This window comes from Mirounga leonina, unplaced genomic scaffold, assembly GCF_011800145.1.
Source record: "Mirounga leonina isolate KUSES-001 unplaced genomic scaffold, KU_Mleo_1.0 Mir_152, whole genome shotgun sequence".
Taxonomy (NCBI): Eukaryota; Metazoa; Chordata; class Mammalia; order Carnivora; family Phocidae; genus Mirounga; species Mirounga leonina.
In genome coordinates this window covers 14,931,930-14,997,611 of record NW_023270380.1, presented here as the reverse complement: position 1 = coordinate 14,997,611, position 65,682 = coordinate 14,931,930, and the positions used below count along the sequence as shown (strand labels likewise).

Sequence of the window (65,682 nt, the reverse complement as noted above, 5' to 3'; positions counted from 1 at the left end):
GCCCTAGGACCACCCAGCCCTAGGACCACCCAGCCCTAGGACCACCCAGCCCTAGGCGTGGGGGGTCGGGGGTGGGTGTCTTTTATGATAATCACCTGTGACCAACAAAGAATAACCAGACCCTAAAAAGGAAGTAAGCTACTGAAGGTGTTATCTCTAGTCCCTGCTCTACGGTGGTATCAGTAAAAATGTTAAAAGGATTTAAGTTCCCTGGTTAGCTTTCTAAAAAAGACCAACCCTAAAGGCCCTCGTTGGCAACCCGGCCAGGACCCCTCTCACTCCTGAGAGCTTTTTGTCTATCTTCACTCAATAAACTTCTATGGCTTTACTCACTCTCCGTTGCCCAAGGGATTCATTCTTGGACTCCTCGCTCTCCCTCATCATTTTGGTGCCGAAACACGGGATCACTTCCACCGAAGGGCGAGTAAAAGCGGACTTTTCTTTTCTTCCCTGGGAGACGTGTCTCCCTTAGATGACCTCTGCTTATAAACAGCAAAACCGGGCACCTGTAGGCCAGTTAAAGGCACATAGCGCAGGCGCAGGTCTTCAGTCTCAGGTGACAGGCTTCTGGAGAAAGGTGTGGTCAATCCCCCTTCCTCAAACGAAGGGAACGCTGGCCTAACCCTGCCCAGGTCTGCTTTCTGTTCATTGGCTTTTCTTAAAGGGCTTTCTCCCGCCTCAGGTCCTGCCAATCTCCGATGATCAGTAGGCCCAGGGATTCAGTTCATGGTCGCCTTTATCCTCTGCAATTCCTTCTCTAAGCATCTGGGAATTTTATGGGTTCAGTGGTCCCGCTGACTCTGTCATACAGGGGAAGAATGTTGCCTATGTAGATAATAAGGTTTCTTTCATTTAAAAATGTCTTTTCGTGAGAATTTTCAGGAGGAAGATCTTTTCCCCATTTTTTGTTGCTTGTTAAGATATGTTTTTCTGTTAGGTACAGTTTAGGTTTAATCATGGCCAGGGATCAAAACTCAGGGAGCCCAATGTTTCCTGGGCTTTACTAGAATACTTTGGGCAGTAAGGAGGGAATTACAGACCACCAGCCAATTCCTCGAATGGTTGCGTTAGCGACTGGAACTTTAATGGGTCATATAGTTGAGGCCTCGTTGGCAACCCTGTCGGGACCCCTCTAACTCTGGAGAGCTTTTTCTGTATCTTCACTTATAAACTTCTATGGCTTCACTCATTCTCCATTGTCCGCGAGTCATTCTTCCACTCCATGAGACCGGAACCTCGCTCTCCTGCATCAATAGCAGAAGGGAATAAAGATAGTTACACCAACAAAAAGTGGATTCGTTGTGGCAAGGTCACTTTCCTTTGGAGGACAGCTGGGACCCATGAGACAGATGACCTCCCTCGAGGTGACCAGGTGACTCCTGACTGATTGGTTGAAGATCCCATTTCTGGGAGAGACTGACACCGTAAATTAACTCTCGCTTTGGTGACCTGGGCCTTAGCACAGGTGACTCTGTTCTGTGCCTGCTGTCTTGATTTTCACCATGTTTTGAGATCTTGTCTTTGAGTTTTCAGCCATTTGACTCTGAAATAGCTAGGTGTGGTTTCATTTTTAAATCATTCTATTATTTGGGGTTTACTCTGCTACTTGAATACATAGCTAATACTCTTAACCACATTTGGAAAATTTGACAGTTGTTTCTTCAGAATCGCTTGATTTATTCTTTCCTCTTCTGCTGAGCACCAAGTTCACATGTTAGACCCCGCCATGCTATTCATTTCTTCATCTTTGTTCTTCGACCCTCAACTTGCGTGTTTTTGATTGCCTGGGCTCCAAGCTGACCAGTCTCTCCATGTAGATGTGCTCTGCAGATCATCACATGAATTTTGATATCAGATATTGTATATTTCAGTCCAGTTTTTCCATTTTCCTTTTTCAGTTTTTATTTTACTTTCTAATCTTCCTCATACATTCACTCATTATATCTGTATTTTCCTGTAGGCTCTTAAACATATATTATAGTTAATTCATGCTAAGTCCAAAAAGGTTTTCTGGGTTTTTTCTATTAAAGATGGTTCACTTTTTATGTTCATCTAAATGATTTAGAGCTATTTTAATTGTACACCGAGCACTGTGGATGATACTTTGTAGAGATTGTGCAATCTAGTCTCTTTCCTGAAACATGTTTTTTTTTTATTAGTATGTAGTGAAATGGCTGTTGGGTCACCACAGAACTGTAGAGCTTTGTGTCTAGCTTTTCTGGGCAGTGTTTAGACATATCCTTAAGTTCTTTGAGACTTGATGTGGCCCACGTCCTCTCTTAGGAGTCTGGGTAGGACTTTGATTAGCTTATATGAGAAAGGATATGACAGAATTGATTCTGGTTGACTTCTGAGGCCAAGTCAGAAAAAGTGATTGAGTGTCACACTTGTTTCCTGAGGAGACGTGGGCCTGGTGGGTCATAAAGGGAGGTCAGCTTCCATCCCATTCATTAGAATACTTGACATCCTCAGCTGTTACGCTGGCAATCCAACAACCCTGAGTTCCTCTCTGCTCTTAAGAAGCCCAGGACACATGGAAGGGCCACAGATAAGTGCTCCAGCCCCAAACCCCAGCCTAGGTCCAGCAAAGCTAGCAGCAACCACTGGATGCAAAGAGAGACATCCTCGGTCAATTCCAGCTCCTGGCTTGGAGTCATCTTCACTGCCAGTCTTAGCTGACTAAAGTCACGCCTCCTATCCCCTTCTTATTGTGTTCATGGTTTTTCTTGTTGTTTTTTGGTGGATTTTTTTTTCTTTGTTTACACCTACAACATAGTCCTTAATTCTGGAATATGATCCTTACTCCTGGGACGTGGATATTTTAAGGTTTCAAAGAAAACCCAAAGCATTTATCCAACCTCTCTAACTTGGCAGCATTTGAACTATTCTACTTTTTTTTTAAAGATTTTATTTATTTATTTGAGAGAGAGAGAAAGCATGAGGTGGGGAGGGTCAGAGGGAGAAGCACACTCCTCGCTGAGCGAGGAGCCCGATGCGGGACTCGATCCCAGGACTCCAGGATCATGACCTGAGCCGAAGGCAGTCGCTTAACCAACTGAGCCACCCAGGCGCCCTGAACTATTCTACTTTTTTAACATCTGGATGTTCTTGACACCATGCTCAGCTTTTTTTCTCTCAAGGCACTGCCTTGCTCTGGTATCCTTAGCTTCTGGCTTCCTGCATAGACATTCAGGACTAACCCCAAGATTCCAGGAACCTCCCTCTAGGGACATTTATTTTCTTGGTTTTTCTTATGCTGAAACATTGACTTTGAACTACATTAACATGAATACTTAATGTGTTTTATTTTACTTTAAAGACAGAAATACACATAGATGTAGACAAGGATATTAGAATAACAGTACCAATGAAATTGTAACAGTATCACTAATAACATTTGTAAGCCATTCCTCCCTCCCTCCCTCCCTTCCTTTCTTTTTCTTTCTCCTGTCATTTACTTATGTAAGCAGTTGAGCTGTATCTTATGATACATCCTACTGTATAAGTACAGTTAACTTGTGGCTTTTTAAAATCCCTTGAGGAAAATCCCTCTCAATGTGGTTAGCCAAAAATCCAATACATAGGTGAAGTAAGGTATTCTATTTTTATTCCAAAATGTCTGGATTTCATTTTTAAATTATATTTAACTCTGTTATTATGTAACCCATTCCCATGGCACAATTTCCTCAACATATTTGCAAAAGCATAGTTACCCTATTCCTTTTTAAACAGCAATAGCATTTTATATAAAGTTGTCTCTGCTTCCTTCTTTTTCCCCCGAACAGTATATCCTATATATACTCTCTTCACAATTTATAGAATAATATTCATTCCTTTTCATACCATTGTACTATACTTTTTTTTTCCAAGCAATCCCTACTAAATGCCATTTTTCCTCCTATCTTTCATATTAAAATAGTGGGGCAATGGATATCCTGACTTCCATGCTTTTTGTACGACCACTACTATATTTTTGTAAATGGATTCCTAGGAGTGGGGTTGCTTGGATAAAGGGAAAAGACATGGAGTAATTTTTCTCAATACTGTTCAAGTCCCTGCATGAGATTTGCTCCATTTCACATTCCCACCAGAGCCATGTGTCTCAGTCACAGCAGAAGTTGTCCAACTTCTGTGATTTTTTTTGTTGTAGAGAGTGTGAGAAACGGTTATCTCGCTGTAGTTCAAAGTCCATCATTTTTTGTGATGACTGACCCATTACATTTATTTTTCAATAAACTGCCTGATCATGTTTCTGGCCCAGTTTTGTTTTGGGTTTTGGGGTATGGGGCTTGTTTTGTTTTGTTTTTCCTAGTTAGAAGCCATTGTTCTGTAATATAAGTTGCAAATATTTTCCTCATTTCTGTTGTCTATTACTCTGCTATGATCTATATTTTTTGACATGAGAAATGTTTTTAAAATAATCATATACAGGGGCGCCTGGGTGGCTCAGTCATTAAGCGTCTGCCTTCAGCTCAGGTCATGATCCCGGGGTCCTGGGATCGAGTCCTGCATTGGGCTCCCTGTTCCGCGGGAGGCCTGCTTCTCCCTCTCCCACTCCCCCCGCTTGTGTTCCCTCTCTTGCTGTGTCTCTCTCTGTCAAATAAAAAATCTTTAAAATAAATAAATAAATAAATAAAATAATCATATACATATATCATTAACATTACCATTTCTGGAATTTCAGTTATAGCTAGACTATGTTTTTCTCCTATTATGTTACATAGGTGTTCATCAATGTTTAATATTAATATTTGCATGGAGTCATTCTCTTATATTTAAAATTATGATTTATTTGGAATTTAAGTAGAGGTGGGTAGTGTAAAATAGTGAAATAATTTTATTTCTTTCCAGATAACTATCCAGGTAGCTGATCTTTAAGTTTTTTCTTTTCCCTACTGTTAAGAATTTCTGTTGAGGGGCTCCTGGGTGGCTCAGGTGGTTAAACATCTGCCTTTGGCTCAGGTCATGATCCCAGGGTCCTGGGATCAAGCCCCGCATCGGGCTCCCTGCTCAGCAGGGAGTCTGCTTCTCCCTCTCCCTCTGCTGCTCACCCTGCTTGTGCTCTGTCTCTCTCTCTGTTAAATAAATAAATAAAATCTTTAAAAAATAACTCTATGAAATGGTCTTAAAACTAAATATTTTCTTTGCATTTCACATTATAAAGGATAACTGGAAAATGTTAGTCTGACGTTAGTCTTTATATTGGTGACTTTCAAAGAGATTGTTATGTGCACCACCTTGGCTATTAAAACTGTGTCCTCTTCCAACTTATGGAAATAACTTAGTTATATTATTTTTACATCTGCAACATCTCTATCTGGTTCAAGAAGGAGAGCAACTCAAGTGAATTGAATCTGAAATGAAAATGATACACAATGTTTTCTTCTGAAATACGTGTCAGACATCTAATGAATAACATATGCTAACAGAAACACTTCTCTATTGGGGAATCCCTAAAGACTTGGCTGCGGAATGCAAATCCTGGCTCTGATTCCTTATCTGCCACCTTCTTTCTACATGATTTTTGCCAATTCACACAGTAACTTTCAGAGCTTAGAGCATTTATTTTATTCATTGTTATTTTACCTTTACTCAATTGAATGTGTGTAAGGTAAGATCTACTTTAAGGGTGGTTGTAACAAGTATCTGAAATAGTATGTGATTTATGAGGGGCACAGTATTTGGCACACAAGAAGTGCTCGGTTAGAGTTAATTTTTTTTTTATTTTTTTTTTAAAGATTTTATTTATTTATTTGAGAGAGAGAAAATGAGAGAGAGAGAACACATGAGAGGGGATAGGGTCAGAGGACGAAGCAGACTCCCTGCCGAGCAGGGAGCCCGATGCGGGACTCGATCCCGGGACTCCAGGATCATGACCTGAGCCGAAGGCAGTCGCTTAACCAACTGAGCCACCCAGGCGCCCCTCGGTTAGAGTTAATTTTAAAATTATTATGGCTAACTAACTTTTTGATCTAAAACAGATTTGCTAAATTTGCTAAAACATTTGCTAATTTTGCTAAAACAAATTAGTTTTGCTAAAACAAATTAGGATTCTATTTGTGGTTCCATAAGCTCTCTGCACTAAAGGCACAGCTATACTTGATGTAGAAAGAATACTCTGCTAATCATAGATGGGTTTTAAGCTTTCCATTTTAACCAGCTTGTTGCTGGCTGCACAGCAGAGTCCCCATTTGACTGTATGACTTAAAAAAACAGTTATGACTGGCATTCACATTGACAATCAGCTGATGAAAAAAACAAATCAAGGAAGTAAAAATACTTCAAATGATACCCTTACAATATAATCTTTTGGACATTCTTCTGACTGAAGCTGTCAGGAGAGAAAGCATCAAGAATAGTAGGGGCCACTTTGGAATCAACGTGTTCCTGATATTTATGAAATCATACCTGAAGGAAACATCCCTAAAATATAAGAATCCTGAAATTTTTGTTTTTCAATAATGGTTTTTTACTTTTTAAAAACTTGTTTCAGATTTTAAACTTTTTACAATGTTTAACCGGTGATTTGTAATAAAGAAACAAAAAACCAAAACAGTACTTTATAAATAGCAGGATTATACCAGATGAGGCCATAGCTGCCATATTATACACACTCAATGAATCGTGTTGAAATAATAGCCTTTATTATATTTTGGTAAAGAGAGGCATGTCTAGAAATTGATTTATCTAGAAAAAATATTTGAGGACAGATAAACTAATAACTAATGAGACTTGGTCAATGCATCTTAGAGATGTAACCACGAGATCTATGTCATTTCGCTGACAGCTCTGCAAGATTGTAAACTAAGCAATCAGAGGCTAGTGTGCTTGAATTTCTATCATTCCATCCTGGTTAGAATTTATCATAAAAAATATTTTCTGCTCTAAAATGAAATATTTTCTGTTTGATCAATATTAGATTTAAAAGATGGTTTTAAGTTATCCTCTTGGGGTGAAAAATCTGCTAATATTTTTTTAATGCAGAAGATAGTTGGGCTTTTCTCCCTCTCTCTCCTTCTCCCTTCTTACCTCTCTCCCTACATCTCCCTCTTCCTCTACCCCCCCTTCTTTCTGTCCTCAATCTTAATGCCTTGTTACCCATGATTAAAGAATTTCTGGCTTCCTTCCTATTAATCCACATATTTGCCTGAAGCTCTCAACTTCTTGAAACCCCAGAAGATTATTCCATGGTAAAAAGTTGCACAGGTAGTTGGAACTGAGATTTATTGTACTTCTTTTCATGTAGAACTTGGTGTTAACTTAGGTAGTGATTGTGTAACTACACCTAGAAGTTAATTATAAATTATTTACAAATGCAAAGAAAATAGGCCACCTAATTAAATAACAGATGTCAATCCCTCATATGATAAATATAAAAACCTTCATGGAGGCTTGTAATATTTGCCAATGGACAAAAAACATAAAATTTTGTTTTTCAAAAGAAAATATACTTAAATTAGTGTTTCAAAGTCATTGCCCCCTAATAATAAGTAATCATTTATCAGAAAGAAAGTGTAAATAGAAAAGAGAATGATAGGGTAATAAAAATATGGGGAAATAAATAAATAATAAAAATTACATTGAAAAACTAATTTTCAAAACATACATTTTTTTTAAAGATTTTATTCATTTATTTGACAGAGAGAGACACAGCGAGAGAGGAACACAAGCAGGGGGAGTGGGAGAGGGAGAAGCAGGCTTCCTGCGGAGCAGGGAGCCCGATGTGGGGCTCGATCCCAGGACCCTGGGACCATGACCTGAGCCGAAGGCAGACGCTTAACAACTGAGCCACCCAGGTGCCCCATTCAAAACATACATTTAAGACAAAGTAAATTAGGATACTGTATTAGTTTTTTGCCTTCTTTGTTAATATTTTATATTATCTATAATAAGATATAATATTGTTCAGAATGCTTTAAATTGCATTAGCATTTTTGAGTTATATTTTTAAAAAAAATCTCCCTTGATAAATATTTCTTAACTAGATACCATAGAACTAGAAATTTTATTTTCTGATTTGACACATACACAGACTAAGTCCCAAGAGCTCTCTGACATTCAGCAGGCATATGAGAACACTGGGCTCATTGCATTGATATTTGTCCATTTCTACATGCAACACAACACTTTGACTGGGGTATTGTTTTTGGTTTTCATTTCCTTGGTGTGTTTGTAATAAATGGATCTGTCCTTAAATATTTAACTCAGATTGCACTAAAATTTCCATTAAAAAGATGTATTTAGTTCATGGAACGGTAATTGTTAGTGTTTTTATGGTAGATCTCATCATAAAACACTGTATAATGGTTCTATCTATGGTGTACTTAGGTCTGTTCCAAGTCTGTCAACTGAGTTAAACAGCTGTGTTTTACCACAAACATTAATTAAACCATGATTTTCCCAATACTAAGACAACTAAGTATATAAACATAAGCTTGTTTATTGCTAATTTTTAAAAAAGTCCTTGTTTTAAGGACTGATTAGAAACTGTTTAGGCCTGGTTGGAAATGTATTATAAGCAGGTTCTAACTAAGATCACATTTTTAATTTATTTATTTTTAGTGTATTCCATGGAGATTTGGCAATGTCCCTGAAAAGAAGTCTTGACTTCCATAGATTTTGCCATCTAATTAAATATATCATTGTGATAACAACAGTATTGGTTTTGAATGTCAAGAAAGTAATAGTACCAGTACTAAGAAGGAAAATATCACAAGTAAAGCTAGAAATCAGGAGAATGTGTACAAATCAAGAGTTTACGGCAAGACAGCAACATCAGGAAGGAGAAACTAAAGAATGTTTCTACTTCTATAAGCACAAAAATGCAGGGCACCAAGACTGTAGTTGGAAGTTGAACAAAAGGAACGTTATCACACAACTGAGACCAACGTGCTCTAAAGGGTGTAACCCTCCCATGATATTTTGGCAATGAGACTTCCATTTTTTTTTAAGATGTTTTAATGAGGGGGAGAAAGCCCCAAATTTGAAAAATAGAAACTACCTCAGGGGTCACATATGGTCTGACTGGATCCAGCCTACAGGCAGGTAGGGAAAAGTTAGGGAGATGTTTGTGCCTGAGCACAATCCAGACAAGTACAAGGAAGAACATAGGTTATAGAAAAGAGGGTCAAGTGAGCCAGAATGTTGCAAGAACATCTGAATTCTGCTGAACCCTGTTCCCTCCATTATTTTGTGTCAAATTGATATAGGTAATAAATCATAATGTTGCATATCCACATTGTCTTGCCTGTTATGCTTTGGGGCATCATTTTCTGAGAAGCATCACAGCCTGAGAAGAGGTGAAAAGTCTGTCTCCTAAGTCCTCATGAAGGTTGGCCCAAATTCACATCCACCAAGATTGGCCACCTGCTACTGAGATCCCCCTCCTGTTTGTTTCTATTAAGAGTAAAAACAACAAAAATAATAAAAGGTGCCTTATTACAGGTCCCAATCTCTTATCTAAAAATCTTTGACCAGATGTAATTGGGGATTTCATAATCTTGAGCTTTTAGGAAAGTATTGTACATAATACTGAGCTCTAACATATTACATATAACACAGCATGTAGTGAGTTTAATGCTAAATCTAGGACAGAACTCCATAACTAAATATACTAATATTTCTATAGAATGTGTAGGGATATTTACATAATAAACATATATATGTCCTTCTTAGAAATGCCTTACTTGACATATATCTATTACTGTCCTGTCATTTCATGTCTGATTTTGATGTCAAGTATGTCTTTCTAAACTTCTACTTTTCAAAATTTTCTAGATTTTTCAAGTTGAAATAAGGGGTTTTGGTCTTATCATATCATTGTGTTAGTGTTATAATTATCATTATATCTCAAAGTACTGAGTTATTATTTGTCCCTTTCGTAGATGTGGGAATAACGCTTTAAGAGTTTGAGAAACTTGCCTATAAGCTCTCGCTGATGAATAGCGTGTGGGAGAGAAACTGAAAATGAGCGGTAAAGTACACCATTGGGAGTCAGACTTACATAGGCATGGAATAGTCATTAGCCAGACCAATCATTCTGTGCACTTTTACAGAGACATTTCTGGAATTATCTGTTGTCCTGATTAAACACTTTCAGAGCCACGGAGGTTCCACACTTACTGGTTTTCAACACCTTCCTTTTGTGTAAAGATTCTATTAAATTTTCCAAAATGCACTGCTTACAAATGTTATCCTTGAATAATTGCAAAATTTTTCTGCTTAAAAAATATCTTCACAGTATATGTATTGCTCAAACCAGAGTAGGTCAATAGATATGATTACATTACACCAATGTCCATTATTTATCTTCATGTTATACTCTTAGGCTGCTTGGACACTTAAACAAAAGCAAACATTGAACTCTCTCTAATCCCACCCTCTCCAAATCCTGATGCTCATTTAGGATTCCATATTTCAGTAAACAATACTACCGTTCTTTCTATTGCTCAGTCCAAAAACAAGGCATTTGTTAGAAGGCCACCCTTGAGAGATTTTGTTTAAAAGAGGGTATGATAGTATCACCCCCTTTCTCAAAACTGATAGTCTGCTTTCGACCAGAGAGCATGCCACATTATTTCCTATGCCTTCCACATCTCGGCAGTTGGCTATTCTTCCTACTATAGGATATGGTGAAGGTGATGTTCTGAGACTCACAAGGCTGGGTCATATAAAGCCTTACCACTTCTGCTTGGGTCTCTCCTGATGCTTCTGTTGGAACCAAGCTTCCATACTGTGAGAAGACCAGGCCATATAAGTAGGTTACAGGGGGGCACAGCTCATGGCCAGCATCAACTGGCCACTGTGGGATTGAGCCATGACAGATGTGCAGCCCACTCAGTCCTTCAGACAACTTCAGCTCCTGTGGAATATGACAGCAGTTATGCCTGAGACCCCAGCAAAATCTACCAACTCATACTCAGTTAACCCACAGAATGAAGAGAGATAATACAATTTTGTTTTGTGCCAATATGCTGTCAAGTGTTTTGTTGTATAGCGATAGAGAAAAATACCCTTCACCAAAGATTCAGATCGCACAGTACTTTTCCTTATATTTATTAAATATTTTCACAGGATAATTATTTATATATTTTTCCTTATATGCAAATTTCTGTAAACTCCTTTAGTCACACTAAAAAAAAAAAAAAGGGTGGGGGTACAGTGTGCTAGTGTGCAGACATAACCTTTTTGGAAGTATCCAGGCTTGCCCCCAACACAAGTTTTTTGAGCCATGGGCCACCTGCCTAGAGAGATCCCATCAGTCAAAGTTACAGATGACAAGACACTGTGTGGCTTGAATCTGAAGATCCCCAAAGGCTCCATGTTAAACACAGGAGGTTTTTCAATGTAAAAATCCAGTTGTTATAAGCATATAACTTTATATTAAGGCCGAGAGATGTGGTCCTGGATACTGGACCCAGGCTGGCTCCATGTCCATAAAGCTAGGAAAAGCTGAAATACAAAACATTTTTCAGAGACCTGAAACAAGAATTTGTATGTGGAACATTAGTAGGAATGGTGGATTAAGAACTTTCTAATTTGTTGCTTCTCCATAAGAACAGTGAGAAAACTGGAACAAAAATAGTCAAAATGAACATTTTCAAAACTAAGAAAATAACCGAAGGCTTGTAATGATCAGCGAGATGTTTATCCAATAAAATAGTTGAATCTCGGTCAGAACATTACAACTGACCCTGTTTCCATCTCCTTGTCCAAGCTCTGTAGTAACCTTAAAAACCAAGGCCTGCTTAATCCTGGCAGCCTGGCAGCCACTGGAGCTAGAATAGGTTTGGAGCTCCTTAAAAGCATTATTTTCAGAGAACTGTCATTATTTAGCCTGTCTGGCAGGTCCCTGGAAATCTTCCTCATATGGCTTATCCTTTATTTGACCTAATTGAGAGATCAGTCAGTGCAAACAGCCTTTTCTCAGAGGGCGTTTGTCAGAAACAGTCAGCAGCAATTGCTTAATATTGCAGCTACCCATGGCACTGATAACACTTGGGGCAAACAGAAAGCTGCCAAAAAAAAAAAAAAAAAAAAAAAAAAAAAAAAGTAAAAGGAAAACTTTGGGATTGAGATGTCCATTCAGGGCTTTGAAAAGCTCCAGTATATTCTGGGGACTCTTCTCAGAGGGCATTTGTCAAAAACAATCAGCAGCAATTGCTTAATATTGCAGCTGCCCATGGCACTGATAACATTTGGGGCAAACAGAAAGCTGCCAAAAAAAAAAAGTAAAAGGAAAACTTTGGGATTGAGATGTCCATTAAGGGCTTTGAAAAGCTCCAGTATATTCTGGGGAATCTAGAAGGCCACAGACATGCAGAAGACTGTGCACATGTGCAAGGCTCTTTATATTCCCAGGGAAGGGGTGAGAATACCCAAAATCATCACTTCTAGTTGACCTTGAGGCCCTATGCAAGCAGGAAGAGAAGACTGAAGCAGAATTGCAAAGTATCCACTTGAACATCAATGCATGCACAGTCCCACAACAAAGAATGGGAAACTTACTGGTTTGAAGCATTTAAAGGAAAACATGATGAACTGGACTATATCATAATTAAAATGTTTGCTCCTAAGAGACTCTCAAGCCACAGACTGAGAGAAACTGAGTCAAATCACATATACAATAAAGGACTTGTATGCAGAATATGTAAAAAACATTCAAAACTCAATAAGAAAACAAACCATCCAATAAAATCTAACAAAATCCAATTTTTGTCCAGTGGACAGAAATTTTGAACACTTTACCAAAGAAGACATATGGAGTCAAGTAAGCAATTGAGGAATCAATGAAGTGTGGTCTGCCCACCTAGGGGCATACTACTGAGCAACACAAGGAATGAACTATTACTGTCATATGCAGCAACGTGAGTAAATCTCAAATGAGTTGTACTGTTATGAAGACAGGCAAAGTTAATAGATTGTAGAGTTCCATTTATAGAACATTCTTGCAAAGGCAAAACTATAACAACAGAAAACAGGTAAGTAGTTGCCCCCTGCCCAGGATGGAGGGAGGTCGACTACAAAGGGCCATGTAACCATTCTGTTTCTTGATATGCATTTGTCAAAACTCACTGACCCAGGCCACCTGGGTCGCTCAGTCAGTTAAGTGTCTGCCTTCGGCTCAGGTCATGATCTCGGGGTCTTGGGATCGAGCCCCACATCAGGCTCCCTGCTCTGCGGGGAGTCTGCTTCTCCCTCTGCCCCTCCTGCCACTCATGCTCTTTCTCTTTCTCTCACTCACTTTCTGTGTCTCAAATAAATAAAATCTTAAAAAAAAACCTCACTGACCCATAACATCAAAAAGACGAATATTAGGGGCACCTGGGTGGCTCAGTCAGTAAGTGTCTGCCTTTGGCTCAGGTCATGATCCCAGAGTCCTGGGATTGAGCCCAGCATCAGGCTCCCTGCTCAGCGGGGAGTCTGCCTCTCCTTCTCCCTCTGCTGCTTCCCCTGCTTGTGCTCGCTCTCTCTCTGTCAAAAATAAATAAAATATTTAAAAACAAAAAAGATGAATTTTAGTATCTTTACATGAGACCATAATTAAATAGAAGGGAAAAAAACCCACTATCAACTTTATTTAAAAAATGCCATACAACATCACTGGTGTGGTTAGAATCATTGAATTCAGTGTTTGTACCATAATATTGAAAGATATGATTTTAGTGTAGTCTATAAATTCAAAAATTCTAATTCGGTATTTAGTGATCAGTGGGCACATCCCACAGACATAGGAAACTTTAATAGGTGGTTTCATGCATCCCCTGAAGAGACATCTGTTTTTCTGCAAGGCAGTGCTTTCAAGAGTCAGCCAAATTAAATAGAATATTACACATTTGAATCATTATTACAACAGTGAATGAGAATACCTAACCGCATTTTCTCCAGCAAGGACAATGATTTTTTGCGAGATAATTTTTAAATTTATTCCTTCTGTGCTATTGGCACTCTTCACAACAATTTTTTTTAAAGTAGCTCTATTTTCCTAAGTGCTCAGAGCTTAGTGCTTAGTGGTACTTCAACCCACATAGATCATTCTTCAAGTTCAAGAGCCACAGACATGAATAGGTATAAGTTTTACAGCTAAACTATCCATTTCAATGTAAAAGCTGTTTATATCTTTTTTCCCTTGTTGTCATTGAAATGGAAACACTTTCATCTTTTTTCTTGACATTAGCACTAAGGAGGGCCCTGTCCTTCAAGAAGAAAAATGTGCACGAACTACTTGTCATTTACCTGGAAATAAGACAATGTTGCTTTATGAGGTCTTTACTTGTGCTTCGGTTTAACTATTTCCCGACTTCCAGCTTTATTACTTGATTTGTGGCTTAACAATAGCACCAGATTAAGAGATCATTTGATAGCGCCTGGGCTTGCCCCTCCTTGAGGGTGTGATAGCAGATCTACTGGTTCCTTTTGCCTTACCATGGGGACTCATAAAACAAAACATTTTAAAGCATGTGCCAGCAGTAAAGCACCTTATTTATAGGATTATTTTACTTAATCCTCCCAAAAGAGTATACCATTATTGTCCACAATTTAGCGATATGGAAAATAAGACAGAGAGATTAAGGATTTTGCCCAAGGCCAGGCAGCTGGTAAGCAGCTGTGAAAATAAACCTTCTATCTTCCTTCTCTTAAGAGAGATGTAAACAAAATGATATTACTTTCCCTTTGATCAAGGAAATTACAAAACAGAACCTTCAAGTGCATCTCACATTCAGTGTTCTTCCTGCACATAACACAGACAGGCAGACTCACACGAGAGGGGCGCAGGAAATTCTGGAGGCGGTGGCTTTGCCTATCACATTGATTGTGGTGATCATGCATCATCACAGACGCATGCATATCTCCAAACTCTTAAAACTGTACACAGTAAATACACCCAATTTTTTCTATATCAATTATTCCTCAACAGATCTATTTAAAAAATAAAAAATGGAGATTTCCCTTTAAGCATGCAATCAGCCTTAATTAAGGAGAAATTATCAGGTGGGCCTATAAAAGCTTTGTTTTTCAGGCTCTAGATTATAAAACACTTCTCTGCTGATAAGAGGAGCTGAGGATATAAAATGCTCAAGATTCAGGTTGTTTAACAATGAAGTCACCTGGTAGCTATTCAGGATAGACAAGAAAGTAAAATGTGTTTCTTTGTGCTCATGTATGGTAAATTTCCTTGATTGGATTTCTTTTTTTTACCATTGAGTTAAAACATATTACATATTTCTTATCAATATTTTACAAAGAGGGCTGCAGCTTCAATATAATTATTAATATTTAAAATTAAGATAATAATTTGAGTTATTGTGTTTGTCCGGGCCCCTCTAACAAAAATGCCCTAGACTGGGTGGCTTAAGAACAGAAACATGTTTCTCATAGTTCCAGAGCCTGGGAAGTTCAAGGTCAGGTGCGGACAGATTTAATCTCTGGTGAAACCCCTTTTCCTGGTTTGCTGATGGATGACTCCTCCCTGATCCTCACAAAAACAGTGAGAGATCATCCATCTTTCTCTTGTCTCCTGCAAGGGCGCTAATCCCATTCATGAGGGCTCCGAAAGTCCTGCCTCCAAATACCATCACAATGGGGTTTGGGCTTTAATGTATGGATTTGGGTTGGAACACAAACATCCACAGCAGTCATCAGAAGGGTTTCACAGAAACTGTGTAAGTTTATGTTATGTTTTTAACAATGTACAAATGATTTCTTCCATCCTTTTTTCTTCAAAAATATAGAAAGAATACTTACTTTTCTCAGTAAACTGCTCTTGCTTATTCTGTGACTCTTACAAAAGTTTAAAAAGATAGATGATTTATAAATCGTTAAAAAATAGTTCTCTGATAATTTCTAAATACCTATATAAATGCAAAACTTTATCTTTATGTCCACTGTCAATAGGTGGGAATTTGAGTATGAATCCTGACTCAGGCCCCACGATCTTAAGCAAGAAGCACCGACTGTGAGTCTACTTTGCTTCATTGTTTTTGCAGGAGATACACTTAACATCAAGCACCCTGTGCCCTGGGGTAGCGTGGTATTTCTGAAAGCTGGTCAAAGTTGGGGACTTCAACTTTTCTGAGAGAAGTAAACGATTTTTTATCTGATATTCCTGCTGTAAATACATAGTAAAACCACAGGCTTTTCAACACTCTTGAAAATGTTCATAAATAGCGTGTCATTTAGTGACAGCTAATCACAAAGTGTGACTTAGATTATCAAATTACAGCAACCTCTTTATAGAGCAAAACTCTTCTTTGCAAAACTCTAGTTACAAATCATCTGAAATTATCTTGTCATGGATAGAGAAATTCCTTATTTTCCCCCAGAATTAACTATTTGCTGAAAATGTCACTGCTTTATAGGTGCATTTGATTCAAGGTAAATTATCTCCTGGTTAGAATTTAAATCTCAACACTAGTAGAAAAGTCAGGAAGTTACCAATTTTGATTCTAGCATTGAGCATAAGACCCTTCTGTATCATCTATTTTAAGCTGCTTTTCCACACGATTCACAGCTTTGCCCCCGCAACTCTTCAGCTTTCAGCACCTACTGTATTCAGCTGTGTGTCCTACTGTATACATCAGTATGGTGAGCCCTTGATTGTAAGTTAAGCAGGCTTGTCGTTTAAGGGGGAAATACTACTTTTCTCCTTTTTGGCATTGGCTTTAAGATGTTGCTTGACACAATAAATGGATAAAAGACAGAACAATTTTTAAAAAATATATTCTCTTCATTGACTAAGTACAAAATATGAGAAGATAAGACAGACATTTTGCATACACATGGACCCCACACTGCTAAAAAGCAAACAAAAATAAAGGTTCTGAAGCAGGTAATTGAATTCATTTTTCTCAAAAAATTAGTAGGATTTTTATTATGGAGAATGCATGTATTTTCAGTTATTACTCTTTGTGAGTTAAATAAGTTAATATTTTTTTTCTAAAGATATAGCACTTTTCTCTAATTGAAGCATTTAGTCATTTTGAATGCTTTAAAAATATTTGTTAGTTCTTTAATAACTACTGAAGTAAATAATTATGGCGTGGGTTAACCACTGGAAAACTGGTTGTAGTATAGTGTTCAGAGAGGTCCTTGTAATATTTTATAGACTGCATAACACATTTAACAACAGACTTAATTCAGTGTAACTAAATTCTCATTAACTTTTTACTAATAGTCTAATGCTAGTACTATAGCACTAGTACAATAGAAAAACTCATGACAAATGTACTAATAAAACTCTCATTTTCAAGAGTGAGTAATTTCTTTTTCTGCTTATTTTTTTCTATGCCAGACTTAATTTTTTTATTACTCAACGGTGGAAAAAATCCAAGCATAATTGATGATATTGTAATGTTCATAATCTACATGGTACCTACAATCTCGATTTTAATCAGTTTTATCTAAGAATCGTGTTACTGTACATGTAAGTTATGAGAGGAAGCTCACCCCTCAACCCTCTGAGTCTTCCTGCCACAAAAATGTCTTAATAAATTAGGTGAGTTGGTGGTAAGTTCTTTTACAGGAAAAAATGAAAGTGTCCCCAAATATTCTGAACTCTGACAAGCCAGTTCACCGAGGTAATTCTATTGTGGCTGCAATATTTGGTTAAACAAACAAACAAACAAAACCACTTTGTACATTTAAAAAAGGTTATGCAGCAGTATTCATTATAATAAGCATATAGTTTATTTTCAGGTATGCTCATGTTTAAAGATTCTTTGTATTATGATTCGTCTGTCATTATTGACCTCATACAGGTCTGCTTTGGATGTTGCTTCTGTTGACTCCATTACCCACCCACTGCCGTCCTATGAGCCCCCAAGGACTTTTTGAATTCTAAGCTGCTTGAACACAGATGGAGAATCACTGCAAAAAGATGATATCCGGGGCACCTGGGCGGCTCAGTCAGTTAAACGTCTGCCTTCGGCTCAGGTCATGATCCCAGGGTCCTGGGATCGAGCCCCGCATAGGGCTCCCTGCTCAGCGGAGAGCCTGCTTCTCCCTCTCCCTCTGCCTGCCGCTCTGTCCACTTGTGCTATCTCTGTTAAATAAACAAATAAAAATCTTAAAAAAAAAAAAAAGGAGAGATGATATCCAGTTCCAGAACACCCTATTAAGCAAATGAATAAGCTGCTAGCATCTTTAATTTTTTTTAAAGATTTTATTCATTTATTTGACAGAGAGAGGGAGAGAGCACAAGCAGGGGGAGGGGCAGGCAGAGGGAGAGGGAGAAGCAGGCTTCCCGCTGAGCAGGGAGCCCAATGTGGGCCCCATCCCAGGACCGTGGGACCATGACCCAAGCCGAAGGCAGATGCCCAACCGACTGAGCCACCCAGGCGCCCCTAGCATCTTTAATTTTTGTATCTAAAGTAACTATGTGTTTTAAGCAAGCCTTTTAAAATAAGCACACTCTTTGCAGAGCTAATTAATAACCCATAAATGTAAATTATATTTGCCAGGTTAATTTCCATTGAGAACTATATTGCAGGAAAGGTTTACATGAGATGAATACTTTCTCATTTGAAGAGTCAAATATGGAACAAATAGATAACCATAATAATCTTAGGGATATAGCCTTTCCAAGGCTGGGACTCAATCCTAAGGATGGAATTTGACACTTACTCATGGAAATCAGTTGCACAAGATTTGCTTTCAGCCTGCTCAATTTATCTTGTCTTTAAAAAGAGTGGTTTTATTTATTTGCTCTCTATTCCATAAATACTATTATAAGATTTTAAGTAACTTTTAGAATTTAAGTTGTATACTTTGATAAATTTGACACATATGTAAAGCTGTCATAGTAATCAATATCTCTATTATCCCCAAATTGTGCCCCATTGTAACCCCTGCCTTCCATACCTCCATGACTCATCTCCAAGTAACCAGAAACTTGTTTGTATTTTCTAGAATTTATGTACTTTTTGATCTGGCTTCTTTTATTCAGTATTATTATTTGAGAATCACACAAGTTATACTGTGTATCAATATTTCATTCTTTTCTTATTGCTGAGTATTTCATTACATGGATGTAGCACAGTTTGTTCATCTGTTCACCTGATCATGAGCATCCAGGTCACTTCCTGCTCACCTGATCATAAACATCCAGGTCACTTCCTGTTTGCCTGATCATGAACATCCGGTTAACTTCCTGCTCGCCTGATCATCAGCATCCAGGTTACTTCCTGTTCACCTGATAATAAACATGCACATCACTTCCTGTTTGCCTGATCATCAGCATCCAGGTCACTTCCTGTTTGCCTGATGGTGAGCATCTGGGTCACTTCCTGCTCACCTGATCATGAACATCCAGGTCACTTCCTGTTCACCTGATAATGAACATGCAGGTCACTTCCTGTTTGCCTGATCATCAGCATCCAGGTCACTTCCTGTTTGCCTGATGGTTAGCATGCATGTCACTTCCTGCTCACCTGATCATGAGCATCCGGGTCACTTCCTACTCACCTGATCATGAACATACAGGTCACTTCCTGCTCACCTGATCATCAGCATCCAGGTCACTTCCTGACTGAGGCTGTTACAGATGCACCTGCTGTGAGCTTGGGTGTAAAGTCTTTTTATGGTCACACCTTCTGGCATCTGGGTAAACACTTAAGAGTGGAATGGCTGGAGTGTATGGTAGGTGTTAAATTTTCTATATTCCCATCAGAACTTGATGGTCGTTTCAGTTGCTCCACATCCTCACCAATACTTGTTGAGGTCAAGCTCCACCTTTCTGACGCATGTGCAGAGGTATACACATCTCGCTGTGCTCTTAATTTGCCTGTCCCTTAGCACTAATGGCATCAAGCATCTCTTTGTATGCTTATTTGCTGCCATTATATCTTCACTGCTAAAGTGTGGTGCTTCTGTGAATAGTATTTTTAAATTTCACTTTCTGACTGTTGCTAGTCTATAAATGACTTTTTGTGTATTGAATTGGTATCCTGCAACCTTACTAAACTCCTGTATTAGTTCAAGTAGCTTTTTTGTTAGATGTTTTTTATAGCTTCCATGAGACTTTTTGTAAAAATAAAAACAATGTCACTTTTTTGTTTCCAACATGGAAGTGTGCCAGATTTTCTGTTTCTTGCCATACTGTGCTGATTAGAGGTTTATAGGTTGCATAAGTTCCTTTGTATTCTTAATTTAATGATAGTTTTTATCAAGAATGCATGTTTGCTGACAGCTCATAAACATGCACAGAAAGCTGGCTCGAATCTGCAGGACCAGGGGTGATGGGCACATGAACTTGAGCATTTCAAGGCACCTCTCTACAGAAAACAAAATGGAGGTACTTAGCCCCCGGCCTGGCTTTGCAGGGATTGGGAGAGATTCTTAAGGATTACCCTGCACTCCACCTTCCACACACACAAAAGGACACAAGAAGTGTGGAGTGGAGAAATCCATAGAAGAAGTCTGAGAGAGCCTCAGAATCCCCAACTTGGCTGGCTGTTCAAAGTGTGTCTCACCCAAAACCAGTCAGTAAGGACTAGAGGAAGTGACTGGTTCCTCACACGTGAAGAAAGCAGCATGAATGAGACTTCAAGAAACATGAAAAATCAATGAAAACGACACCACCAAAGGAACACAGTAATTTTCCAGTAACCCACACCAAAGAAATGGAGATGTGCAAATTGCCTGACCAAAAATTCAAAATAAGTTGTGGCGCAGGGGATGAATTTCATAATCTTATGGTTATTTCTCTGTCTCTTAGTGGGGCTGAGCCACTGGGCTACGACCTCACAAACCAGTGTGTCAGATGCTACTAGAGCTGCGAGATGAGTATGATATTGTAGATGAGTACGATAAGCATGAATGTTGACCATGGGTTGGAGAATCTAGAACTCACTGGAAACCTTGACAAGAGCCATTTCAATGGAATGGTAGAGACAGAAGCCTGAGTAGAGTGAACTCAAAAGAAAAAATGCAAGGAAAGAATGTGGAGGCAGTGAAGACAGAAAATTTCTTTGGAGAATTTAGCTCTGAAATGTTACAGAAAAATGGGCATTTGCTGGCAGTGTGCTGTGGGGGTCAATGGAGAATGAAAGAAAAATTAAGTATGAGATATTACCACCTATTTCTATGATGGTGGAAAGGATAAATTAAAGTGGGATTATCATGACTTAGGAAATGAGGGCAAAATTTTGGAAGAAAAGCATCCTGAATCACTGAGAATGGATGGCTTCCTACACATAGGCTTTATAATCCAGGTATGGACAGCTCCTGATTACAATAGGAAGGAGGTAACATATATGGACACAGATATAGAAAACAAGATTAATTGTGAAAACAGGAGCCTGTAAGACTCTGATGAGTTTCTTCTCGTATATTAGTGTAATTGAAGCAAGGTCATACGCTTACACCATAGAGAGCAATGGAAGTCCTCTATTTGCTCTACTGGATTTGTTATGTTGGAGTAAGAAGAGTAAGTAGGTTTATTATCATAAGGACAATTTAATTCCTCTCGGACTTAACATTATCTATTACCCTAAGTAAAGATAATTACTTCTGCCAAATAGAACTGTAAACAGCAGGTTCATATTGAAGGGCTTTTGCATCTCTGGTCATCTGAGTTATATATGGCTTCTCCCAATAGCCTCTTCTCACACTTCTGCCCCTTCCCACACACATCTGCACCCTCACTTGAGGCTGTTAACTATTTTATGAAAATCAAGGCATGCAAGATTTATTCAAAGCTTTGTATTTCTAAATGCTACTTTCGGTGAAGGGCAAACCTGGCATTTCAACAAGTATTCATTGTGCTATTTCAACAAACATTTGCTATTTTGGGTGCATATTTTCACCTTTTACACATCAATTTATTAATGTGTTCTCCAAAAAGATGCCAACAAATAGGTTGCTTAGAAAAGCTACATCCCATCTATTTGCCACCTAAGCTCCCTCCCCATTGAGGTTTTTACTGTGGTGTCAGACAACCTGCACAATGATGGTTTTAGCACACAGTAAGGATGTGTTAATTTCTCCCTGAAATAGACAGGCAGAAATTGATACTTATTATTAGGCCCATAAAATTTCACAATGTAACTGCTTCAATCAGTAACCTCTGCGAAATATTTCCTCTCTGTAGCTGATTCCAATACAAAGTTTTATTCCAGCGTTTATTACTATTTGTAATCTTTTCTCCATTCTGACCAGCAATGAAAACCCAGCTGATTCTGCGCAGCTACTCACTCTTCTGTTCACTACTGTAGGGTAATGACCAGCAGCATACATGTTAGGCCACGTTCCTCTGGAAAGTACTATACCTCTTGTCTGTACTATTTGACACTTAGGGATAGACTCTCTTGAAATGATATATGTCTCAGAGAGACTTTCTTTTCTGATTAGATAAGTTCCTTACATACAGGGCTATTTTCATATCCCTCACAGAGCCTCTCACACTTGAAAGAACATGGTAGAAACTCAATATACGTTTGAATTTAGAAACAATGAAACAAATTGGGTGATGGTCATTAAGGGGGGCACGTGATGTGATGAGCAGTGGGCGTTTTACACAACTGATAAATTATTGAACATGACATCTGAGACTAATGATGTACTACTGTATGTTGGCTAATTGAATTTAAATTTTAAAAAAAGAAACAATGAAACACATCGGTGTGTGTGTGTGTTTAAGAGTAATTACCACACTCTGAAATTTAAATATAATTTCCTCAGAGAAATTTTTGTGCTACATTGGTTTAGGTCCTTCTTTTAGAGAGTTTTACCAGACTCTAAGATAGGTCCCCATTATCATTTGTTACAATTGCAATTGAGTAATTACTTGTCCTTTATCTGTCTTCATTCTTTACCTCTCCTTTAGCCTGTAAGCACCCGAGAATTTTAAGAACTGTACTCTTTTAGTTCCAGGTTCACAATATGCACTAAACAAATAAATTATTGAATTAAAAATATAAGCAGAGATTGAGAATTTGATAGTGCTGTCCTAGACTGATCCAAATCTATGGAGTAAACTTTTAATACGTGTGCTATATATGTTCAGTTTGAGTACATAGCATTTCATTTTTTGTTTATTGTCAGTTTGAAGATGATCTTATTTCATCGTTTGACTAGATGCACAAATTGCCACATTGAAAGGAGCCACCATAAAATACTTCAGTGATTTTGCTGAGAGCAAGAGGAAATGCTGATCAAGTAGGCAAAGCACAGCAGAAGGGTAACAAGAGACGGATAGCCAGCCAAATTGTCTGAAGTATAGAAACCAACACACCTCAAACTTTGGGGAATAGACAATGTGATTTTTATAAAATAAGATAGGCAAGAGGCAAAAAAAAGGGAGAATCAAAGGACATTCTGTCTGACTGAATTTTATGAATTATTTAAACTAAAAATATTAAAAGGTTTGCTTTTGAACAAGGCTCTGCATCTAACCTTTGAGAAGATGTAAGCATCCCCTAAGGAGACAGAATCAAAGCTGTAAGGTAATAGTCACATACCATTTATTGCAATCCAATTACTTTCCAAAGGAGGACTGAAACTGAGAATATTTTTTGTTTTGTTTTGTTTTTTTTAGAGAGAGAGTGTGAGTGGGGAGGGGCAGAGGCAGAGGGAGAATCTCAAGCAGACTCCATGCTGAACACAGAGCCCCAGGCGGGGCTTGATCCCAACGACCCTGAGATCATGACCTGAGCCCAAATCAAGAGTTGGATGCTTAACCGACAGCCACCGAGGTGCGAGACTGACAGCATTTCAATGGCTCGTCCGCACACACTTGGAGGGTGAAGGACAGAGGCCGGGCTTGCACAAACCACTCATGATCTGTGCACCAAGGCTTCCTCGTGGACATCTCCAAGTGTCATAACAACCAAAAATAGGTAGGTGAGCAGGTAGCTTTGCCTCTCGGAAGATACAGAAAATCTTTGTCTCAGATTCAGAGGAAGCAACCTCTTTCAAACTCCTCTCTAAGAGGAAGACTGGTTTACATTTATTGTTAAAAGTTATCCCACATATGTGTGCTATTTTAAGAATAAGATGCAAAACCATCTTTTAAAAAACCCTTGAACACAGGGCTGAGAGCTCCCATTCTAAATAACTATTCATTGAGGGACTCCTCATCCTCTCAAAAGAGTGGTTTTCAGATGTGGATGCCCCTGGGATTCATTGGGGTGCTCTAAAAAGGACCAATATTTTGTTCACATAGGCAGAGATTCTGATTTACATGGTCCAGGGTGCGGCCTGAGCATTCCAGTTAAAGCCTCTCTATGGGATTCTAACGCATAGCCAAAGTTGACAGCCACCGTCAGAAGGGGATAACCTGTAGAATCATAGAAAAATTTTACTTAGTAAGAGAAAGAATGAGGGACAGTTGCTGTTGCACAAAAACATTTGGCAAAGTCAATTTATCCCTGAAAAGTATAGTAACTTGCATGCTTTCTCAATTCCCCTGTGCCTCCCAACACTCTTCAAAAGAAGCCATCTGACCCACAAGCAAGAGAGGTGTCTGACCCGACCTTATATCAATTCAGGTGGGGCGCTTACAGCTTACTTTTAGTTATCACATGATTTCTTATGACTCACAAGGAGTAGCCCTTTTTTTTTTTTTTTGTACCACTTGATCCACAATGATTACTTTTTATAAAAGAAGAAATATGTATTTTCCCAATATTAATAACTGATGTGTTAGGGACAGACTCACTGTATCATGCAATCATCCAGAAACTGAGATTGCAATTTTATATCTGCTTTTCAGTAGACAAAACTCAAGATGATAAGATTTCCCCATCCAGGGGCACCTGGGTGGCTCAGTCAGTTAAGCATCCAACTCTTGGTTTTGGCTCAGATCATGATCTCGGGTTGTGAGATCGAGCCCTGCGTTGGCTCTTTGTTGGGTGAGGAGCCTGCTTAAGATTCTCTCTCTCCCTCTGCACCTTCCCCCCCATTCTTGCACTCTCTCTCTCTTAAAAAAAAAAAAAAAAGATTTCCCCATCGTTAAATTTCTTAGAAATATCACAGCAGAAGGAACATTCTCAAAGACCACTCTGTAGATTACATTTCTAGAATAAACTAAGTTTTAACTAGTTCATGATTAATCAGTGGTGTTTAATTGAAGACTTTGGATGCATGCAAGTATAGAGGAGTTGATTTCTTAACATTAACTTAAGGCATTTTCCCCAAGGAGTCAATTAAATATCAGCCAATTAAAAAATGTTAATATTTCACATATGTCTTTTTGTAATCATATCTTATATACTTAATATTTCAAGACCAGCCAAACTTTCTTTTGAAGGAAGCTAGATTTGCATTTTAAATGAAAGTCAAGCCAGTTTCCCCAACCCAATTGTCCTATTACTTGAGACCATTTTCTCCAAGGTTCAGCAGAAATTCCTTTGGTGAGAAGAAACTCCCTGAACTCCGGCTCTGCATTCGCCGGCATGTGTTTCTGTTGTTCCGCAGGTGAATGCCTGGGATTAAAAAACCTCAGCTTCTGGACTATGCTTTGATAATCTCATTAACTCTGACATGCACAGCAAGGGGTCGGCACAGAAGAAACATTTTTTTTTAATTGATTGTGTAGTTCTCTCCCAAATTAATGAATATACTTCTTTTATCACATTGCATTGGACCTCAAGGGCCTCAGTCTTCCCCGTCCTCCCTTCCTGAGTTCCGTCACAAAAAAGTATATATTCACAGCCCTGAAACTATGTAAGATATAAAGCCACTCAATACATCACAGTGCAGATTCTGTCTGGGGAGAAAACTGACAGGTGGAACACAGCTTCGGCCTGAAGCCAAACTAGGAATTTTTACTTCTTCTGACCTTAACAAGAGAACAACCTGCAGCAAAGACTGCCTTGATTTCTTGCTTTTAGGCAAAGAAGCTGGGGGTGCGGGTGGGGGAGTATGGAGGAGAGGGAGGGAGGGAGATAAGGAGAGGGGGGCAGTGCTGGATGTTTAGCTGACAGGAACCAAGGACACTCCGAGCTTTGGCAGGTGCGAGAGGAAGCGGGGTTCTCTGCCACTGAGGCCCAACATCCGTGAGCGCCAACAGGGCAAGTCTTAATGGGTGTCAGGATGTTACCAATCAGATTGGCTCTGCCTTTTCCATTATAGATAAGAGGAAGACCAAGTGATCAATCATCTGCCCTGGTCCAATGGACATGCCCAGGCCCATTAAATAAAATACATTAATCCCTTTAGAATTATGGAATTACGAGAGAAATATTTATGGATGCCGTCAAAGGATTAACTTTCAAATTTCTTAGGAAAAGAGATTGTATGAAGCAATTATTTTATTTTATTTTATTTTATTTTAAAGATTTTATTTATTTATTTGACAGAGAGACACAGTGAGAGAGGGAACACAAGCAGGGGGAGTGGGAGAGGGAGAAGCAGTCTTCCTGCTGAGCAGAGAGCCCGATGGGGCTTGATCCCGGCACCCCAGGATCATGACCTGAGCCGAAGGCAGACATTTAACGACTGAGCCACCCAGGTGACCCTGAGGAAATTATTTTATTTTATTTTTATTTTTTTTATTTTTTTAAAGATTTTATTTATTTATTTGAGAGAGAGAATGAGATAGAGAGAGAGAGCATGAGAGGGGGAGGGTCAGAGAGAGAAGCAGACTCCCTGCAGAGCAGGGAGCCCAATGTGGGACTCGATCTCAGGACTCCGGGATCATGACCTGAGCCAAAGGCAGTTGCTTAACCAACTGAGCCACCCAGGCGCCCGAGGCAATTATTTTAAATACAAATAACAAATACCTATTATCAAGCTCATCAGGGAGAGACTATACTCAAATATGATGTGGATTAAATTTTCCACAGTAAAATGACTACATTGTAGAAGAAGGTTATTATAAATAAAGAAACAGAAAAATGGAGAAGAGGCTGTTCATAAGCAATCTGATGTGGGGAAATTAATGTGATTTCTTAAAACCTCAGATCATGTTCTGGGGTGACAGTCTTTTTAAAGCATCATCCTTCTTGAAATAAAATGTTAGATGTTACCAAGAAGTAATTAAGCCAGGAAAAAGAAATCAAGGATTAGAGAAACATCAACTCACCAAGAATTCAGTATGCCAAATCTTAACTCTCCTACTGGGCTCTGATTTACATGTGAAATCTGACATTTCTGTTCTTAGACCCCTGAGAATTTTGTACAATTAAGTGCCCAAGTTAATTGCCTTATCTGTGAGTATATTAAAGGTTAATAAGACATTTGCTTAGGTTATCATGTCAGTGATTTTTAAGAAATAATAATTGCATCAGAACTTTTACCTCTCAGTCTAAAGACTAAGACTCCCCTGAAATAATCCTTGGACCACCCAATCCTGCTTAGTTTCTCTTCCCATCCTCCTGGAGTCTTATTTACTTGCCTGATTGTGATTCCACGGTACCGAGTTTCTTGAGGAAACTCTTTAGTGCCAGATTCACCACTGAATTCTCAATCTCAATCACAATAACGGCTACAAAATACTTCTGAATCACTGTGATATACACAGATTGTCTCATGATTTCAAGGATAATAGTTCTTGTCGGGCTATATATTGGGTTTCCTCTTCCTGTCACTAAGAGTAATTAAATCTTTTTTTTTAATGTTATGTTAATCACCATACATTACATCATTAGTTTTTGATGTAGTGTTCCATGATTCATTGTTTGTGTATAACACCCAGTGCTCCATGCAGAATGTGCCCTCTTTAATACCTATCACCAGGCTAACCCATCCTCCCACCCCCCCTCCCCTCTACAACCCTCAGTTTGTTTTTCAGAGTCCATAGTATCTCATGGTTCATCACCCCCTCCGATTTACCCCCCTTCATTCTTCCCTTCCTGCTATCTTCTTCTTCTTCTTTTTTTTTTAACATATAATGTATTATTTACTTCAGAGGTACAGATCTCTGATTCAACAGTCTTGCACAATTCACACTGCTCACCATAGCACATACCCTCCCCAATGTCTATCACCCAGCCACCCCATCCCTCTCACCCCCCAACACTCTAACAACCCTCAGTTTGTTTCCTGAGATTAAGAATTCCTCATATCAGGGGCACCCGGGTGGCTCAGTCATTAAGTGTCTGCCTTTGGCTCAGGTCGTGGTCCCAGGGTCCTGGGATGGAGCTTCTCCCTCTCCCTCTCCCCCTGCTTGTGTTCCCTCTCTCACTGTGTCTCTCTCTGTCAAATAAATAAATAAAATCTTAAAAAAAAAAAAAAAGAATTCCTTATATCAGTGAGGTCATATGATACATGTCTTTCTCTGTTTGACTTATTTCACTCAACATAATACCCTCCAGTTCCATCCACATCGTTGCAAATGGCAAGATCTCATTCCTTTTGATGGCTGCATAATATTCCATTGTATATATATGCCACCTCTTCTTTATCTAGTCATCTGTTGATGGACATCTTGGCTCTTTCCACAGTGTGGCTATTGTGGACATTGCTGCTATAAACATTGGGGTGCACGTACCCCTTTGGATCCCTACATTTTTATCTTTGGGGTAAATACCCAGTAGTGCAATTGCTGGATTGTATGGTGGCTCTATTTTCAACTTTTTGAAGAACCTCCATACTGTTTTCCAGAGTGGCTGCACCAGCTTGCATTCCCACCAACAGTGTCGGAGGGTTCCCCTTTCTCCACATCCCTGCCAACATCTGTCATTTCCAGACTTGTTAATTTTAGCCATTCTGACTGGTGTGAGGTGGTATCTCATTGAGGTTTTGATTTGGATTTCCCTGATGCCAAGCAATGTTGAGCACTTTTTCATGTGTCTGTTGGCCAATTGGATGTCTTCTTTGGAAAAACGTCTGTTCATGTCTTCTGCCCATTTCTTGATTGGATCATTTGTTCTTTGGGTGTTGAGTTTAAGAAGTTCTTTATAGATTTTGGATACTAACCCTTTATCTGATATGTCATCTGCAATTATCTTCTCCCATTCTGAAGGTTGTCTTTTGGTTTTGTTGACTATTTCTTTTGCTGTGCAAAAGCTTTTTATCTTGATGAGGTCCCAATAGTTCATTTTTGCCCTTGCTTCCCTTGCCTTTGGCGATGTTTCTAGGAAGAAGTTGCTGCGGCTGAGGTCAAAGAGGTTGCTGCCTGTGTTCTCCTATAGGATGTTGATGGACTCCTGTCTCACATTTAGGTCTTTCAACCATTTTGAGTCTATTTTTGTGTGTGGTCAAGTTTCATTCTTCTGCATGTGGCTGTCCAATTTTCCCAAAACCATTTGTTGAAGAGACTGTCTGTGTTCCATTGGACATTCTTTCCTGCTTTGTCGATTAGTTGATCATAGAGTTGAGGGTCTATTTCTGGGCTCTCTATTCTGTTCCATTGATCTATGTGTCTGTTTTTGTGCCAGTACCATACTGTCTTGATGATTACAGCTTTGTAATAAAGCTTGAAGTCCAGAATTGTGATGCCGCCAGCTTTGCTTTTCTTTTTCAACATTCCTCTGGCTATTCAGGGTCTTTTCTTGTTCCATGCAAATTTTAGGATTATTTGTTCCATTTCTTTGAAAAAAGTGGATGGTATTTTGATGGGGATTGCATTGAATGTGTAGATTGCTCTAGGTAGCATTGACATCTTCACAACATTTGTTCTTCCAATCCATGAGCATGGAATGTTTTTCCATTTCTTTGTGTCTTCCTCAATTTCTTTCATGAGTATTTTATAGTTTTCTGAGTACAGATCCTTTGCCTCTTTGGTTAGATTTATTCCTAGGTATCTTATGTTTTGGGGTGTAATTGTAAATGGGATCGACTCCTTAATTTCTCTTTCTTCTGTCTTGGTGGTGGTGTATAGGAATGTCACTGATTTCTGTGCATTGATTTTATATCCTGCCACTTTACTGAATTCCTGTATGAGTTCTAGCAGTTTTGGGGTGGAGTCTTTGGGTTTTCCACACGAAGTATCATATCATCTGCAAAGAGTGAGAGTTTGACTTCTTCTCTGCCAATTTGGATGCCTTTGATTTCTTTTTGTTGTCTGATTGCTGTGGCTAGGACTTCCAATACTATGTTGAATAGCAGTGGTGATAGTGGACATCCCTGCCACGTTCCTGACCTAAGGGGGAAAGCTTTCATTTTTTCCCCATTGAGAATGATTTTCGCTGAAGGTTTTTCATAGATGGCTTTTATGATATTGAGGTATGTACCCTCTATCTCTATACTCTGAAGAGTTGTGATCAAGAAAGGAAGCTCTACTTTGTCAAATGCTTTTTCTGCATCTATTGAAAGGATCATATGATTCTTGTTCTTTCTTTTGTTAATGTATTGTATCATGTTGATTGATTTGCGGATGTTGAACCAACCTTGCAGCCCAGGGATAAATCCCACTTGGTCGTGGTGAATAATCCTTTTAATGTACTGTTGGATCTTATCGGCTAGTATTTTGGTGAGAACTTTTGCATCCATGTTCGTCAAGGATATTGGTCTGTAATTCTCCTTTTTGATGGGGTCTTTGTCTGTTTTGGGGATCAAGGTAATGCTGGCCTCATAAAACGAGTTTGGAAGTTTTCCTTCCATTTCTATCTTTTGGAACAGTTTCAGAAGAATAGGTATTCGTTCTTCTTTAAATGTTTGGTAGAATTCCCCTGGGAAGCCATCTGGCCCTGGGCTCTTGTTTTTGGGAGATTTTTGATGACTGCTTCAATTTCCTTAGTGGTTATAGGTCTGTTCAGGTTTTCTATTTCTTCCTGGTTCAGTTTTGGTAGTTGATACATCTCTAGGAATGCATCATTTCTTCCAGGTTATCGAATTTGCTGTCATAGAGTTGCTCATAATATGTTCTTATAATTGTTTGTATTTCTTTGGTGTTGGTTGTGATCTCTCCTCTTTCATTCATGATTTTGTTGATTTGGGTCATTTCTCTTTTCTTTTTGGTAAGTCTGGCCAGGGGGTTATCATCTTGTTAATTCTTTCAAAGAACCAGCTCCTAGTTTCATTGATCTGTTCTACTGTTCTTTTGGTTTCTATTTCATTGATTTCTGCTCTGATCTTTATTATTTCTCTTCTCCAGCTTGGTTTAGGCTTTATTTGCTGTTCTTTCTCCAGCTCCTTTAGGTGTAGGGCTAGGTTGTGTACTTGAGACCTTTCTTGTTTCTTGAGAAAGGCTTGTATTGCTATATAAATTCCTCTTAGGACTGCCTTTGCTGTATCCCAAAGATTTTGAACAGTTGTGTTTTCATTTTCATTGGTTTCCATGAATTTTTTAAATTTAATTTAATTTTTTATTGCACCTATTAATAGCCTTTTTGATTTCGACTTGGTTAGATTTTAGTTCTTTTATTTCTCCAGAAAGGGTTTCTCTAATAACTTCCATGCTTTTTTCAAGCCCAGCTAGTATCTTTAAAATCATCATTCTGAACTCTAGTTCCAACATCATACTAATGTCCGTATTGAGTAGGTCCCTGGCAGTCAGTACTGCCTCTTGTTCTTTTTGTTGAGGTTTTTTTTGTTTTTTGTTTTTTTTTCCCGTCTTGTCATTAGTCCAGAGGAGAATAGATGAATGAGAGAACAAAAGGCTAACAGGGTAAAAACTTCCCCAGAAAATATACTCTAAACAAATCAGAAAAGACCTGAAACTGGGGGAAAAGAAAGGGAAAGAAAGAAAAGAGAAAAAGAAAAAGATAAAAACAACAAAAACAGAACAAAAAACAAAAAAAAAACAGAATATGATCAAATATGATCAGGCTGGTGCATAGATCAGTGCCACACACTAGATTTTGGGTGTATTTTGGTCTGTTAGAAGAAAGAGCCTCCAAAATTTTAAAGAAAGAAAACCTTGTATATGTACAAAAATAAGCATTAATACAATGAAGGGATGGAATATGACTGTAAAGATGAAAATTATAAGAGTTTATAAATGGAATTGATAAGATAAGTTGTTTGAAAAAAGAAAGAAGAGGATTTAAAAAAAAAAAAAAAGAAAAAAAGGGAGAGAATGTGATCAAGCAGGAGACTAGAACAAAGCCATACACTAGAGATTTAGGGTATATTTTGATCTGTTAGAAGAAACTATATCTCAAAATTTTAAAGAGAGAACAATTTATATATATAAGCTAAAAATAAGGGTAACTATTATGAAGGGATAGAATATGACTCTAAAAATGAAAAATAAAAATGTTTTGTTTTTTTTTTTAAAGATTTTATTTATTTATTCATGAGAGACAGAGAGAGAGAGACAGAGGCAGAGGGAGAAGCAGGCTCCCCGCGGAGCAGGGAGCCTGATGCGGGACTCGATCCCAGGACCCTGGGATCATGACCTGAGCCGAAGGCAGACGCTTAACCGACTGAGCCACCCAGGCGTCCCAAAAATGTTTTTTAAAAAAGGTATTGATAAGATGTTGATTGAAAAAGGGAAAAAGAAAAATTCAAAAAAAAAACAGTTAAAAAAATTAACTTTGAAAGACTAAAGAATCATGTGGAAAAAGCCATGGATTCTATGTGCAGTATTCCCCTAGCTCTGGAGTTCTGCCATTCTCATTGATCGGTAAACTTGGTCTTGGCTGGCTATTCTCGCTGATCTTCTGGGGGAGGGGCCTGTTGCCATGGTTTCCAAATGTCTTTGCCGGAGGCAGAATTGACCCACCCTTGCCCAGTCTGGGCTAAGTAATCTGCTCGGGTTTGCACTCAGGAGCTTTTGTTCCATGCAAGCTTCCCATACAGCTTTGGAGGCCGAGAGTGAAGATGGCAGCCTCCCAATCTCTGCCCCGGATGAGCCGAGAACTCGGGGCCCCACTCCTCAGTGCACCTCCAGAGAAAAGCAGTCAATCACTCCCCTCTCCCCGGTCTCCAGCCGGGGACTCCAGCACGGAGTCGTGCTCACCCGGACTGTGACCAAGCATTTCTATCTCTGGCACCCGACCTGGTGTCGAGTCTCCAAACCCAGCAGATCCCTATGGTGTGCTCCCGGGCCGCTCCTCCCAGAGCAGGAAGGAGAGTCTCCCCGGACCTGCCGCTTGTTGGGTCCCTGCTGGAGGAGCCAAGGCCCGACTGTGCTGCAGATCATGGTTTATGGCAACCCCGAGCTCAGAGCTCGCGCCTCGGCTCCATCTCTGCAGCCAGCTTCCCCGGTCCAATACCTGGGAGCTCTGCCACACTCAGGCACCCCCGGTCTTTCTGTGGCCCCGAGGGTCCTGAGACCACACTGTCCCATGAGGATTCCACCCCCTGCTTAGCCACTGGAGTGATGTCCCTCAGTGGAGCAGACTTCTAAAAGTTCTGATTTTGTGCTCCGCGGCTCTATCACTTGCCAGAAGCGGCTGAGGGAGGCCCCTCCCCTGCCATCTATCCTTCTGAATACCGCCTCGGATTCACTTCTCCGCATGTCCTACCTTCCAGAAAGTGGCCGCTTGTCTGTTCAGAGAGTTGTTGCTATTCTTTTCTTCGATCTCCTGTTGAATTTGTAGGTGTTCAGAATGGTTTGATCCCTATCCAGCTGAATTCCTGAGACCAGACGAAATCCAGGTCTCCTACTCTTCCGCCATCTTGCTCTCCCCCCCGCAAATAAATAACTCCTAAAGACAAATGTAAATAATCAAACAATATAAAACTGGATAAAGAAGAGAGTAAACATTTAATTAAAGGTCTATAAGTTTCATTAACTTGAGTTTTCTAGAAAACCTTCCATCTGAAGAACACAAGATATGATAGCCTCTTCATATTATTATCATTATTATTATTTTACTCAGGATCAAAATTAAGCTATGATAAAACTTCATCATTTATATCTGCATGAATTTCTGAACAAGCTATTTTTTAAATTAGATTTATTTTAATATAGAAGCAAATGGTTTTATATTTTTTTAAAGATTTATTTATTTATTTATGAGAAAGAAAGAGAGTGAGTGAAAAAGCATGAATCGGGGGAGGGGCAGAGGGACAAGAAAACTCCCTGCCAAGCGGGGAGCCAGATGTGGGGCTCCATCCCAGGACCCTGGGATCATGACCTGAGCTGAAGGCAGACATTTCAGACTGAGCCACCCAGGCGTCCCTATACTAGCAAATTTAAAGACACACATGTGCAAAACAAGAAAGCAAAATGGAACATAACATACTTTTCTTGAAGACCATGTCTAAACCAATTTGATAAGACTTGGAAGTGCTTTTATCCTAATGTAAAAGTCATAAGTAGTTCTAGTGCATTGATGAAAATGATGGTCCGTCCCCTAAACTTCAATACAAGTTTTTTTCCCTAATCTTTTTGAAAAGGATGTTGAAAGGTAATCACCTAAAGCCCATGTATCAGTTACATTGGTATTACACTCCAAATTGTAGTGCATTTAATGTTGTTCCTCAAAAAAAAAGATACATCCAAGTCCTAACCCCAAGCACTGTGAATGCAACCTTATTTGGAAAAAGAGTCTTTGTGGGTTTAATGAAGGATCTCAGGATGAGGTCATCCTGGATTAATCGGTTGGGTCCTGAATCCAACGACCAGTGTCCTTATAGGAAAAGGAGAGACGTGGACAGAAGAAGGAACTAGGAAGGCCCCGAAGTGGTGGGCAGACTGGCCTCTAGGGGCTATGAGCTTGGGCACAGAGGTTGAAGGCAGCACCAGCAGCTAGGAGGGAAGCATGAAGCAGATGCTTCTCAGAGCTCCAGAAGGACCTGTCCTGCTGACACACGATCTCAGATGCTGCTCTCAAAAACTTTGAAACAATAAATTTCTGTTGTTTTAAGCCACCATTTGTGTAATTTGTCACAGCAGCCCCAGGAATCCAATAGATTAATGGACAGAAAATGGGCCCTAAGTGTTCCAAAAATAATTCCAGTATGCTAGCAAATGCATTAACAAATTTCCCCTTTAAGATGCACTGAAGTAGATGTATCTTGAAAATAAATTTGAATGGGCTAGTACAGAAACTTACCTGGATTTTTAGTACAATTTGATGAATAGCCACATTGATACCTGAGATGGTAAAGAAGATACTCATTTGGAATGAAATTATTTTAGATTGCCCAGAACGATGACTATCACCCTATAAATAACGGACTCGGTTGCCTTCAGGGGAGCTGAACACCCACATGCCTACGTGGTTGTGTGGGTCATGTGATTGCTGAACTTGAGACCTACTTTGCAGAACTGTCCTATTGCCTTTGTGCCAAAGTTTGAAAACAGAGTGTCTCCCTACTTGCAGTACTGATTTTCAAGATACCAGCAGTAATATTTACTCACCATCCTCACTGATCATCCCTGTCTTCTGGAGAAGGAACCTGTAACAGAGATTCATTTGCACCAAAGGTCTAAGGATGGCAGGAGGTGGGTGTTAATGCGGCAAAGGCAGGCAACCAAACGCGAACAGTAAGAAACACTCTGCCCTTGGCAAAAGCCAGTTCATTTAAGTTTCAATTAACATTTCTCCATTTGTGGTTGCTAATCTCAGGTCCCCTGGGCTCATGTGCCCATTAAACGCACTGAAGAGTTGTACAAATCTCTTATCCTAGAATATATTTAATTCGTGAGGTTGAACATTCATATAGAGAAGTTACCCATGGTTCATGTACTTAAAACAATCAAACTACACTTTTTCGCAACGGGTTTGCCTCCAGAACACAGGTGTCATGAAAACCACTGCTCAACCTAAACCAAAATGGGAAAGGAAAAGACTCACATCAACATCGTCGTCATTGGACACGTAGATTCGAGCAAGTCTACCACTACTGGTCATCTGATCTACAAATGTGGTGGGATCGACAAAAGAACTATCGAAAAATTTGAGAAGGAGGCTGCTGAGATGGGAAAGGGCTCCTTCAAGTATGCCTGAGTCTTGGATAAACTGAAAGCTGAACGTGAACGTGGTATCACCATTGATATCTCCCTGTGGAAATTCGAGACCAGCAAGTATTATGTGACCATCATTGATGCCCCAGGACACAGAGACTTTATCAAAAACATGATTACAGGCACATCTCAGACTGACTGTGCTGTCCTGATTGCTGCTGCTGGTGTTGGTGAATTTGAAGCCGGTATCTCCAAGAATGGGCAGACCCGTGAGCATGCCCTTCTGGCTTACACCCTGGGTGTAAAACAACTAATTGTTGGTGTTAACAAGATGGATTCCACTGAGCCACCCTACAGCCAGAAGAGATACGAGGAAATCGTTAAGGAAGTCAGCACCTACATTAAGAAAATTGCTACAACCCCAACACAGTAGCATTTGTGCCAATTTCTGGTTGGAACGGTGACAATATGCTGGAGTCAAGTGCTAACATGCCTTGGTTCAAGGGATGGAAAGTCACCCATAAAGATGGGAATGCCAGTGGAACCACACTGCTTGAAGCTCTGGATTGCATTCTGCCACCAACTCATCCAAATGACAAGCCCTTGCGTCTGCCTCTCCAGGACGTCTACAAAATTGGTGGTATTGGTACTGTCCCTGTGGGCCGAGTCGAGACTGGTGTTCTTAAACCTGGCATGGTGGTCACCTTTGCTCCAGTCAATGTTACAACTGAAGTAAAGTCTGTTGAAATGCACCAGGAAGCTTTGAATGAGGCTCTTCCTGGGGACAATGTGGGCTTCAATGTGAAGAACGTATCTGTCAAAGATGTTCGTTGTGGCAATGTGGCTGGTGACAGCCAAAATGACCCACCAATGGAAGCAGCTGGCTTCACAGCTCAGATGATTACCCTGAACCAGCCAGGCCAAATCAGTGCTGGATATGCACCTCTGCTGGATGGTCACACAGCTCACATTGCTTGCAAGTTTGCTGAGCTGAAGGAGAAGATAGATCGTCGTTCTGGAAAAAAGCTGGAAGATGGTCCCAAGTTCTTGAAATCTGCTGATGCTGCCATTGTTGATATGGTTCCTGGCAAGCCTAGGTGTGTTGAGAGCTTCTCTGACTATCCTCCTCTGGGCCGTTTTGCTGTTCATGACATGAGACAGACGGTTGCTGTGGGTGTCATCAAAGCAGTGGACAAGAAAGCACCTGGAGCTGGCAAGGTCACCAAGTCTGCCCAGAAAGCTCAGAAGGCTAAATGAATATTATCCCCAATACCTGCCAACCCAATCTTAATCAGTGGTGGAAGAACGGTCTCAGAACTGTTTGTGTCAATTGGCCATTTAAGTTTAATAGTAAAAGACTGGTTAATGATAACAATGCATCATAAAACCTTCAGAAGGAAAGGAGAATGTTTTGTGGACCATTTGTTTTTGTGTGTGTGTGTGTGTGGCAGTTTTAAGTTATTAGTTTTTAAAATCAGTACTTTTTAATGGAAACAACTTGACCAAAAATCTGTCACAGAATTTTGAGACCCATTAAAACAAAAGTTTAATGAGAAAAAAAAAATCAAACTACAGGGTAACTCTTTTTTGATGCTAGCATTAAGAAAGAGAGCCCATGTTTTCCTTTAAACCTTACCACGTGTATCAGCTTCATATAATTAGCACTCATATTGGAGAGCTCGACGTTATTTCCATATCCTCTGATTATTATCAGTGAGAATCTTCCATATTTCATAAGAGGTCCGGACAGAACTGATTTATCTTCAGCTCTCGGCATGCAAGCTTATATTGTCCTTTATATACGCTCTAGTCTGAGAGATGCAGTACTGTGATTTGGTTTCCTAACCAAGGCCACGGGCAGAGCCCACCTGCTACGTGCTCAGTTGGAGATGCTCCAAGGGCAAGGGTGAGATTGGGTCATTCGTTCCCATTCTGCACCCTCACCCCACCGTGCAAACAGACATTCAGTGCTCACTCCACCTACGAGTAACCGGGTAAGCACATAATTTCTGTTTATCGGTGACCTGATACTCAGAAGAAAAATGCTATAGACCAGGATACACTAGTGGCGGGAACAAATCATGGGGATGATTGCACGTAGAAGTGCCAAGTCTTTAACTCTGGTGTCTTGTCAGCGCTGTATTAAGTTACGAAAGATTTCACAGAGGTTCAGCAGGAATGAAGCCAATTTATACATTTCAGTTGTTGAATACTGAAGTTATTTCCTTATCATAAATACATTTAGCTATATTGTGATATTTACTTTTGTTGATTGATGTGTGTGAGATCACAGGTGCTATTCATCAGCTATGAAGCATTTTGAACAGTTGTCAACATTTGACCTTGGCATCAAGGAGTCCCAAAGTTCAAATCCCGCCTTGGCCACTAATCACCCAGGCAGGTGTGGAGGATAAACATACTTCCTACATCACAATGTTTCTGCAAGGATTAAATTAGATAATCAGTGTACAATGCTTAGGCTAAAGCCAAACACATGGTAAGTGCCCGGTGAACAGGGCATGATGGAAAGGTTGCTCATGATGGAAATGTTGCTTTGCACTTTCATTTTTGGTACTTGGAAATCAGAAGGGTTTATTTCAATCAGCAAAAACATATTTTCAAAATGTAAGATTAGATCATGCATGGCATGCCTCCTTCAACTCTCCAAGGACATTCTTCATATTTGATAGGTTCCAAGCTCTTTATAGGGTGTGCAAGACCCCACCTGGTTTGGCCCTTGCTTCAGTTCATGTGTTCTCCTACTTGCTCAGAGTTCCAGCCACATGATCTGCTCCTGCCTCTGCCACTCATCAGGCCTGCTGCCCTTCCAGCTCCTTGGCCCTGGTCATTCCCTCTGCCTGGATATGTGCATGGCTGGCTTCCTTATGTCCTTCAGCTCATGCTGGATTATGGCATCCTCAGAGACATCTCTCCTGACAAGCCTGTGCCCCTAGCCTACGTGTATATCCACAAGCCAACCATACAGGAATAAATAGATGTCTCTCTTACTTCAATGAAGTATCCATAAGATCAGGGATATTGTCTCGTCTCCTGCTTTATCCTCAGCATCTAGAACAGTGCATTTCACACAGCAGACCCAGTTTTTGTTGAATGAATGAATGCATTCCAAATCCTTCTTACTTTCTTACCACATTGCTATTTGATATGCATTTTGTAGCCAGAGAAGTCAACATGATTCACGGAACGCCATGGGAATGCGATGTGGTAATGGAGACAATTCTAGGCCCGGAGCCAGAAGTCCTGAGTGTGAATTACAGCTATCCCTCAGTTTCCCCATTTATACAGATTGTGAAGCCTGCGACATTTTGAAGGTTAAGTGGGAAGAAGTTCTTTAAAAATAACAATCCTGCTGTGTAGCATGCTTAGAAGCTTAATTGTGGGAAATGAATATATGGATATATGATAGAAAAGATAAAAAACATTCTGTGTGCTTATTGCAAGAGAATGGTGGAGCATGTATCATTTCATCCTCACTTTACTGACGAGGAAACTGGGATTTACAAAAGTTTAGTAACCAAAGATACCATTAAATGTTTTCTTTAAAGGGGCGCCTGGGTGGCTCAGTCGTTAAGCGTCTGCTTTAGGCTGAGGTCATGATCCCAGGGTCCTGGGATCGAGCCCCGCATTGGGTTCTCTGCTCAGTGGGGAGTCTGCTTCTCCCTCTCCCACTCCCCCTGCTTGTGTTCCCTCTCTCACTGGCTCTCTTTCTGTCAAATAAATAAATGAAATATTTAAAAAAAAAAATGTTTTCGTTTAAATTTACATTCCTATAAGGTAGGAAGTTATATATGGATACCTTAGAACTTTTTTTTTTTAATTTTAACCATTCATTTATTTACTTATTCATTCAGCAATGTTTTATTGAATGTTTGCTTTATTTTCTGTGCTCAGCACTGGGCTAGTCTATATATACAAACAACATGTAACACCAATTTAAGTTGAGAAATTATTTCACATTTCAGTGTGCTGGAAGGCTGGGCTGGGAACAATATGGCATCTGAGACGTCTTTCGTGATTTCCTGGATATTGTCCTTTTTTTTCGGACTACAGTTGGAAAGTTGAATCATTAGGGAAAAAAACTGTGTCTGAATTGAAGTCCTCAGATAAATATCCCTGTTTTTAAGTGTCAAAGCAGAAGTTACAGCCAAATTAACCTGGTCTGACAATAGTGGTTAACTGATAATTTGAGCATTACCTGGATGAATGATTCAGATGGATTTGCAAACTAGCCAGCATACCTTCTCATCCTAAAGATTTGATTTAGAATCTGACTTATCTAGCTAGCACTGACTCATCAAATGAGCACTAGAGAAAGTTCTCATGAAATAACTATTAGCGTATTAAGAAAGGCCTTGGAAGTTTGGAGATAATCTTCTGGCTAGATTGATCACACACTCACTGGATTCTAACATAGATCCAAGCTCAAAATTGACTCCAATTCTTTACCTTTTAAATATCAGGAAGGTGAGGACCTCCAGAAGTTTGGATAAATTCAGAGACTCACATCCACAGACATCGAAAGCCCCATCACGGAAAAGTTGCATGTGGTCACCTTTGGTTTATGAAGCAAGCATGGACACTAATTGGGCCAGTCTCTGTCATCTATAATAGCTAGGATGTCATCACAGAAGATGACACCAACACCTTCACCAACACAATATCAAAATCAGAGGACCCTTTAGACAATGACCCAGTAGTTACAGATCCCACTATGCTCTGAGTTCCATGGGGGGACTAACACTGTGTCTCTGGCCTTCTGACACCATCTCAATATCCTCTAAATCACCCACTGTGCTCCCGTCTTGTTAGAATATTGCATTTGCTTAAGGCGTTAACAGCGTGTTTACTAAGTAACCCATACTTGGCTTTTCACACTCAATAAGTGCATAGGTCTTTCACAAAATTTCCTCTAAAACTTATCTTTGGGATTCCCTCCTAAGCTTAAAGTAGAAGCCCCATCACAATATCTTAAGCAGGCTGACACCACAGTATAGACACACATGAAGCATAAGTCATTATTTTAATAGGACAACCCATTCTTCCCACTTTCTTTCCTAAGGGAAACTCTGATTTGGGAAGACAGCTCACCAGTGTTGGGTGGTTTTACTCCCATCTGATGGTCTGGCTTACCTTCAGCCCACATACGTGCCACAAACCCAACTGAAGACTCATGGTTTCCATAATATTTGACCAGCCGCTGACTCCTCTTGCTTACCTCTCAGGCACAAGGGGCCCTGGGACGCCATGCTTTGCTCTTTTCCACGGCTATTTTAAAGCCTTCCTAGGTCAGTGCTCTCCAGATTTCTTTGACTGTGACCCACAGTAAGAAGCGTGCTTTACATTGTGATCCGTTACATACATAACCATGAATTCACATTTGAATTCATAGGAAACATAAAATACATATGAAACAAAACATATATGGAACAAAAAGTTCACAAAACAAAATTACTCTTTATTACATATGGTAAAACTTGTATTACCTACTCTATCCTATTGAATTGATTTAAAAGGTCCTAGTCACATCCCACTAAGCTGACTTCACGATGCATGAACTATACATGAATACCTCCAGGAAAATGCATTATATTTGTCTGAAATGTAGCCACTGCCTGCCCACCATCCTTCCCCCAGCCCCCCACCATGCTTCTTCCTTTCCCTCCCAGGCCTTCTCATTCCGGGGAATGGCATCATCCTTCTCCAAAAAATTTCCATCCCCCAAAGCAGGTGTATCCTTGATTCCTCAGCCTCTGTCCCTACATTAATCTTCTTGTTTTTAAAATATACCAATTGGCCCACTTCTCAGTCTCTGTTGCTTCTACCCTATCCGAGTCACACCATCAACTTTGGCTTAAACTTCCATGGGAGCCACCTAACTAGTCTTCCTGCTCTTACTCACAGGCCCTGTATAATCTACTTATTCTCTTTCATACAAAAAGATTCATGTCAAGGGGACATGAGGTCTATTTTATCCCTAGAGGACATGAATTACACTAACATCTCAAACAAATTGGAGATTTGAGAGGGTATCTAGAGAAGTCAATGCAATCCGACCCCCTTCCTCTTCCCAATGTTTTCCTATTGCCCTTAGAATGGCCATCTACTCACCTCTCCATCTTAATGTCCTAATACTGTCTTCCTTGATTAACATTCAACAGACGTACTAGTTTCTTGAAAGGACCAAACTGAGTCCTGCCTCAGGACCTTTGCCCTTGCTCCCTTGCTTTGGGGGGAGGTCTCTAACTTGAGGCACTGCAGGGCCAAAACCCTCTCTTTTCCAGACCATTTAAAAGTCCCCTCTTCAGAAAAATCTTCTTGAATACATAAACCCTATATGTTATTATTCCTTTGTTTTTATTTTCTTTATGTATTTTATCAATATTTGAAGTTTTATTATTTAGTTATTTTACTTATTTCATGTGCTTATATTGTGATGCTCAGTGATAGAATCAAAATTCTGAAAGAATAGGAATTCGTCTGTCCTGTTCATAACTGTGTCCTCACCTTCTGGAATCGTAACAGGAAATCAATTAAAATGTGCCAAATGATTAAATGAATATTATTTTTAGGCATGAAATACCAAAAAAGGTAGTTTTTCATGTATTTAAATCATATCTATATAAAGTGCAGATTTATCACATTCTTGAGAACATGCTGGGGAGTGATCATTCATATGTTTATATAAGCAGTGGTCTCCAAAGGCTAGAAAGTCATGAACCACTTTTAATTTTGAGTGTCCCAGTATATTTAAAAATTTAGCAGTGGAAAATGTTGGCAATAGAATGTGTGTTGTGTGTGTTATATGAGGAATTAACAAATTACAAAAAAATTTATAGTAATATCACTTGGAAATAATGTCAAAGTTTAAATTTGAGATTAGTGGTTAAAGGGGCTTACAATCAAATAGTCCTCTTGGACTTCCTTGTTGTGATGCTTGTGAAGTGCTGTGGGCAAGGAATGACAGAAATGAATAATTTGGAGGAATCTGTCTTTACTACAGAAGGGGACCAAGACATATCCTCCCCTCAAAAATAGTAAAACTTTGCCATAAGTTAGAGATGTCCAAAGACAGATTTGCCTTAGGAGGAATGAATCTCTAGGTTTCTGAGGCATTCAAACCAAATTTGACAGCTATCTGTTACAGATATAATGGTAGGAATAAAAGCACAGGATGAGTGCTTGACTAGGATGACTTTTAAATTTACTTCCTGTCGGGAGAGTCTATGAATCTAAAATTAGCTTACCTCTTGAACAAATGTCAAATTTACCACATCATTTTTAGCACTTTAACATTTGCTTAGTGTCAAACTTTCTACATATATGACCCCTTGATTCTATTAGTGGATTCATTTCAAATTTTGAGTCTGCTATTTCTAAAGCTAGTATACTTCTGGGACTTTATTATTTAATAGTTTCAAAAGTAGCATCTTCAAAGCTTACAGTTTATCTCCTTGGGAACAATTCACACATTGTCAGTCATCCTCTTTTGGTTTCTACTCTTAACTGACTGAGCCACCCAGGCACCCCATTTGGTTTCTACTCTTAACAAAGACCAGAACTTTTGGAATATTTATATATATATATATATATATATATATATATATATATATATATATATATATTTATTTATATTTTATTTTTATATATATATATATATATATATATTTAGAGCAGTTTAAGGCTCACAGCAAAATTGAAGACAAGGTACAGAGATTTCCTGGAGGCTCCCTGCTCCCCCACAGTGTCCCATTGACGGACCTCCACTGACACATCGTAATCAGCCAGAGTCCATAGTAGGCATCCAGTGCATTCTGATGTCGTACATCCTATGGGCTGGGGCATATAGACCATTAGACATTATATATCACACTTCAGGTATACTGACGTGTATTCATCGTAAAGTGTCTTGTGGAGTAGTTTCTTTTTTTTTTTAAAGATTTTTATTTATTTATTTATTTGACAGAGAGAGATACAGCGAGAGAGGGAACACAAGCAGGGGGAGAGGGAGAGGGAGAAGCAGGCTTCCCACGGAGCAGGGAGCCCGATGCGGGACTTAATCCCAGGACCTTGGGACTACGACCTGAGCCAAAGGCAGACGCTTAATGACTGAGCCACCCAGGCGCCCCTTGTGGAGTAGTTTCAATGCTCTAAAAATCCTCTACGCTGTGCCTGTTCATCCCCACCTCCCTCCCAACCCCTGGCAACCCCCAATCTTTTTCCTGTGTCCACAGTTCTGCCTTTTCCAGAACACCACAAAGTTGCAATCACACAGTCCGTAGTCTTTCAAATCAGCTTCTTCCCTCAGCAATGTGAATTTTCTTCCTCCATATCTTTTCATCAGTTTATAGCTCATTTCCTTTTAGGGCCAACTAGAATCCCAGGGTCTGGATGCACCCGTGTATTTTACCCATTCAACCAAGGAAGGATGTCTCTATTGCATCCAAGTTCCACGTTTTGGCAAGCAGAGGAAGACAGAACCCATATCAAGGATCTACATCATAAAGAGGGACCGGAGCAAGTGGCGTAGATTATTTTGAAAGTCATGAAAATCAAAGTAGAAAGCAGAATTCTAAACATAAAAATGAGAACACAGTCCTCAAAAGCTTCGTTGCTGTTGGTATTCAAAGGGAGAAATTCGTGACTGAATATACCCAGCAAATAATGTGCTTATCTCTTTGTAAGAAAACGTTTGGTGTGGCAGAGAAGTCTCATATTCTCCCTGAAAGGAGAAATGACTAGCAGACCACTGATTATTTCATAGTTCACACTTTAGGGCATAAGGAACCGAAGGGCTCTACTTTCAGAACTTTTCCCCACTGGACATCCCATTCTCTTTTATGGCCGGGTCCACGTTTTCCCCCAGAGATTACTTTGTGATATTTCATTGCTACTTCTGGTTTCTGGTTCCATATATCTACGTCTGGAGAGGGATTCAGTGCTACTATATTGAGAAGAATTTCTAGCTGGACTTGCACCCTGCTTTTTTTTTTTTTTTTTTGCACTGACTTGAACCACACTTTATTTTCCAATCTAGCAGTTCTTGAGTATAAATGAGAATTTCTCCACCATAAGAAAGAAGAGCAGCAACTTAGGGGAAGAGATGGTAGCACATTCAGGATAAAGAAAATGTTCTTCTCCCCGGGAAGGCTGTTTCCTTCAGAGGGTGGGGGCTGGATTGCCTTGAGCTTTACGCTGATTTCACCATAACGAGATCTGACCCCTTCCTGTCCATATGATGCCAACCGCTGGAAGAATGATCCCCAGCAGCACCAGGGCCATGATGAAATGGTATGGGGCATCAGTGCAGGGTTTTTGGATTAGAATCCCCACTATCACTTATCTCTGTCCCTCGGGCAAGTTCTGAAATTGCTCTGGGTTGATACACTTTTTCTTCCATAAAATGGGATTAATGTATGAATGATGCACCTGCCTCATGGGTTTGCCATGAGGGGCGTTAAGACGTATTTCTTGCTATGTAAACACTTCATACATGTTATCGGTCATTATCATCTTGAAGAACGTCACCTGCATGCCAACATACAGCTGTTTCCCATGGTGGCACCCAGCTCTGTGAAGACCTCATCAGCAGGTATGCTTCATTAATCTCCATTCGCCTTTTCTCTCCAGTGGCCCTTGGGCTCCTGTCCCCGGAGGCTCACTGACCTCCATTTGTCAAGTATCTCTGCTTTTCAGAATTTCCTTATTCTCGATTCCCTTCTTCTTCCCCCAGCGTGTGCTTCTGCCCTGGGGACAGCCTTGAAAATAATCTGGTTTTTAAGAAAGTTTCCTGATTCCACCTGACTTAGAGGCTCTTTAACTTCAGGTCCTCCCAGCCTCTGAGCTGTATCTATTGATGCAGAATGGTACACATGTATTCATTCTCTTTTCTTCTACTTATATTCTCAAAATAAACTTCCATGTTATCAAGAGAAAGTCTTTCTTTCATAACGTCCCATTCACCCAAGAGCCTTTTTCCCCCACGTTAAAAACACAGAGAATGCACATGGGTGACCAAAAGATTTCGCCTCTAAAATAACTTAGCATTGCATGTAGAGAATTATACCCACTGCTTTTGTTTTCTTTTTAGGTATTACAATTGATGTTAGGACCTGAAATGTTTTCCATCGGCATCCCTAAATGTCTTCTTCTAGGAACTATGCAAGTAAATCATTGAGCATGAAGTTCACAAGATTATTAGATGTTTGGTTTTGCAGGGATGGTAAGAAGCCCAGAGAGTACTTGTGTCCTAACCATAGGGTGCTTTGTGCTCCGGTCTTATCACAGAGCTATGAGCAAGACTTTGTTTTCCTTCCCACTGAGTCTACTTTTCTCTCTCATCCATTAATTTGCACTCTACAAATAAGTGGATACCAAGTCAGAGAATCACCATGGATAGAAACATGGTCGCAGTTAACTGTTTTAATTGTCACTGATATCACTCCACAGATTGCTGGTAAATATTAATTTTATTGCAGGAAACTACCGTGTTGAAAACTGCCCTCTTGGTGCATCCTGAATGGCTTTCCAGTTGAAACCTAATTCCCCTAATGTGTCATTCCAGTTGTAAATAGTTGTGCAGCTAATCTCCAATCTAGCCCTAAAATGGTGAAGCTTGTCCCTGAAGTATTTATAAGAGCCCTGGAGGAAACAGAGGCTATAATTCCGAAGAGGAGTTTATCAGCCCAGCCCCAGAGAATAGGGAAAGTGTTACTTGTAAAAGCTGTTCCAACAACAGGTGGTCAGCTCTACCTTATTAATTTAATGTACATACAATTAAAGCCGCAATAGAGCATCCTACAACTTATTGACCTGCTCACCATAAAGTCAGACATTAAAAATTACTGATATAATTGAGCATGGTACAGGGCCAGGATTGGGTAGCTCTGAAACCTCTCAGTCAAATGTGAAAGGGAAGTGTATCTGTGTTTGGGCATATTCTGTATATACCTACAGCTCCCAAGCATTGGACAGGGTAATTGAGAAACAAAGTGGGAGTCAGAGGGCCTTCAAAGATGCAGTCTATGAGAGAGATAAATAGTTAACACACAATAACATCGAGGAACTGAGGGTCATGCTAATGGTTACAATGCGATGCTTTGAAAGCCTGGAGGACAAACATTTAGCCCAGTTTTAGCCCAAATTCCAATTGCTGCAGAACGACTTTATTCCCCAGAGGCAACATCTCGCCACTTCTCCTACTGATTCTCTGCTCTCATTCATCATCTCTCAATGGCAACAAGAACCAAGCCGAAGGATCGCTGGATAATGTTGAATTAGTTCTTCACGCCAGAGGACAGGACCCAGCCCCATCTCATGCACTTCCGTTGCCATGGATTCCAAATTAAATGTTCCCCTGATCAGAGCATTGCAGCCCTGTTCTATTCATCATCATTTCACCACACCAGCTAGAGGACCTGTCTTGGATCCCTCTTGCTCCTGATGGCAGATGAGCTGAACGCAAGTGATCAGAAAACACCACCTGCTCGGAGTTTAACACAAAGGAAACAATGCAGCCATGCTGTTTGGAATGGAGATTCATTTGCTTCAGCTCAGCATGTCCCTTATGTTGCCAGCCACGAAAAGTCTAAGTTCCTGGGTGCATTCAGGGAAATATCCTGTGACAGGCTGGGACCGATGGCGCCACTGGAAGCCTCTCTCCAGATCACCAGTCACCGTAAGGGGCATGGAAATAACAGTGTTTTTTTCAAAAGTAACAATTTATCAATAAAACACCACAGAGGGCCCCAAAAGGGGTCAACCTGACGTTCAGTGGTGACCTACAGCTGCCCTGGTGTCAATAATTAGAGAAAAGACTTTTTTCCTGCTCAAAACCCAGAAACTTTTCATTTATTACTACTAGGAGAAGGGTGGAACACAAATCATTTCAATTTGCCTTAATTTTTGAGCAAAATCGATCCAAGGGAGCCATCAAGCTGCCAATAAACAGAGGAAGCTCTCAGAATAATAGCCAGCAGATCGACATCTTATTGCCTCTTTCCTGCCTGCTTCTTCTGTATTCCAGCTCATCTGACTCCTCCTCTCTTCAAATTCCTCGCTTTGGGGGCAGTGTTTAATCTCTTTTCCAGATTTCCACTTCAGTTGCTCAGGTGGTAATTCATGCCACAAAGCTGTATTTGACTGGCAGTCCATTGTTTTATTAGAAGCTATAATAGAAATTTGGCCTTGCTCAAATTTGGAAAGCATCTATAGATCAGATATAGGTCAGATGCCACCAAGACCTAAACTACAGAATTCATAAATCAGTAATCTGCTGACCAGCCTTTTGGTTGCTAGGACCCAGGATGTAGCGACCAAGCTAAAAGGAGGGTTCTGAGTTTGGAAAAAATGGGCCCACCTGTGGCCTGAGGTGGGGGTGCACCTGCGGCCTGGGGGGGGGGGTGCTCCTGTGGCCTGCCATGTGGAGGCATGCTGGGACATGAATCCCACAGTGCATAAAGGAAGCAGTCAGGGCTGATGATGATTAGCTGATGATCACATCCTGAGTTAAAATCTATTTAAACATCTACTGTGAGTCAGACATAATATCAAGTATTTTCTATACTTTATAGTTTAAACATCACAGTGATTTTGTGAACTGGATGTCTGTGGTAGGCACAACTTTACGATGTCCCCTAAGATTCCCAGCTCCAAGTGTCCATGCTCGCAATAATCCCCTCTCCGAGCAGGACTTGTAAATAGAGGTAACGTTGCTCCCAGAACTACTTGACTCTATGTCGCAGATGGGATTCTGCAGGCATATATGATATTCCCACTCAGTTGACTCTGAGTTAATCAGAAGGGAGATTATGCAGGGTGGGCCTGGCCCAAGTAGGTGAGCTATGATAAAATTCTGTGGCGGAAGAAGCAAAATGCCCTGTTGTGGGGGATGGTGGTGGCATCTCGGAGCTAATGCAGGGGCCTGTGGTCGGCAGGGAGCCAGAGGGCAGGGATCTCAGTGGTAAACACCAGAGAACTAAGTTCTGGATAACAACAGTGATCCTGGGACGCACTGTAAACCTCAGGTGAAATGGAAAATCTGGTTGACTCCTTGATTTCCCAGCGGGCCCCTGAAGAGCCGCCCAGGTAACCCTTTCAGTGCACTTGGGAAGACAGGCTGTGACATGGTCAGTCTGTGTGGTTTTCAAGGGCTCTTGCTGGGAAACGTTGCTATACAGCAAAGGTAAACTAACGAAAAGCCTTGGTACATTAAATTCCCTTCAGTTTTTCAAGTATGAACACTGCAACTTAGACGCCTTTGAAAGTTAGCCTAGTTCCCGCAGGCTCACAAGAGGGTCTCTGCTTCCCCAGAACCCCTGTGGGCTACGCAGCAGGGACGCCATCCACAGGAAGCACACATCCGATGGGCCAGGCGCAGGGACAGACACCCACGAGCAGCAACAGAACAGAACAGAGGAACCAGAACCTGGTCCAAAATGGACAGCCAGGGGCTGATGAGCGTGAAGGCCCGATAGAGCTTACAGGGGTGCACCTGCGGACTGAGGGGGGGCGCACCTGCGGATTTCTGACTGAACCTGTGGGAGGGAGGGCTCACCTATGGCCCGAGGGGGGGTGTACCTATGGCCTGAGGGGGGGTGCACCTGTGAGCTGAGGGGGGGCGCACCTGCGGATTTCCGACTGTGCCCCTGTGGGGGGGCGCACCTGTGGACGGGGGTGGGGCGTACCTGTGGCCTGAGGTGGGGGTGCACCTGCGGCCTGGGGGGGTGCTCCTGTGGCCTGCCATGTGGAGGCATGCTGGGACATTCTGCCTATGGCTAAACAAATCAGCCTCCATTGTAATAGCGGGGTTTGAAAGAATCCCCACAGATTTTAAAGCATATTTTATTCTATTCAAGAGAATAGAGAAGAACTGCGGCTCAGGATGAATCAAAACAAGAATAAGAGAACTGAGGTGAGCTTTAGAAAAAGAGACAATGGCTTGGGAATTAGAGAACAATGGTAAATACTGGAAATGGCCGTTCTGGGGAATGCAAAACCTTCACATATAAATAAACAAAAATATCGTATATAGATAAGATTGAACAATCACCTTTAAATGTGTGATGAGAATGCTTCAGATCTGTGTTAGCAACTTTCAAGTACACAGTGCAATATTCCTACCCACGGTCACCATGCTGTCCCTCACATCCCCAGAAGTCATTCCTCTAAAAGGAAGTGTCTGTCCCTGCACCAGCATCTCCCAGGTGCGCTCCCATATTTGAATAAAGCTGGTTAGCAAAAGTATGCGACTTTCTCCCAAAATATTTGAAAGGGAAAATGAACAGGACAGGTGTGGTGGGAAGACAGAATGTGGAGAGAGTTGGACGCTGAGCAATTCGGAGAATATGGAGATCCTGACAAACAGGTTTCAGGACCAGTTCAAATACAAGTGTAAGAAAGAAGGAGTAGACAGGGCGTTGAGGTACTGACCCACTGACCTTTGGTGTTCTTTCCACCAAAAAAGAGCACTCCTACCAGGAATTTGTTCCTTCTGAGGACTGCATGGGGACATTTATCACTCCTTCTTGTTCTTTTACAAACTCGGTCAGCTAAGCCACTGGGGAGGGGACTTCAAATCCGTGTCTCTATCTCACTGCCCCCCCATAATAGGATTTATGTAAAACTATGAAAATTTACTCACATGAACAGTCAGCATAGCACGTGTTTCCCATAGAGACACAGGAGGAAAAACTCTCCTATGTGAAGTTAGTAATAAATAGCTCTCAAAGTTGTGGCTAAGACCTCATGAGGCCCCCAGCACAGAAATGCAGGGAAGATGCTGATGATGCATGGCCACGGGCTCACCATGCCGTGTTACATGACTCACTGGGGCACTGTTACCTCACCACCTTACTGGTAATATGCATCCTTGTGTCCTTGGCAGGGCGATAGCCTCTTACACAATGACTTAGTAAATCAGAAAATGGAGCCTAGAACTGTTCTCAGAGACTCATAGACAGTTTCCTGCAGGGGAAGAATAGAGAGAGCATGAAGAAGAAAACTAAAACCCACTGGGAAGGGACTAGTATGGAGAGTAAACAATGATGTAATTGGCTGTTACCAAGTTGGTCACCAAGCCCTTCTCTCAAACATAAAGTGGGCTTGAGTTAGAACAGGAAGAGAACGTGGCTTCGGCACACTATTCAGTGCTACCCCTGATTCTGTCTGTGAGATCTCGCAAGCTCTATGCTCCTTCTTAAGATAATGGGAGTTGTGTAAAACTCCTAATGAACTAAACAAGCAAACAAACAAAACTTGGTCGATGTAGTCCTTCTAGTTGAAATTGTTTTGATTTTTAAAGGAAAAATTACAAAATGACTTTGCAAAAACATCTTTGATTTTTAAAAAGATTTATTTATTTGAGAGAGAGAGCACAGGGGAAGGAGGGGCAGAGGGAGAGGGAGAGAGAGAACCTCAAGCAGATTCCTGCGGAGCGTGGAGCTCAACATGGGGCTGGATCTCAAGACCCTAAGATCATGACCTGAGCCAAAATCAAGAGTCAGCCACTTAACCGACTGAGCCACCCAGGCACCCCAAAATGTCTTTAATTTAAAAAATAATCTTGTAGGTTGTCATCCAAACCTATGACCAGAAACACTCATGAAATGCATAAATCATTATACAAATATAAACAATGGCAAGATGACTTTTGAACTTTTGGGCAATATTGTATTATTTGAGGCTAAGTGCTGACAAATTCTACTGAGTGTAGGAACCTGAAGGTATCTCATTGTTGGGTCAAGTGGCAAAAGTCATAAAGAAAATCCAGGAAATGAAGAGGAGAACAGTGTGCATATAATAGCTGCAATAATCAATTTGAATAGGAGAGTCATTACAGAAACCAAGAGGATTTTATGTGGTGCCATGCTGTGGTAACGAGCTAGCCTTCCAGCTCTGCGCTGATGGGTCCCACCTAGACTACAGCATTTAGCTGCTAGAACACTCATAAAATAGAGTCTGTCAAGTCAGCAGTTTCAACCAAAAAGGTGAAGAAGCCTTAAATTTATGTGAAATCATTAAAATAAGAAAAAACTTTGGCATTATTGTGGGGGCAGGAATGTGGTAAGTTTCTTTAATACAAAAAAAATATAAACATACTAGGATTGAAGAGAAAGAAACTAAATAAATGCATATGAATTACTGAGACTATATTTTAACAAAAATAATATAATAACTTTCGACCCAAACTGCCCAGACATAGGAATAGTTGGCCAAGATAGTAAGGAGCACATCACCCATAAGGGTGTGTAGGCATAAACTTACCTGTCACTTCTCAGGGATGCTGTGGCCAGATCCAAGCATCGAATGAGAAACTGTATTTGAAGCAGGTAACTGGTGGGTTTTGGGGCTAAATGCAGCTCCGTGATTTCTTTGTTTGGTTATAAAATATTATTTAAAAAGAAACAAATTGGGGCACCTGGGTGGCTTAGTCAGTTAAGCATCTGTCTTCGGCTCAGGTCCTGATTCCAGAGTTTCGGGATCCCCGCCTTTGGGCTCCCTGCTCAGCGGGGAGCCTGATTCTCCCTCTGCCCCTCCCCCTGCTCCTGCTATCTCTCAAATCAATAAATAAAAAATCTTTAAAAAAGAAACAAATTTGTTTCCATATAAAATTTAGAGCATTCTGCATGAAAACCTGAATTTCCTGCATATCTGAGTATATCTCTTGGTACCTGAATATCAGAAAATCCGGCAAAAGTGGACTGTGTTATTTGTGGCAACAATAAATATGAGGCAAGGAGTTCCTGGTTCCTTCAGACAAATTTTCCTATCTCCACGTAACCACAGATAAAAGTGCTTTCTCCTACATTCTCAACATTAACTACTAATTGCCATTCCTCATCTTCCTGGAGCTTTTGTTACCGTTTCTTCACCTTAATTACCTACACAGCTCTATAGACATTCCCGTTTTCTAGCTTTGGACTAGACAAGGTAAGATCCCTTCTGACCTGGAACTTTTAAAATTCTTTATTCTGACTTGATAATAGAAACTGCCAGGTCTCCACCAGTTCGTTTAAGCTAGTATGCATCTAACAAAATTATCTCATATTGCTAATGAAGATTTAATTCAATAAGCAATTCCCCCACAAGCACCCAGCTAGTTAGTGAGAGACTCTAAAACAGGGCCTTGACTCTTTTGGTAAATCACATCCTTCTGCAAGTTCAGTTCCAAATAGCCTTGTTACTTTTTTGTTTTTAATTAAGGATATAATCATTTTAAGTCAAATGGCCTGTTACCAAGTAGGTACAACCTTTGAAAGGTACAAGGCTGTCAAAACCAGAAATTCTCCAATGCCATCTGTGATTGCATCATTCCACTAATGAGTTATTTTTTTCCAGTAGTGAGCTATGAATACAAGTATATGAAAAAGTACAAGAAACCAAAACCATATTGGACCATATATTATCCAATTATATTATTTGGAAAGGAAAAATAGAAAGCCATGCACAATGTCTACTGAGTTCATACTTCCTATCTGACAGTGCACTAAGGCTTCTCGGATTCAGTATCTTAATCATCACAGACATAGTATTAATTAGATAACTTCATTATCCCTGTTTTGGAAAACAGAAAACAGAGACCTAGGAATATTCTGGTCATAAGTTAGAGCCAAGCAGTCTAATTCCAAAGCTGATGGACTACAACTATGTACAGTTTTATCACTAGACAACCCTCCTTCTCGCTCACTTGTCTTTAATACCATCTACTGAGAAGAGGGGTGGTAGGCATATAGGGCCATGAGTGGGCACACCTTTGTTTATGGTCTGGGTGCACATGGAGGGATGTAGGGGGATTGCAGGTTGGTATATGCAGAGCCTAGAAAGTGATAACACCAATTATTGATTTCCACATCTTTGAAGTAAGTTAGGACCTCATTACACATTGGTCCCATCCTGTGGTGGCATTTCAGAATTATTTATCTTTTAGATGATCATGTGATATTCTGATGTTAGAACTTATCTAGTGTGGTCCTTTGAAACTCACATGAAATCTGTCAAAAACATTTTTCTGCTGCCTCCTATGTGTTCAGAAAAGATCTGGAGAGGACCATGTTTCCAGCCATGATAGAGTACAGAGATAGACACAGCGCCTTTCTTGCCCTGAGATTCACAGGTTAATGAGAGCAACCCACCCTACAGCAATAAAGCTAAGAAATGAAATAGTGCAGATTCACAATAAGAAAAATATTTATGGTAACATAAACCACCTAGTTCTGGACCTAATTGCTAGTTTTATTTGACCTAAAATAGAGGAGTTATGGATGGATAAACTAAAGCAGTAAAAAAGAAAACTAATTACAGAAAAAGATACTACCTGAGATGTGTGTTTTCAAAAGTCATTAATTTCAACACATATAAAAGCTGTGAATAAGCTTATGTGAAAAATTAAAGGCTTGAACAAGGAAAGCCTCTGTGTGTGTGTGTGTGTGTGTGCGTGTGTGTGGGGTATATAAATGGGGAGGGTGTTCATCAGCTCAAACAAAACTTAATCAAATAAACAACACAATGATACTGTCACCGATAGGCAAAGGCATCAAATAAAGAAAAGAGAAAAGGCATTTAAAGAAGTCTTGACAGAAATGCTGAAAGTAAATTCATGTAATTGTATTTAAAGTGACAATACCTTTGTGCCTTGCAGGGCTGGAAAAGTAATCAAAGAGACATTATTCTCAGAGCCAGAGAAGGGCTTTAACGTGCCATCATTAGGGCTGTGTTGGATGTTGCTAAGGTGTCCTTGAACAGCGCTTCTGTTTTGGACCCTGCTGGACAGAGACATTTTCTCCACTAACATCACTCCCCAATTCTTCTGGGTTTGATTCAATTCACAGCTCTGCTCTGCCCAAAGCAGAAACCTCCACTCAGAAAGTAGATTAAGTCCTTATGGATTATAGATGATGTTATCTACATGGAGGAACCTGGTAGAAAGAAAGAAAGAAAGAAAGAAAGAAAGAAAGAAAGAAAGAAAGAAAGAAAGAAAGGAAGGAAGGAAGGAAGGAAGGAAGGAAGGAAGGAAGGAAGGAAGGAAGGAAGGAAGGAAGGAAGAAAGAAAGAGAAAGAAAGAGAAAGAAAGAAAGAAAGAAAGAAAGAAAGAAAGAAAGAAAGAAAGAAAGAAAGAAAGAAAAGAAAAAAGCATGGAGAGTTCATTCTGCTATAGTTTTATTCATCTGATGGCTTGCAGTTTATTTATTTGGCTCCTTCGTTCAATTTGAATAAATACAAAATAAGAGGGAAGAACTCTGGATTTTCCTACATCTCCTTACAGCGTTTTGTTAGCATCAGACCTCCCGAAGCCAATGACTAATCCAGCATGAACTTTCTCTACTGAGATTTATGACCATATAAAAGTCTTACCGGCATAGAGCGGGGTTTTAAACACAGACTCTGGTGTCAGAGCTTGAATTACGGTTCTGCCAAGAGTTGACCTTTCAATACTGTAGTGTCTTCATCTAAATATAGGGCAAAATGAAAGACCTCCCTTTGTTACAGGCTAATATGCACAAAATCTTAACTAAGGAAACAGAAGGGAGAATTGTGCTGAATTAAACCAAGCTCAACCCTATCGGCCAGACTGTTGGAGAAGGAAACTAGTTGGCAGGTGATGCCATGCCCTTCTGACTCCCTCCCAGAAACTTCCTGCCAGGTCAGCAGCAGGCAGATTGCCAGTCACTTAATATCTTCATTAATTATCCGTGGCACCTTCAACAATGGGATGCCAGTGAGGGAGGGAAGCATTTCGCACATATATTGTTCGCCTGCCTCCGGAACAGGATGCCTGCAAGGGAGCCATGAAGCTCATCAGGACGTGAGCTGGGGAATGAGCTCTAGCCACTCCCTTTCCGGGCTTCCTAGACTCACCAGCCATGGATGAACGCCCATTCCACGTTGGGTTTTAACATCATCCTCTTACACATCTTAAAAATGTATCTTTTCTTAAAGCAATGTCATATCTTAAACACATTTCAATTAATAAATTGCTATTTGCTTTCTTAGGTGTGCAAAAGGAAAAGAGACATTGTCAGCGTCCTTTTGCCGGTAACTTAGTCGTTTCAGTGCTGTACCTTTTATTTACTACAAAGATAAGAGGTTCTTTCTGTTACAGATGTGATCATGAAACAGCTCAGAGTCATAAAATTTCGCCTTCAGTTTTCTATAAATTAGCCCCCTTGTGAAATGGAGGGACATCGCAGTGTTTCCTACTCACTTCCATTCATAATACCCAGATCTTCTGAATTTGATTTTTGAAGGAACAGACTTTACAAAGCCAAACACTATAATTATTTTGATGTTACACTTTTCTAGCTCTGGCTGATTTAATGAAATAATCACGCAAGACTGTAGATTTCAAAAATGATATTCCAGAGAGCACTACTTTTAAGGGTGAGAAAATACCTAGCTCTACAAATATCTGATTTGAGACTCTCCTTTATTGGATGAAATAGGAATAGGACTGTATTTAGAAATCTGAATCCCACTGCCTCATGGGCTCCCTTGGGTTTTAAATTCAGTCTTTAATGTAGAGGATATAAAGTTGTTCTTGCTGTTCTGAAGACAGTCGGAGGGAATCATGAACTACCAACCAGTGTATGTGCAGTAAAATTATCTCTGTAACACAGACTCAGTATCAGTGAGATCATGTCTGCCCTGTTCATTTTAAACGACAACCCCATTCACTTGCTTACTTAAAACCTGGATCCATTAACAGTTGCTGTTTGCCAAATGTATATTTATCAGAATTGGAAGAGGTGAAGAAGTGTTCATTCTTTTACTGACTGATGATTGCAGAGCTGGTGCCAGATATTCAAAGTGAAGCCAAATGACTTAAATAATGCCAAGATGTATCTCTGCCTTGGAAACTAAGCATTTCGTGGGTGAGGGAGAAAGGTAAATAGGCCACTGCAAACCACTGTTGGATGTTTTCCTATAAATTTCAGGGAAGTGTGTTCACAAAAGGGGCCACAGCAGTAAGAAAACTTTTGCCATTCAGGAGAGTCACTACCACAACCAGAAAAGGAAACAAAATGCATATTACATTGAGAGAGAGTCATGTTCTTATCCACCAATTTGTAACATAGGGGTCTGGTTTCTGTTGTAGTCATTGCATTTCTAAGATTAGGAAACTATGTACCAGCAGAGTAGAGACTAAATCCAGGACACCTGCCATGAATGCTTCCTTTGGGAAATAGTGGAAATTAGTAGAAATGGAAACTTTTAATAATACTTTTTATTCATTTTCTTTTATTATATATTTATTGACAGATAAATAGATAAAACTTCTCAAAATTTCTATGAAAATTCAAGATAGATATGGGAAAATTAATCAAATGGATGTCTTGCAGAAGAAAAATTATTTCCCTTGAGTTGTTAGAAAAATTCCTTGATGATCCTGGAGGTTACAGCCATTTTAATAGAAACTCTATGTGGAGCACCAGTTGACAAATTATTCTATCTTTGGTAGGTGTAAGGAGAAATGTAGTTCCATAGCTAGGCAAATTCTATGGTATTTTATGGTGTTATAAGATTTATTATAATCTGAAATGATATATTGTATATCTTCAGAAAATCGTTTCCCTAGTGATTTAGTGGAAAAACACTTTCCCCCCAATCTGTGCTACTGTAAGAAAGTGACTCATTATTGTGACAAGTAGATCTATCAGAGGTACCTGCAGGCCCAGGCTGCCCAGATTAGTAATGACCTGGGAAATAAATTGGCCATTCCAGAACTTTCTACTCAGCTGGAGGAGAGGTGGTGACATCACAGGCTCATCCTAGACTCTAACTGATGCTACAAGTCACAGGCTTGAATCCCAAGAGCTTACTGAACTACACTGGCATAATGTCCTTACCTCCTGAACTGATTTACAGTTCAAGTACAAGCCCAGGGTAAGGTTGTCTGAAAAATACCAGCTCAGTGTCCTTTATTTTAGAAGCAGAATAATTTTAAGCAGAACATATGATTAAAATGATTAGCGATTGGACTCTGGAGTCAGCAGACTTGTGTCTAAATCACAGCACTGTCATTTACTAGATTTATGACGCTCAGAAATTTCCTGTAATGTTCTGCACTTTGATTTTCTTGGCTTCCAAAGTGAGGTTACAATAATTTACATCTCATAGAGGTGCTGTGAGCTTCCATTCACTCCTTCTTTGAACGGCTATTTATTACTAGCTAGACCCTTTTCTCTTTAGCTTATATCCTGGTTTATGGCGATAGCCAATAAACAAATTAATAAGAAATATATAGATGGTGGCATTCACTGTACATATATTATATGTACTGTGATATGACAGAGTGTAAGTGAAGGAGGCATCATGAGAAGGTGACATATGAATGAATAAGAGCATGTCTTCTGGGTGAAAAGCATGGAGGAAGAGCACGCCAATTCGAAAGAACAGCAAATAAAATGTCCCTGTGCCAAGAAAAACCTTAGAATATTCAAGGAACTAAAAGACGGACATTACAAGTAGAGGAAAACAAGCAAGGGAGACACGACTGAAGAATCAGGCAGGGCTCTGATAAAGACCGCGGGATTCCACTTAGGAAAAGTAGGAAGACGTTCAAGCAAGAGATGAAGTGATCTGATGGACGTTTTCAGAAGACCACTCTTGTGGCCCTAAGATGAAGGAGTCCAGCCTGGGGCCATAGACACTGAAGCAGGTGAAAGCAGGAGGTGAGGTAAGAAATACCTGGATCTGAATTAGGGTGATACTAACAAAGATGGAGAGAAGCTGTTGGAGTGAAGATCTACTCGGGAGATCTGAATCCACAGGACTTAACAATAAATTGGATGTAGGAGACCAGGGAACGTACGTACTCCATCCAGTCTGACCCCCAGGGTCCTGGCCGAGCGGTAAGGCCATATTGGTGCATGTGTCCGAGATGCAGGCAAGTGGAGGGAAGCAGGTGGTCAGGAAGAAGGGATGCACACAGTTAGAAGGGACAGCTGGGCATCCAAGTGTTGCTGTCGGGCAGGCAGCTCCTGGACCTGCCCAGAGTTTGAGAGTAATCAGGGAGAAATTGCACAAATCACATAGAATGCACAGCTCAGGGCTTGGCGTGTACTAGGAACGCAGGAATGGTACGCTACTATAAAATGGGAATGATTTTGAAAGGGGGCTCTACAGGAAAAAAATTCTTTTGGGGGATGTTCTGAATCTGGACTTCTAATGACAATCAGCAGGCAGAGGATGCCGCTTCTACTCTTGCGGGCAACTGTTACATAATTTACGTAAGGACGACAGGAAGAATGACGCCTACAGGTCATCCTCACAGTCCGGCTTGGTCAGAGGATCTCTGCAAGTCCAACAGTGTCATCACATGGCAAGGACAGTGAGAGGCAAGCCCACGCAGGTGTTAGGCCACTGCTGTCACATTGAAACTCAAGCTCCGTCACCTTCTCTGCTCTGTCATGACTAGCTCCTGAACATCTCTGAGCCTCGACTTTCCTATCTGCCAAATGCAGGTGATAACAGCTATGTCGGGTGCTTTAAGTGTATTCATTAAATAGGGCAATTATATCAGATCATATATGAGTACCTAATAAATTTTCCTAAGTAAAAGATAGGGCAACCAATAACACTCGCAATATGTTATTATGAAAAAGACTGTCAAGGGAAATCAAAATTAACAGAAGAGCATTTTAATAAATTTAAGTGTTAGAAAATAAAACAGTTAGGATCTCACAACACATACCTTGACCTTAAAAAGGGACAGACATCTTATTATAGAGACGAACTGCAAGGGCTGAGAGAGATTTCTTATCAATATGTAGTTGCCAATATGTATCTTATCAATATTCGTCTTCCTTACGAATAAGCAGCTTCACTGTGGAGTTACTCACCATAATGGGGAGAGCATTTGAGCTTATGCATTATTCACATTTTTCTAAGTCTGAACTAAGCAATGAAAAATAATGAAAGGGAGAAGCTTGTAATAGATTTTTTTAAAGCTGGTACAGGCTTGTGTTAAATTGATGCACCTCTGTTACATGAGAGCCCGTGTGAGCATTATGATTCTGTCCATTTCTTTTGGTGAAGAGGTAACACTCTTCTACTTTGGAGACTGATTTTCCTACTACTTTAATTATTTTTCTTTAGGAAAATAAGGTACAAAATCCATCCAATGGGACTCAACAACTTTCCTGTATGTTTTGTCAATTTAATTGGCAGAAATTTACATTAGCCGCTGTTGTGTTCTCTGAAGCCCACGTTCAATTTCTGCAAAGGATTTAAATTCAGGAGCTGATTTTGTGTAGGGTATTTTGCATCTGAAAAACACTGTTGCTGATGTTGCTCACATGGACACCGATAGAACTGAAAAGGATGATGTCCCTCCCTTGTTTCCCGATTCCGCCCAGAGCTTGTTTACAGGCTCTCTTGAGATCAGTAGCTGAGCCGGTCACCCCATGAGCTTTGTCTCCTTTTGGTACGTTTCTGTGAGGCCCACATCTTATTTTTCCTTCAAAGTTTCTCCTACAACCCACTTCTCCTTGCCAGGATTTTAAGGCAGGGTAGATTCACCGCTCAACAAATTTCCCCATACCTGGGAGAATTTTATTCATTTAGCAAGTATGTACCGTGGTCTTATTATACGCCCAACACTGCACAGATTAAGTAGAAGAGGATTTGGCACCACATCTGCTGAAGAGGAAAAGCGAAATCTCTGTTAGAAAGATAAAAGAAGAGAAAATGTAGCATGTTTCTCTTTTGGCCCTATAATCCCACTTTTAGGGATCTATCCTAAAGTTACACCTCTGACCCTACGAAAATGCATGTGCAGAAAGCTTTTCATTTGAGCCTTCGTTGTAATTGCAAAACATCAGAAACAATGTCAGTGCTCATACCTGGAAAGTAAATTGACACACCCAAATTAGAGTCCTAGGCTGCTGTAAAAAAGAACGATGTGGATCTCTGTGAACTTCTGCGGAATGCTTTCCATGCGATATTGCTAAATGTAGAAAGCAAAATATGATAAGTTACCATGTTGTTCCACCTTTATCATTAAAAGAAATAAAAATAAAAATAAATACGCAAGTGTCTGCTCATTTGAGCACAAGAAATGGAGAAAGAATAAGCCAATGAATAACCACATGGATCAGTTACTGGGTAGGAGGAAGAAAGTGGTGGAAAGAATGGAAAGGAGTTGAATGCCTTCTTGATTCTTTCTGGTACCATACTGACTTTTGAAATCATGGCAATGTTTCACGTACTCTAAAACTAAATAAATCAAGTGAACGAATATAGGAGGAAATTCAAAACTGTGTATTAATGGAAACAAATGAATATAAACATACCAAACAGGAAGTGTGAGGCAAGGGCTAACTCAGGTATTTTAAGGCAGTGTTGGACTAATCCCCTCAGGCTAAAGACAAAAATAGCTTTAATCAAATATTAGGCTTTAAGGTTTAGTTCTTTTTTTTTTTTTTCCCTAGTATTAGCAATGCTAAAACTAGTTTTGTATGTCTGAGGATTGAGCAAATAAGTAAGTAAGTCATGGATAATGAGAGCCAGATTTCTCCTATCAGAGAATTACACATATGGAAAGGAGAAGGAAGGATAGAATAAATCTTGCCATCTTGGATTGAAATGAAAGGTGTCGGTGTGAACTCACGGGAAGATAGATGATAGATAGATATATAGATAGAAAGATGCGTGAGGGTATGTATCTAAATACCTGGGTATATGCTGTAAATGTATGTACTCTATTTGCCGCTCTGCCCATTAAGAGGAACTAGAAAAAATAAAAACCAAGTAGCAATGGCCATACCTGCTTACATATATTGGTTTCTTTTTCTTATTTTTTTTTTTTAAGATTTTATTTATTTAGGGTGCCTAGGTGGCTCAGTTGTTAAGCGGCTGCCTTCGGCTCAGGTCATGATCCCAGAGTCCTGGGATCAAGTCCCACGTTGGGCTCCCTGCTCAGCGGGAAGCCTGCTTCTCCCTCTCCCACTCCCCCTGCTTGTGTTCCTGCTCTCTCTGTCTCTGTCAAATAAATAAATAAAATCTTTAAAAAAAAGATTTTATTTATTTATTTGAAGAGAGAGACACAGTGAGAGAGGGAACACAAGCAGGGGGAATGGGAGAGGGAGAAGCAGGCTTCCCGCTGAGCAGGGAACCCGATGCGGGGCTCGATCCCAGGACCCTGGGATCATGACCTGAGCCAAAGGCAGACGCCTAACGACTGAGCCACCCAGGCGCCCCACATATCTTGGTTTCTAAATACCATTCTTTCCTAAAGGGACAAAGGCTCCTTTAAAGAAATGACCAATTCCAAGTCTGGGACTCACAAGAGTAAAATTACTTTCTTTTCCTGTAAGTGACATTCCATGGACAATAAGGAAGATCTGAGTAAGATCTACATGTTAGATCAGAGATCAGAAGATTATGACCCATGAGCCAAGCCATCCTACCACCTGTTCTTGAAAATGAATTTATATTGAACACAGCCATGTGCTTTTATTTACATATTTTCCCTGGCTGCTTTTGAAATACAACAGCTGAGATGAGTAGTTGCAAGAAAGATCAGAGCCTAAAATAATTACTGTCTGACTCTTAACGAAGTATGTTTGCCACCCCCAGGATTAGATAATGGTATTGCATCAGTGTTAAATTTCTGATTTGGTAACTGTACTTTGATTATGTAAAATCATTTCTTATTTTTTTGGAAATACACGTGGAAGTTTTTGGGGATAAAGGAGTATCCTATCTGCAGATTGCTCTTCAACAGTTCAGGAAAAATGTATATTACCATATATAAATTATATATATATCAATAGATTAATGATAGATAGAAGATAGATATCATGACTGGCAGAGAAAGTGGGATGATTAAGCTTTTGTAGTAAAATCTGTAATTAAATCTTAGCTTTTGGTGAATCTGGATCAAAAGTGGTCTAGTAATTTTTTGTACTATTTTTGCAAATTTTTATAGTTCTGAAAATGTATCAAAAATATTAACAAAAGAAAGAAAGTAAAGGGGGAAGTGCTTCGCTGCCCTCTCTATTCTGTCTTGTTCCCTCCAAGTGCCCCTCCCCACTGGGCTGTATTTCTGTCCCTTTTGTGGATCTCTTTTCCTTAGATGGTCCCTTAAGTCATTTTGTAGTTCCAATGTCAGAAGAGGCCAACTTGCCTTAAGGTAATTAAATAAATGTCAAGAGTTCTCCTTTCTCAGGTTCTGTAGGAAATCTAACACTGTCCGTAAGATGTCTTCAAGTTCTCCTGGTGCAGGAGGTACTCTCATTATCCCTTCTGAAAACACCAACTTCCCGTGGGGCAGAAATCTCATTTCACTTGCACCCCTAAACTTTCCTGTAACTAACTGTCTTTATTCCTCTATTCTTTGCCAACCTACATATGGAATTCAGCCTCCTTTCCAGGATATCTTATACACACACACACACACACACACAGTGCCAAAGGAGAAGATGTAAAATGAAGATGAGACATCCCTCATCTACAAGGCTTTTCTGCTATCATAGTATGCACTCACTATTAGGGATATCACACTGCTTATATTTCTCATACACTCCAGATCCCTGCTTGCCCGCCTCTTCCCTTGGATCTTTTCTCCCACAAGTTTACTTCCTCCTATCTTATTTTATTTTTTAAAGATTTTATTTATTTATTTGACAGAGACAGACATAGCGAGAGAGGGAACACAAGCAGGGGGAATGGGAGAGGGAGAAGCAGGCTTCCTGCCAAGCAGGGAGCCCAAATGTGGGGCTTGATCCCAGGACCCTGGGACCATGACCTGAGCTGAAGGCAGACGCTTAACCAACTGAGCCACTTACACGCCCCTTTCCTATCTTATTTTAAAGAGCCATGCAACTCTATATTCCCAAGTCTAGACCGGCATTTGGATTTCCAAAACATCATTAATGTCTCTGCTACAGAGACGTCTTGATTCTGGAGTCTCACCTTTCAGCATAAAATTATAGGAATCCATTCTTTTTTATTCCATGTAGATAAGAGCTATATTGGCATTTATTGAGTCATAAACCAATATTTATTACACACACTTTTACTTAGGAAAAAGCTCTGGAACTTCCAAAACTCAGAGTTCATCTTGAAAGACTGGACATTAAATCTACCAGTAGAGCCCACCTTTGTCCGCTAGAAAGACGTAAGCAGTAAGAGCCAGGGATCTGCACGCAGACCACCCGCCTTTGTAATTTCATTCCACGAGGCAAGTAAGTGATCCCACGCAAGCTACCTGAATGTTCTATGTCTTCTTTTCTTCCAGAGTTTAATGACAATCACAATGGTACCTACTGCATGGTCATTCACACAGGTGGCCATCACAGCAATTTCATGGTAATGAACCTGGAGACAAACAAAGTGGCCATCAATAAGCAACCCTTTAACTAAATTATACTCCATGAAAATTATAGAATACTCTGCAGTCATTACATGAATGACATATTTTTGTTTGCTGAGTTTAGAAAAGATATGATTAAGGAAAAGAACTTTCTCTACATATTGAATATTTAGTATATAGTAACTATCTATAAATATATTTAATTATATATGTATATATTTAATATTTTATATCAAATATAAATATGTTTTATATTTATGTATATATATATTTAAATCTGGGAAGAACCATCAGAAATTTGATTACCTAACATTAAGGAACTGGGTAGAAAGACTCTCATTTTTATTTTGTACCTTTTCATACTGTTCAGGTTTTCCAACCACATAATCTGGCATTATTGTTTGAGTGACCAAGGGATATATAGGCAGTGAAATTATGGGTAATTTTTATTTTATTTGTGGTTTACTACATAATAAAAACTCCAATATATGTTCTAGTTATATATTATGAAAGAGAATAAATTATTAATAGCACTGATGCCAGGGATTGGCTATAAATTGAAAAATGTTCTTGTGAGCCTTTGACATTTATAGGAATGAATGAAAATGAATGTGATCGTATTGTCAAAAAGCAAACAAAAAATAAGGAAACACATATGCATGCAATTAAATTACTTGACATCATGACCGGTGTAGAATACATGTTTTATACATCTTCACTCTTGCTATTTTTGTTGTCTTATTGCTGGTGTGAACATTAAGCCACAGTTTACATCAGTGTTTTAAATATGGGTAAGCAGGGTGCAGCTCTGGACAAGGGTGAGAACATAAGCTCATTTAACATGGTAATGATTTCAAGAATGCAGTGATCTTTAAAATATTTATAGGGGTGCCTGGGTGGCTCAGTCATTAAGCGTCTGCCTTTGGCTCAGGTCATGATCCCAGGGTCCTGGGATCGAGTCCCACATCGGGCTCCCTGCTCAGCGGGGAGTCTGCTTCTCCCTCTCCCACTCCCCCTGCTTGTGTTCCCTGTCTTGCTGTGTCTCTCTCTGTCAAATAAATACATAATATCTTAACAAATAAATAAATAAAATATTTCTAAATACAATGCCAGGAGACTATTGCTTCGGGAAAGGAAAGGCACATGTGATTTCTTCTCCTCCTATGTTGACTAAAATACTAAGTCTGTGCTTCGAGGCTTTTAAGAAAAATCTGTAATCTGAGAGCAGAGAAAAGTGAGTTCCGCATATGTTGAGGAGAAACTGATTCTTACTTCTCTCCCATCTAGGACTGTAATGTCTGCAGAGACAACTATCAGGATAAAATTATGCTATCCCTTTGGCACCCTGTACTGATGACTCTGAGAGAGATCAGTAATCAACACAAGCAAGGTAAATCTATGGCAGGATTTTAAAGTGGACATTCCTTAGGGCGCCTGCATGGCTCATTCAGTTAAGCATCTGACTCTTGGCTTTGGCTCAGTCATGATCTCAGGGTCAAGATCTTGGGGTTGTGAGATGGAGTCCTGTACTGGGCTCTGAATTGGGCATAGAGCCTGCTTCGGATTCTCTCTTGCTCTCCCTCTGACCCTCCCCACCACTCGTGCTTTCTCTCTCTCTCCAAAATAATAATAATAATAATAATAATAATAATAATAATAATAATAATAA

General features: G+C 40.0%; 1 pseudogene; it reads left to right on the top strand.

Annotated features, from left to right (window-relative positions):
• Positions 1-35,512: 35,512 nt before the first annotated feature.
• On the top strand, positions 35,513-37,059 carry LOC118012980 (annotated as a pseudogene).
• The last annotated feature ends 28,623 nt before the right edge of the window (positions 37,060-65,682 follow it).